The sequence below is a fragment of the Manis pentadactyla genome, chromosome 16 (assembly GCF_030020395.1).
Source record: "Manis pentadactyla isolate mManPen7 chromosome 16, mManPen7.hap1, whole genome shotgun sequence".
NCBI classification, from domain to species: Eukaryota; Metazoa; Chordata; class Mammalia; order Pholidota; family Manidae; genus Manis; species Manis pentadactyla.
Window position 1 is genome coordinate 46,018,731 of NC_080034.1, and position 72,089 is coordinate 46,090,819.

Genomic DNA, 72,089 nt, shown 5'->3' on the forward strand with positions numbered 1-72,089 from the left:
AATGGATAAAAAAGCAAGACCCATCTATATGCTGCTTACAAGAAACTCACCTCAAACCCAAAGACATGTACAGACTAAAAGTCAAGGGATGGAAAAACATATTTCAAGCAAACAACAGTGAGAAGAAAGCAGGGGTTGCAGTACTAATGTCAGACAAAATAGACTTCAACACAAAGAAAGTAACAAGAGATAAAGAAGGACACTACATAATGATAAAGGACTCAGTCAAACAAGAGGATATAACCATTCTAAATATATATGCACCCAACACAGGAGCACCAGCATATGTGAAACAAATACTAACAGAACTAAAGGGGGATATAGACTGCAATGCATTCATTCTAGGAGACTTCAACACACCACTCACCCCAAAGGATAGATCCACTGGGCAGAAAATAAGTAAGGACACGGAAGCACTGAACAACACAGTAGAGCAGATGGACCTAATAGACATCTATAGAACTCTACATCCAAAAGCAGCGGGATATACATTCTTCTCAAGTGCACATGGAACATTCTCCAGAATAGACCACATACTAGGCCACAAAAAGAGCCTCAGAAAATTCCAAAAGATTGAAATCTTACCAACCAACTTTTCAGACCACAAAGGCATAAAACTAGAAATAAACTGTACAAAGAAAGCAAAGAGGCTCACAAACACATGGAGGCTTAACAACACGCTCCTAAATAATCAATGTATCAATGACCAAATCAAAATGGAGATCCAGCAATATATGGAAACAAATGACAACAACAACACTAAGACCCAACTTCTGTGGGACACAGCAAAAGCAGTCTTAAGAGGAAAGTATATAGCAATCCAAGCATATTTAAAAAAGGAAGAGCAATCCCAAATGAATGGTCTATTGTCACAATTATCGAAATTGGAAAAAGAAGAACAGATGAGGCCTAAGGTCAGCAGAAGGAGGGACATAATAAAGATCAGAGAAGAAATAAATAAAATTGAGAAGAATAAAAGAATAGCAAAAATCAATGAAATCAAGAGCTGCTTCTTCGAGAAAATAAACAAAATAGATAAGACTCTAGCCAGACTTATTAAGAAGAAAAGAGAGTCAACACAAATCAACAGTATCAGAAACGAGAAAGGAAAAATCACGACGGACAACACGGAAATGCAAAGAATTATTGGAGAATACTATGAAAATCTATATGCTAACAAGCTGGGAAACCTAGGAGAAATGGACAACTTCCTAGAAAAATATAACCTTCCAAGATTGACCCAGGAAGAAACAGAAAATCTAAACAGACCAATTACCAGCAACAAAATTGAAGCGGTAATCAAAAAACTACCAAAGAACAAAGCCCCCGTACCAGATGGATTTACCTCGGAATTTTATCAGACATACAGAGAAGACATAATACCCATTATCCTTAAAGTTTCCAAAAAATAGAGGAGGAGGGGATACTCCCAAACTCATTCTATGAAGCTAACATCACCCTAATACCAAAACCAGGCAAAGACCCCACCAAAAAAGAAAACTACAGACCAATATCGCTGATGAACGTAGATGCAAAAATACTCAACAAAATATTAGCAAACCGAATTCAAAAATACATCAAAAGGATCATACACCGTGACCAAGTGGGATTCATCCCAGGGATGCAAGGATGGTACAACATTCGAAAGTCCATCAACATCATCCACCACATCAACAAAAAGAAAGACAAAAACCACATGATCATCTCCATAGATGCTGAAAAAGCATTTAACAAAGTTCAACATCCATTCATGTTAAAAACTCTCAGCAAAATGGGAATAGAGGGCAAGTACCTCAACATAATAAAGGCCATCTATGATAAACCCACAGCCAACATTATATTGCACAGTGAGAAGCTGAAAGCATTTCCTCTGAGATCGGGAACTAGACAGGGATGCCCACTCTCTCCACTGTTATTTAACATAGTACTGGAGTTCCTAGCCACGGCAATCAGACAAAATAAAGAAATACAAGGAATCCGGATTGGTAAAGAAGAAGTTAAACTGTCACTATTTGCAGATGACATGATACTGTACATAAAAAACCCTAAAGACTCCACCCCAAAACTACTAGAACTGATATCGGAATACAGCAAAGTTGCAGGATACAAAATCAACACACAGAAATCTGTGGCTTTCCTTTATACTAACAATGAACCAACAGAAAGAGAAATCAGGAAAACAACTCCATTCACAGTTGCATCAAAAAAAATAAAATACCTAGGAATAAACCTAACCAAAGAAGTGAAAGACTTATACTCTGAAAACTACAAGTCACTCTTAAGAGAAATTAAAGGGGACACTAACAGATGGAAACTCATCCCATGCTCGTGGCTAGGAAGAATTAACATCGTCAAAATGGCCATCCTGCCCAAAGCAATATACAGATTTGATGCAATCCCTATGAAACTACCAGCAACATTCTTCAATGAACTGGAACAAATAATTCAAAAATTCATATGGAAACACCAAAGACCCTGAATAGCTAAAGCAATCCTGAGAAAGAAGAATAAAGTAGGGGGGATCTCACTCCCCAACTTCAAGCTCTACTATAAAGCCATAGTAATCAAGACAATTTGGTACTGGCACAAGAGCAGAGCCACAGACCAATGGAACAGACTAGAGAATCCAGACATTAACCCAGACATATATGGTCAATTAATATTTGATAAAGGAGCCATGGACATACAATGGCGAAATGACAGTCTCTTCAACAGGTGGTGCTGGCAAAACTGGACAGCTACATGTAGGAGAATGAAACTGGACCATCGTCTAACCCCATATACAAAAGTAAACTCAAAATGGTTTAAAGACCTGAATGTAAGTCATGAAACCATTAAACTCTTGGAAGAAAACATAGGCAAAAACCTCTTAGACATAAACATGAGTGACCTCTTCTTGAACATATCTCCCCGGGCAAGGAAAACAACAGCAAAAATGAGTAAGTGGGACTATATTAAGCTGAAAAGCTTCTGTACAGCAAAAGACACCATCAATAGAACAAGAAGGATCCCTACAGTATGGGAGAATATATTTGAAAATGACACATCTGATAAAGGCTTGACGTCCAGAATATATAAGGAGCTCACACGCCTCAACAAACAAAAAACAAATAACCCAATTAAAAAATGGGCAGAGGAACTGAACAGACAGTTCTCCATAAAAGAAATACAGATGGCCAACAGACACATGAAGAGATGCTCCACATCGCTAATTATCAGAGAAATGCAAATTAAAACTACAATGAGGTATCACCTCACACCAGTAAGGATGGCTGCCATCCAAAAGACAAACAACAACAAATGTTGGCGAGGCTGTGGAGAAAGGGGAACCCTCCTACACTGCTGGTGGGAATGTAAGTTAGTTCAACCTTTGTGGAAAGCAGTATTTAGGTACATCAAAATGCTCAAAACAGACTTACCATTTGACCCAGGAATTGCACTCCTAGGAATTTACCCTAAGAATGCAGCAATCAAGTTTGAGAAAGACAGATGCACCCCTATGTTTATTGCAGCACTATTTACAATAGCCAAGAATTGGAAGCAACCTAAATGTCCATTGATAGATGAATGGATAAAGAAGATGTGGTACATATACACAATGGAATACTACTCAGCCATAAGAAAAGGGCAAATCCAATCATTTGCAGCAACATGGATGGAACTGGAGGGTATTATGCTCAGTGAAACAAGCCAAGCGTAGAAAGAGAAATACCAAATGATTTCACTTATCTGTGGAATATAAGAACAAAGGAAAAACTGAAGAAACAAAATAGCACCACAATCACAGAACTCAACAATGGACTAACAGGTACCAAAGGGAAAGGGACTGGGGAGGATGGGTGGGTAGGGAGGGATAAGGGGGGGAGAAGTAGGGGGTTATTAAGATTAACATGCATGGGGGGTAGGAGAAAAGGGAGGGCTGTACAGCACAGAGAAGGCAAGTAGTGATTCTACAACATTTTGCTATGCTGATGGACAGTGACTGTAAAGGGTTTTATAGGGGAGACCTGGTATAGGGGAGAGCCTAGTAAACATAAAATTCGTCATGTAAGTGAGATTAGTGATACCAAAAACAAAGCAAAAAAAAAAAAAAGGGCAGTTCCTGTGTGGTAACCTCCAACGAGTTCTACACAAGGGTATAAAGGGCATATAAAAGTGTAGGCAAAGGGTCTGTTTGTGTTTATACAGAGGATCAAAGCCTAATTGGGCTACCCCGAAAATGAACTAAGATACGATATGAAAAAGAACTTCCAACATCTGCACTCTCTGAAAGACTCATGCCAGAAGATGATCATCAAAAAACCCCAACAAAGATCCAAGCACTGCTACAGCTGTAGATGCACTCATCCCACCAGTTCCTGGACTTGTCATGGGAATGAGGAAGGAGATATCTAAGCTGGCGTGTGCATACAGTTAAACAACAAATTTGACTGGATCTATACTGTTGGAACTCAACCAAGAATTTGGAGAAGTGCAAATTGTAGTGCTCCAAAGTCTTACAACTACAGACTATTTACTGTTAAAAGAACATATGGCATGTGAACAGTCCCCAGGAATGGGTTGTTTTAATTTGTCTGATTTCTCTCAGACTGTTCAAGTTCAGTTGGACAATATCCACCATATCATAGATAAGTTTTCACAAATGCCTAAGGTGCCTAACTGGTTTTCTTGGTTTCACTGGAGATGGCTGGTAATAACAGACATGCTTTGTTTATGTAACTATACTCCTATTATGTTAATGTGTGTGCGCAATTTAAGTAGTAGCTTAAAACCTATACATGCTGAAGTACTCTACAAGAAGATATGTCAAAGGAATAATCAATCTTCCCATGTTTTTTTCTGCCTGCTACTTCTATAGCTTTTCTTCTTCCTTCCTAATTACAACCCTTAAATAGAATTCGTGCCTCATATCAAATTTACTGAGTATCATAATTCTTCCAAGTGGTAAAGATACCTCAAGACAAATGCTGGGCATAGAAGCCACAGGGCATAAATATGCAAAGAAGTAAAAAGCTAACCTTTTCAAACAATAAGGCTTCCCTCTCACTCACCAACTTCACATTTCCCTGTATGGCCCCGGAAGATGACTGGTTAGCCAGAGATGGGTAAGTTTCCTCAAGGGAGGATCAACCTAAGACAGGCACAGTCGCAGGGGGGCCATCAGGTGAGAAATTGGTTATCAACAGAGGTGAGGCTTAGAACCTCACCCCCCCTGTTCTGAGAGAAATCTTCTGCATACGTGGATGTTTTATTGCCCTTGTCTAGCTTGGATTAACACATAGTCTACAGGCACACACCTGATCATCTACATTTGCTCTCTTACAACACTAAACTATGTTTTCTACCTTTATCTTGTATCTACCTACCACTTCAGCATTTTATTAAAAATCATAATAATAAAGAGAGAAATGTGGTATCCACATATTAATCAAGTATAAAAACCAAATGAGTATTCATATTTGAACTGACTGTTTAGAGTTCATAATGCATGAGCAAAACCAAAAGTTTCTGTGATGACTGCCCTTGTACTGTTCACTATGTAACTTATTCACTATGTAAGAATTTGTTCTCCATGTAAGAACTTGTTTGTTATGCCTCAGAAGATTGGAGACTGACGAAAATTAGGCTTGGGGTGGATTAATGATTGTGCATTGAGCATTGACTCCCCTATACAGAATTTTATTGTCGTTAACAACCATTTGATCAATAAATATGAGAGATGCCCTCACAAAAAAAAGGACAGACTTCAAATGGTAAAATAAATAAGTAACCGGGATGTAATGTATAGCATAAGGAATATAGTCAAGATATTGTAACAGCTTGGTAGGGTGATAGCTGGAACCTAGAATTATGTATATAAATGTTCTACCACTGTGTTGTACACTTGAAACTAATGTAATGTAATACTGTGCGTCAACTACCCTTCAATAAAAAATAATTATTTAAAAAAATTAATAAATAAAATAAAATAAAATAAAAGCAGTGGATTACTTAAGCTCTGTGTTCCTCAGCTGTGACGCAGAGCGTCCTTCTGAGTCCACTGCATCACCTGAGTTGGGGTGGGGGTGAGGGGCACTGGCTGGTGAATGTGCCTGCCTGCCGGTAGTAGTCCTGTTTCTCTGACCGAGTTTCCTCATGTTTTCTGCCTGCATTCACGACACAGGTACAGGCTGACTTAGCTTATAAGGAGGGTGAAATACAATCTCAGACTTTAACATTATTGCAAAACCAATTTGTAATTATTTATTTAATATTTCTCTTTCCCACCGGACTATAGATATTAAGAGATAAGAATTATGTCTGCCCTTTTTGCCACTGTTTTCCAGCACCGAAGAAAGCACAGCACAGGGTCAACTTCACTGAACATTCATTGTTTGATGGATTGAAGGAGCAGAGGTGTATAAGGAGCAAGTTCTGAGAATGAATCAAACCCAAATATGTGGTTTGAAGGCTAGACTGGCACTTTGCAATCATATCTCCTATTGCTCACTAACAGTTTAAAACACCATGATTGGTGCCAGGCCCTCTTCTAGGTGATTTTCCAAATTTATCACTTTTAAGTGCCCATACCCTCCATTTTCTAGGTTACAAAGTGCTTTCACATACAGTGGACCTTAGGCACAACTCTGTGCATCATTAACCCCAAAGTAAGGTCAATAATAATTGCAAGAAATGGCTAACATTTATTGAGGAGTTACTATGTGTAGGCTCTTTACTTGTATTAATTTGCTTAACCATCCCACAGATTCTGTGAGCACATAACTGTCATCCCATTTTACATTTGAGAAGATCCACCAACAAAGTGGTAACTGGCCTGTCCACAGTCAACCTGCTGCTGACCAGCAGTGCTTGAATAAGAACAAGCAGCCATACTGAAGGCCAGAGGCCAGAGCCACTAAGCTGCTACATTTCAAAGAAGAGAAAAGCAATGTGAGCAAGAGTCCGTTGCTGTTGACATTAGCCAGCTAATAAGTGGAAGAGCTGGGACTCATACCCAGCTCACTTATGAACACTGCTTGGAACTGAACCCAAATCCTAGACCCAATAGTCATAGCCAATCCAAAAATACCCATCTTGATCTGGTCCTGCAGTCTGAGAGCGCTGCAGTTCAGCCACCTTGGGGGGCTGACTCTTGCCAATTTGACTGCCTAGTGGCTGCTGATAGAGCTGCTGCCCTCTGACCTATGGCCTCAAGCAAACTTCAGACAGAACTTCTGGACACATTCAAAGGGCTGGTCATTGCAGCAGGAAGAAGGATCTCATGTTGGTGCTGCAGAGTCTGAGGGCATGATTCAAAGACTGGGGCTCTGATGCCCTGTGGCTGTGTGATTCTGAGCCAGCCACATACTGCTTGGGCCTGAAGTCCATTTTACTCTGCTTCTCACATAGCATATACTGCATCATTTCCATTTAGCACACATTTGTAATTTCCTATGGAGGTCTGAAACTTTTCAGTCCATCAGACCTACTCAGTGAGAGCCTCCTTGCCCCCAGACTCTTCCCATTGCCTCTGGCAGCCCTGGGACCCTCTGGGCTTCCTCAGTCATTCATCAAAACTTCTCTGTCCATGGGGCCTTGTGCTCATCTGTGAAAAAGGACACATATTTCACCACAAAAGTTAAAATTTTGGCCATCCAGTTAAAATTTTATTTCTTCCAGGAAACTTAATGTCTTAAATCTCTTAAACTTTCTCTATTACAAAAGGCTTATTATCTCCCAATACCTTCATTATTACAGATCAGAAGCAAGTTCACTGATCACAGGATATTAGCCTTGGAAGTGTCAATCCTTAATATGTGGTAGGCAGGAGACTGAATGAATTAACTAACATTTCATTTGTTTATTAAGTCAATAAGCAGTTATTTATTAAACGCTTAGTTACTATGTGTTTGGCACTGTGGCTAGGTGCCAAGAAGACTAAATGAACAAAAAAATAAATAAATACTCAAACATTTTATGGTTAAGAGGGAAAGACAGGGAGGCGGAGCCAACATGGCGGCGTGAGTAGGACAGTGGGAATCTCCTCCCAAAAACATATAGACTTTTGAAAATACAACAAACACAACTAGCCCTAAAAGAGAGACCAGAAGACGCAGGACAGTGGCCAGACTGCAGCTACACCAGCGAGAACCCAGCGACTGGTGAAAGGGGTAAGATACAAGCCCCGGCCCGGCGGGACCCGAGCGCCCCTCCCCCCAGCTCCCGGCGGAAGAAGAATAGGCAGAGCGGGAGGGAGACGGAGCCCAGGACTGCCGAACACCCAGCCCCAGCCATCCGGGCCAGAGCGCAGACACAGTACGTGCCCAGGGGGCCCTGGATACTGGGGGAACAGGGAGTAAGACCTCTGAGCGGGTGCCGAAGCTGATGCCCCAGTGACAAAGAAAAGCGGGGGCTTTTTGAAAGTCTTAAAGGGACAGGGACTTAACAGCTTGACGGAAACAACCCAGGTCACAGTACAGCAGCTGGAAATTACAGGGAAAACCGGGTGCACTAACCCCCTGGGCAATAGCTCTGAAACCCCTCACGGAGGTAAACAGTCAAGCAGCCCCCCCATCCATTACCCCACCTGGCGCTGCGAAAGCAGAGAAGCAGCCTGAGACAAATTCCGCCCACAGAAAGGGAAATTTCTCCCTTCCGGCCAGGCAAGACACAAAGACCCACTCTACACGCAATTACCCAACACAAGCCACTAGGGGTCGCAGTTGTCCCAGTAAAGATAGGCCAGTAGCAAGTGAAAATTTTGGCCCTCCCAGCTGACAGTCAATAGCACCTGTCAACATGAAAAGGCAAAAAAATATGATCCAGACAAGACTAACCCAGACAGCTTCGGCATCTGCTACATCTTCCCCTGAGAAGGAATCTGGGGAGATAGATTTAGCCAGTCTTCCTGAAAAAGAATTCAAAACAAAAGTCATAACCATGCTGATGGACTTGCAGAGAAATATGCAAGAACTAAGGAAGGAGAATTCAGAAATAAAACAAGCTCTGGAAGGACTTCAAAACAGAATGGACGAGATGCAAGAGACCATTAATGGACTAGAAAACAGAGAACAGGAACGCAGAGAAGCTGATGCAGAGAGAGATAAAAGGATATCCAGGAATGAAAGAATTTTAAGAGAGCTGAGCGACCAATCAAAAAGGAACAATATAAGAATTATAGGTTTTCCAGAAGAAGTAGAGAGAGAAAAGGGGATAGAAAATGTCTTTGAAGAAATAATTGCTGAAAACTTCCCCAAACTAGGGGAAGAGGGAAAGACAGGCATGCATTAACTATTATATATTTTATGCATAATGCATCAACACACATGAACAAGTGATAAACCACTTGAGGAGATCTAGAAAGGCTTCACAAAGGAGGTGACATTTTCATTCTTTTGCATGTAGCTGACCAGTTTTCCCAACACCATTTATTGAAGAGACTGTCTTTTCTCCATTGTATATTCTTGCCTCCTTTGTCATAGATTAATTGACTGTATAAGCCCAGGTTTATTTCTGTGTTCTGTATATTTTTCTATACACCATACACAAAAATGAAGTTGAAATGGATTAAAGACCTAAATGAAACCATAAAACACCTAAAAGAAAGCATAGGCAATAAACTCTTGGACATTGGCCTTAGCAATTTTTTTTTCCTGTATATGTCTCCTTAGGCAAGCAAAGAAAAACAAAACAAAACAAAAAAACAAGTAACACTACATCAAACTAAAAAGTTATGCACAACAAAGGTAACTTTCTGCAAAATGAAGAGGCAACCTGAGTGGGAGAATATACTTTGTAAATTATATATCTGGCTAATATCCAAAAACTGTATAAAGAACTCATACAACTCAACATCAAATAACCCAAATAATTTGACTAAAAATGGGCAGAAGACCTGAATTGACATTTTCCCAAAGAAGGCATACAGATGGACAACAGATACATGAAGAGATGCTTACCATCACTAATCATCAGGGACAGGCAAGTCAAAACCACAATGAGATATCACCTCACACCTGTTAGAATGGCTATTATAAAAAAGACAAGAGATAACAGCATTGGCAAGGATGTGGAGAAAAGGGAACCTTCCTACCATGTTGGTGGGAATATAAACTGGTGCAGCCACTATTGAAAACAGTATGGAGGTTCCACAGAAAACTAATATTAGAAATACAATACAATTCAGTAATTCCACTTTTGGGCATTTACCCATAGGAAAAACCCTCACAAATTCAAAAAGATATATGGACACCTATGTTTATTGCAGCATTATTTACAATAACCAAAATATGGAAACAACCTAAGTATCCATCAACAGATGAATGAATAAAAAAGTGGTACATATATACAATGGAACATTACTCAGCCATAAAAAATAATGAAATCTTGCCATTTGCAACAACATGGATGGACCTGGAAGGTGTTACACTAATTGAAATAAGTCAGACAGAGAAAGAGAAATACCAAATTATTTCAGTTTTATGTGGAATCAAAACAAAAACAAATAACAAAACCAAACAAAACAGAAATAGACTCATAGACACAGAGAAAAAAAAACTGGTGGTTGCAGTAGAGGAGATGGTTGGGGGTAGGGTGAAATAGGTGAAGGAGATAGAGGGACAAAATTTCAGTTATAAAATAAGTAAGTCATGGGAATGAAAGTACAGCATAGGGAATATAGTCAATAATATAGTAATAACTTTGTATGGTGACACATGGTAACTACACTTACTGTAAGCATTTCATAATGTACATAATTGTTGAATTATTATATTATACATCTGAAACCAATATAATATTTATTGTATGTCAATTCAATTAGAAGAATGTTTTGAAGAGAATGAAGTCTGAGCCAAGAGTTTCTCCTGAATTTCAACCACAAACCATATTTGGTGCTTCCTTTCCCCACAGTTCTGGGCGGAAGTTGGGAGGAAGATAGGTCAGCTACCGAGGGTGAAACCATAAAGGTTCTCCGTCACTCTTGTGTGGCAAAGGGGTCCCCTAGAGGGAGCCAGATGATTGTGAGAGGGGGAAATATTTGAGGCACCCTCTTTGGTGTGTTTGGCCAACTCCTCATTTGCAAACATTCCTTTTAAACAGTTTTACCTAACTCGCAAATCACCGTAATCTTATAAATCTGAGTATTTCTTTCTGAGCAACTTATTGATTTCTCTTACTTGATGTAGAAATGAAACCTGAGTATAGGTATAGGTAAAAATTCAGATATTTCCATGGAATTTAACACAAGGGCCCCCCTCTTTAGAGTGTCGATGCTCACATTGGTTTGACTATATCTTTGCAGGTGTTAGTTTGAAGGATAAAACAAGCTTTTGAAACCTGCCTATGAATTCTTGTTATTTCAGAATTTCAGAATACAGTTCTTTTTTTTCCTGCTTTAGAAAAAATAAAACAACAGAAGAAATTTATTCTCTCACAGAATGGGTGCCAGAGGTCTGAGATAAGGTGTTGGCAGAGTTGGTCATTCTGAGGGCTCCTTGTGGTTTGCTGACAATTTTTGGTGCACCTACTCCCTGGTTCACCTTCACCAGGCTCTCCCTGTGTGTGTGTGTGTGTGTGTGTGTGTGTGTGTGTGTGTGTGTGTGTGATTTTCCCTGTCTCCAAATCTTTCTTTTTTAGGACAGAAGTCATATTGGATTAGGACCCACCCTAAGGAGTTCATTTTAACTTGATATCTTCTGTAAAGACCCTATATCCAAATAAGGTCATATTCTGAGGTACTGGACACTAGAACATCATCATATGAATTTGAGGGGAACACAATTCAATCCAAAACAATGCCCAAGCTAGGAACCTTAGACTTACTGTGCATTCTCCTGCTTCCAGGCTCCCTAACCCAGTCTTTAGCCAAGTTTAGTTGCTTCTCTCCATGGCCACTTCCTAGCCTGCACCTTTATCTCCAGGTGACCTCTACCCCCAACTCATCTCCTCTAGCCTGTCCTCCCTGCAAACTGCTATAGTCCTAAAACCATACAGCACTAGGTTTGTTACATTGTTCTGGCTGCTCAAGGACACACACCAACTGTCTAGTAGTTTCAGAATCAAGTTGGGAGGTCTCGCAGGTACATTGCCACACTGTGGGGAAGCTGGCTGGTTCTCAGTGGCACCCAAACATGAGCTGTTTCATCTGTTTGCAAGGCTCCCATTATTTCCACTGCCCAGAAAACCTTCCTCTGCCTGGTCCAAACTTGTACACACTTAAAAGCCAGCCTAAGTCACACTTCTTCAGTGACACTTTCCCTGATGGTTCCCTCCTAGAGTCTGACCAGGTTACTGTACAGTTCCAATCTCAATTCATTTTGCTGTTTTGTGTGTGTCTCTCCAAGCAGGCTGTGAGCTGCATATGGGCAGGACCACACATGGCAATTCTTTTGCCATCCCTGCCCAGCACAGTGTCTGAGACATACAAGATATTCATAAATGTTGGGTGAATGAGGTGAAAAATAAGTGATCTATGACTTGGTGGATGAAAGAGTAACTTACTTGATGACTGTGTGTCTGAAAGGCGATGCTAAGGGCAGGGTTCCGTGCCTGCTGGCCACTTCATTAAATACTCACTTATGATGATGAAGGGGGCCTCAGTGTGACAGAGAATTGCTCCCTAGGGGCCATGCTGCTTCAGGCTTTGTCCTCACTGAGGCAACCTCAGAACCATCCTCCAGCTTACCAGGGAGTGTAGAGTGGCTGGAGGCTCAACACCATGCCCTGTGGCCCAAAGCTCCTTTCATACAAGTACTGTGTTTTAGACCTTCATGGACACAGTGATTTAGATTTTCAGGGGGAGGCCTGTATGCAGGCACCTGGACAGGTTTGTTCATGATCACCTGTACCCCTGACAACTATGGCCTGCCAAGAGGCAGGTGAAGGAATGTCCTGATGTTTCTCAATGGGCTGCCCAAAGGGGAAGGATTTAGCCCTAACCTTTGTTCAGGGTATTGTGTGAACAAAGCATAGGAACACCTTAACCAATGGGCTTCTTGATTTATCAACAGAGAAGTAACCAAAAGGAACCTTGAGATCAGAGGTCATTGCCTCCCTATATGCCCACAACAGCCCCGACAGTGGCCATTTCTACTTGAACACCTGTAGCCTTCACCTGCAGATGAGACAGATGCTACTTCACAAAGAAAATGCAAGAGATGTACACATGGGCATTTAAAAGTCCCCAAAGGAGAGGACCATTCTCAGCTCATGATGGAAGCCCTAGCGTTTGTAAGGTGGAAACCCCTTTGGGACCTGATGCTGCTAGGGCCTGGGTGCAAGGCAGAGGGAAATATAAGGGCTGGCTCTCTCTCTCTGAAGGTCCTACTTTGGTTTGTGTCAGGACTGGAGTTGGAAAAATTTGGAGGTCAAACCATGAGAATAAGTCCCTAAGGGCCAACATGGCAGGAGAATGAGCCACTTCTACCTGAAAACAGGCCCACCCAAGACTAGATGCATAATTTTCTGGGCCCAGTGCACAATGAATGTGAGGGATACCCTGTACAAAAATTATCAGAAAATATTTTTGAAAAAAATATCAAGATGGTGACATCATCAGAGCATCAAGCCAAGTGTGGTTATCTTCTGAGCATAAGACCTTCTGTGATCAGTCAGGCCTCCCGTCTGAAAGTCAGGGCTGGCCCCACATGGTGGGAGCACAGTGACCCATACCTGGCCCACCCAGGGCCCCTGCTCAGAGCTTGCATCCCCTGGTTGCTTCTACCCATCATACCTGGAGCCTCTGTCCTTCCTGCAGTGTGGGTGCTGGCTGGAATATTTGTTTATAATAACACAGTATGGGTACACCTGATGTGTTTCTATATATGTTTACATATAAAAATAAAAATGTTCTTTAAGAACAACTTTAACCTAAGAGCTTGAGTTTTATTTGAAACTAGTTGCAGTGTGCTCAGTGTGGGTCACCTGGATCAGGGTGAGCAGTTGGCATTGGCCAGAAGTCCTAGGGAGAGCTGCTCAGGGAGCCCAGTCGGAATGGGCCTCTGAAGCAAGCAGGACTTAGATAGCGAGGAAGGAGCCAGCCACCTGGGAAGGGACAAGACAGAATCCAGTAATCGGATGGAAATGTATCTGTCTGTCCACAGCAAGCATGAGAGTTGGTGGGAGGATGCGGCACACCAGTGGGAGACAATGGTAATTGATCAAATTAATGTCAGTATTACCTGAACAGCTGAGGTGTGCTGCCCTTGCATGTGTGTCAGGGCAGGCACATGCAGCATGCACATGTCTGCACAGAGGCTGAGTGCCTGGGACACAGGATGCCTGAAAGCTGAGGGAAATGGTGCACTGAATCACTGTGTGTGCTCTGCATTTAAGGCCCGACTGCTTAACTTCAGACTTCAGTGCTACCACACTGAAGCTGCGGGGCTGTGGCAAGATTCTGAATATCAGTTTCTTCATCTGTAAAATGGGAATAGAGTCCTTATTTAAGAGTGTGTGAAGATTAAATGAATTATTAGATGTATTGTGCTTAGAGGCCTGGGACAGAGTCAATACTCCCCATATGTCTCTTATTATAATTGGGGTTAAATCATAATCACTGTAGGACATGATTCCTGAGACAAGTTCTTGTCTGAGTTAGGCTTGAGGTGGGAGGCTTACACAATTTTGCCTGTACTTTCTACCTTATGAGTTTTAAGAAGTGGAGCACCTTGGGGCATTCCCACTGATGAACAACTCCTACACATAGGCATAGTGCCTAGAACGTTGTGGCCAGGCTTCCACATGGGCTGCCACTCAGAGGTGCACCTTGCATGTTTCAAAAAAGTAACTTCCTTAAAGCACATCTGTTGGTTTTTCTTTCCTCTCTCTCCTCTTTATTTCCTTTTTTTCATTTTACTTTAAACCTCTTGAGAATATTAACAAGATTGAGAAAATTTCCCTGGTCCTTTTTTTAACTGCACCATGATTTAGCATGTTACTGATCATTCTCTTATTCTGGAAATATGGATTTTCTTGACCTTTTAGGGACCTAGTTCTATGTGCTTGCCTTATATGACTTACTGTGACACCAGAAATAGACTGTGATTAATTTATAGTGTTTCTGAAAGCACAGTCACATTAAGGGACATTTGTCATTTGCTTGATATCTTTCACATACATTTTTGTGGTTTATTAATCTCATGCAAGGATTCAGAGAAAGTATAATTCTTATAAGAAGATTAGTTGGATGAGGAGAGAATGGGTTCAGGACCACGAAGCAATTCAGAGATAAAATTGGAATTTGATTTATAAAATTTTAATGCATTGAATTTCATGTAGGAACAAAATATCACCAAACAGAAGATGACCCAATGATTTTGTTATGATGGAATTAAAATGCATGTACTGTCAGAGTTGCATTCTCCTGTACTTTGTGGGGCAGGTGCTTAGCCTAGGGTTTTGTAGTACAGCAGCATGTGGTAAGAAGTGATAAGAAAGAGGTGTGGTGGGTGCTGGCACGTGACCTTGTTTAGTTGTATTGTTTTCTTCTAGAAGGGTGGTAAGGATCTAAACGGGAAAGAGGAACAATAATTAAAAGGTAATTGCTTCCTAGAGCAACCGAAGTGTCCATCAATAGATGAATGGATAAAGAAAAGGTGGTACATATACACAATGGAATAAATGGAATATTATTTAGCCATAGAAAGAAATGCTGCCATTTGTGACAACATGGGTGGATCTACAGGGAATTATGCTAAGTGAAATAAGCCAGGCAGAGAAAGACAAATACCATATGATTTCACTTATATGTGGAATCTAAAAACAAAATGAAACAAAATAAACAAAACGGCACTAGACACATAGACATTGAGAAGTGACTGGTTACCATGGGGAGGGGTTGGGGTGGGTGGCTGAAATAAGTGAAGGGGATAGAGTGGCACAAAATCTCAATCATAATATAAATTAGTCACAGGGATGGAAGTACAGCATAGAGAATATATTAAATCATTCTGTAACATCTTTCTATATTGACAGATATTAACTACACTAATGGGGTGATGATTTAATAATGTACATAACTGTTGAATCACTATACTGTATTCATTGTATATCAACTATACTTCAATAAAAAAAAATTTTAAGGTAATTGTGTCCTAGAAATATCAAAGGAGCAAAGAATTAGAGGACAGTAAGGAATTACTATTAATTTTCTTAAGAATTATGGTGGCTTGTGATATCACTGCATAATGAACTATAAAGAGAAAATGTCATAACGTCTGTAAATACCTAATATCTGAAATATTGTAGCAAAACTAAGTAGATGGGAAGAATAAAGATGGAGGACTCACACCATCTGATTTCAAGAATTACTATAAAGCCACAGTAATTAAGCCAGTGTGGTTTTTGCTAAAGATAGATAAATATAGATCAATGGATTAAAACAGAGTCCAAAAATAGATCTGCTCTGATATGGCCAATAAAGTATTGACAAAAGCACAGAAACAAGTTGATGGGGAAAGGAGTCTTTTCACAAAACAGTGTTGGGATAATTATACATATGTGGAAAGATGAGCTTAACCCACACCTCATACCTGACACCAGAGACAATTCAAAGTAAATCACAGACCTACAGGTAAAAAATCAGCTATGAAACTGTTAACATTTTGGTAGATGTCTTTGTAGTATTCCATTCATATGAAGCTGTATCAAACTGTATATTCTGTATTTATAATCAGCTTTTTGTCACTTAACATTGAATAATTACATTGCTTCCTTTCACTAAAAGACTACTCCTGGCTTTTCACTGAAAACATCCTCTGGCTCTAGAGTTATAAGGCAGGGGACTCTTGGGCCCCTTGAGAGGGAACCCAGAAACCCTTGGTGGCCCAGCTTATCTATCCCATAGGGGTGGCTCAGAATGAAAAACATGACCACTCTCCAATGATAAACCTCAGAACTGTGCTGGAAATCGTGTACCTCATGAAGAACCCTGAAATGAAGATACCTGCAAAGAGAGCTGTACTTCATGAGTCACCTGACGCAGCTGTGGGAGCCAGAACTTCTCTGACACTGACAGTATTTAGGCTTTTTCCTTTGGCCCCACTGCTCGTGTTTTCCAGAACCACAATATCCTGTGAAGTCTGTGTCTGTGCCTGTCACCATCTTATTTAAGAAAACCCCAAACCACACAAATTGTAATAATCAAAGATATTTTGAATTCCACCCTTTAGTTTTATTATCACATGTAAAGGTTGTAGGTGGTTGACACTGGTGAATTCATTATAGGAAATGGTCATATGACTTCCTTCTGGTGGAGATTTCTGTGGAGGAGGGAGAGTTATGACCCATGTTCAGGGGTCACTGAGATATATTTAGCCTCTCATAGCATGAGCTGTTGGTTTGAGCCACACCAGTTCTATTCTTCTGTGAGATCTTCAGGCACCAATTGATCTATTAAGTATATTCTATTATCTGTCTTAGTTTCATCTACTTAAATGTAAGATTCACTCCATAAGAAGAAAAGCTGGACCACATCTGTTTTGTTCTCCTCTTAATTCCAAGCACAAAGCAGAGTGCCTGACATCTGATAGGTATGAATTTTAAAACTATGTTGATGGATGGTTGGATGGATGCATGGATAGACTGAATGCATGATGGATCGGATGGATGGGATGAATTGATGATGGATGAATGGATGGATGTTTGGTTGGATGGATGGATGGATGGATGGGATGAATGGATGATGGATTCATTGGATGGATGGAGTGGGGGATGAGTTGTTACTGACTTGGTAGTCCTGTAGTTCAATTTGAGTATTCCATTGAAGTGATGAACCCAGGTTTCACTCCCACACATCCCAAACATCAGGCTTCTGTACTGACAGTGTTTTTTTTCAGTCATAAGAGGAACCAGATAATGAGCTGACTTTGGTTTCTCTCTGTTCCTTATAAAACCCCTCCAGTTGCTAACCAAACATCACCACATCAACAAAGACATATAACCCAGTCCCTGCAGCCCCTTCCCTACCAGGGTCTTCCAGCATGGTGGGATCAGTCTTCTAAGCCATCTGCATTTTCATTAGGATGTGAGAAATGTGCATGTGCCTCAGGTTTCTGGCATGGAACAACTACATTTCAGTGAGTCCAGCCCAACTGTGAAACTGCTGGCACCTAGTGCCCTCAGATGCCCAGCAGGCAACTCTCCTCCTTTGAGCCCACAGGCCTGTGCCCTTTGTAGCTGCCAGTTTGCTTTTTTCCTTAGAATGAGGAAAGTTTATAAGGGATCCTAGCAAAAGCTTTGGGGTCATTTTATTACAGGCATAATCACATTAGGTAAGGCTCCTATGGGGCTTTTTAAAAAGTTGAAATCTACATAGGACTCCCATCACCATATTGGCACGTTCCTAGGAGTCTGGACACATATCCATTGAAGGAGCCCACATTATCAGGCACTGCAAGGCCATACCCAACACACACTTGATTTTAGTTCTTATCAGTAGGAGTTTATTGAGTTTATTTACCTAGAGTGTGCTAGGTACCATGAATTCCTGCATAAAAGGAATGAACAATCAGTTGAAAAGAAAAGATGATGCCATTAGAGAAGAACACGAGGCAAAATATACTCAGAAGCAGAAGGTGAACTCCATGCCCTCTAGTCCAAAAGGGTAGGAGTGTCTTTCTCTGCCTTTAGGTAGTCATCCAGCAAATTTCCCAAAGTTAATCTGCTATAAAAAGGGAAAGTTAAAAAATATAAAATATAGTGATGTCATATAGAGAATCATGACAAATATGTGTTAGAAACTGTTAATAAAATGAACCGGAAACACCTACAAAAAATAGACACTTCAGGAATTTAGTCTCCAATTTCAACTATCTGATAATTTGGGAGTAAACAACAGAAGATCTCTAAACACGAAAGCAGATGTGGCAAAGCTTGTGCATCAGACTTAAGTGATCCCCATCTTCATTAAATATCTATTTACTCTTTCTGCCCAGTTCCCACAAGTGTAATATTCCTGATTACTAGCCAAAAATCAGACAATAGAAAATATTTAAAGCAGAAAGTATGCTGCCATAAGTGGAAACTGAATTTAGAAAAAAAAAGAGGTAGCTAAAGGCAAACAACTACATAAAAAGATTTTTTAAATGTTAGGTGCAAGAATGCAAAAGCAAGAAAAATTTATGACAACTTCAAAGTTGACATAAATTCAAGCAACCAGTTTTACATTTTCATGACAATACACTTCAAACATTACCTGGTTCTAAAGTGTTATTCTAAATATAACTATAAGCTTGGAACCCTGAGTAATTGCTCTTAGATATAATGTGTAAATAATGGTTTAGTTTTTAGGTCAGCCCCTAAAAGTTAATGTCCCCTAAGAGTTAACCCCTAACAGTTAATGTCCTCCATAATACACCTGCAATATTTATAAACTGTAGTAAACATACCAGAAAAACAATTCTAGACCCACTGTTTTCTTTCCCACTTAAGAAAGCCATATGGCAATACTAATAAAATAGGTCCACAGCCTGCAACGCTCCCTAAACCACTGATCTGGTCCAGAGCCCAGACCCATCTGATGGAGGCTGAGGCTCCCTTTGCCAGATTTCCCACACAGACCACTGGAATCCAGAACAGGGAGAAGTTGGGACTGGAGAAAACGCTTGTGTGAAAGGATGGAGGAGGCTAGCCCTTCCTCTGAAGAACAGAGATCTAATTTGCCACTAAGAAGGATTTAGAGCATTCTCCTTAAGTTGCCATATCCAATCACAGGGCATCTGTTCTTTACTAGAACCCCAAGGGCAGGGCCACACCCCTGTATCCCCAGCACCTGCCAACTGGGACAGGGTAAACAACAAATGTACTGTGGGCAAATGAAACTATGAACGGACGATGGTATCCTTTCCTAGAAGAGGGCAGCCACTGAGGGTGGGGTGCTGGCCCTGGTTTACCGCTGGTCTCTGGCTCCCAGCAGCCTGCCCCCAGGTTGTCCCAGCTATGGGGCTGCAGGCAAGAGCCAGACATGGATCAGCAGTTGACAGCCAGCAGGACCCCAGCAGCAGCCATGCAGCAGTAATTTCTTGGGAAGCAACAGCTGATAAAGAAGGGAAAGCAGGAGTGGGACCTCCTGCCATGAGGAGAAGTGTCCAGGATATTCAGTGTCAACTTGTGGTGGCAGAAGACAGATATTAACTGGCAGCCAGAGGTGAACTCATTTAGGTCAGGAAACTGCTAAAACAAACCCTCCGACTAGAAAATCTCTCAATCTGTAGAGAAAAGATTGGGCTGTGTTTAGGCTCCTGTAAGAGACACAACCATATTTAATATACTTTAGGAAACATGCCAACAAAATGAGTTGAAACTTTAAAAGAATACATTATTTCTCAAAAGCACTGACATGCTGGATAAGTGAGGTATTATTATTTCTTCCAGGTTTAAAGTTATCTTAACATCTGATTAGAATTTTTAAAGAAATATGAGACTCAGCATTAGGATAAGTCTTCCAGTCTAGTCTGATGCTAGAATATATTTATGCAGGATTTTTACAATGCCTCTTAATTTTCAGGTTCATAAACAATGAAAATGATCTTTGGCTACACCCACTACAGGAAAACAGCTGTAATAACCAAAGTAAAGGACCCTGTAATAAATAGAACCAAAATTGATACACCTGAAACTAGGTTGTGCTTTTTAGATTTAGTTCATTGTTAAATAGCCTGTTGGACCAGCAGGAGAAAGTAGATAAACCAACAGCAATAAGGATGAGGTGGTATGTTTCAAAATGGTCCACTTAGTCATCCAGATAGACTACGTGACTGCCAGTGCTTGGCTGGAATTCCATCCGAGGCCACAGTTCCAGGAAGTTTGGTCAGTGTGAGCCACCGATTATTCCTCAACAGATCAAAACACAGTAAAAAAAAAAAAACCCAGCAGACTCCATTAAAAAAGTGCAACAAAGGTTAAAATCCTTAACATACAAAGCTCCCCAAACATGAAAAACAAAAACAACTCAATTTTTTAAAATAACAAAGGGTATGAGTAGACAGTTCATAGAAGAATTAGAAGTGGTTGAAAAGGATTTTAAAGATTCCTTAGGATTAGGGACCTGAAAATCAGATAACAAGACAGCATTTCGATGTATAAGATCAGCAAAAACGTAAAATATTGCTAATATCTATTACTTTTGTGGAGACTGTTGGGCATTATTTCTCTAAGCATGACCTGAAGACAATTTTCATCAGAATCATTTAGTGGGTTTACTTAAAAGGCAATCAGCAAAACTTGGAAACAACCCAGATGTCCTTCAATGGCTGAGCTGACAAAGCATGGCAAGTTCACACCAGGAAATACTACTCAGCAATGAAAAGGAACAGTCATCAGTACAGGCAACAAGTTGGATGAATCTTAATGGCATTATTCTGAGTGAAAGAAGCCAATTTCAAAGGTTATATGCCCAGTGATTTCAGACTTACAAAGAAAAAGATCAATAGTGACAGAGAAAAGACTGGTGTTCACCAGGAGTTTGAGGTAGGGTGAGCTTGCTATAGTCATCACCTGTGCCTGATAAGTGATGGAACCTTCTGTGTGCTGGTTGTAGTGGTTACACAGATCTGCTCTCTGTGTTAAAACTCACAGAATGATACACTCCACCTCCCTAAAAGTCAGACTGACTTTGTGAAAATTTAAAAAAAAAACACATGTAGAGGGCCCACCTCAGACTTTGGGCAAGTGGGGTCAAGCCAATGGCTTTTCCCAACAAGCTCTCAGTGATTCTAATGGATGGTATGTTTTGAGTATATTGCTTCTCATGATTATTCATAGGTGTGTAAGCTTGTACCACATTCTGGATAATAATTAGAAATGTCTATGAAAATGTAGAATGTACATATGCTTTTACTTAGCAATCCACTTTAAGGGATTTATTGTATGGATATACTCATAGGAGTTTGCAAGATCATGTACAGACATAGCCACAGCAATAATGCAGTAGTGAAAATTGGGAGGAACTTAAATTTCCATCAACAGCAAACAGTGAAATAAATTATGCTGCAGCTATGTTGTGCATTAATAATCATGCAGTGGAGTAAGAGACTATGCCTAAAATTTTATGTTTGCATTCTAATGCATCTGTGAAGAACTCTTCAGTGAACAGGTTGCAGCTCCTAACAGCTTTAACTGCTCCCATGCGGCCCACAAAGAAAATGGGAATGAGTTGCCTCCCCTTAAACAAATGGGGAACTCTCACACAGAGTCAGTTCATTGTCTGATTCGGAATCAGACGCCTGGCACCAGTCCTCTGATTGATGTCCAAGAATAACAGTAAAAAAACATTAAATGTGTTTGGATTTGTATCCCTTTGTGTGAGGCCAGTGATTGTGGGAAGCAGGCAGGTAAGAGTTCAGGGACCCTGTAGTTTCAAGGTCCTTGTAAATTTCAAAAAAGAAAAGCTCCAGTCCAACTCAGCCATTCAAAATTACCCTTAGATAAACCTGAACTCTGACTGGTTATGCCCTATGCAAATGAAGCATTGTACTTTCAGCCAATCAGGAGTGTGTTTTGATATCATTAGTTCAGTTGTTTATTAGGTCCGCTGGGTGGAACTTCCTCCTTTCAAGAAGTTATATAAACTCCTAGACTCGTCGTTTTTAGCTGTATCCTTTCTTGGAGCCCCTCCTGATTAGAAACCTTTTCACTTCTCATTAAAATCTTTGCTGGTTGCTTTGTACTCTTGTCGGCTGACTTTATTCCTCACTGCCTCTGAAACACAATCCTGGAGAAAAAAACATCTCAGCTGGTACCATGTGAGACTTTCAAACCAATGTCATTTCACAGAGGCACACACATACAAAAACAAACACAAAATTTGAAGCACAGCCCCACCACCACCTCTTTGGGAGTCTTATTAGGAAGTCAAACCTCAAGGTCTCCTGTGCCTGACTGCACCTGTCCATCGGAGAAGAGAGCAAGGCGGTGTGTGCTTGCATCGAGGTGTCTCTTTGAGAGCATGGCTCTGGTCTTCCTCCTGAACTGACCTCCATCCCCTCCATTGGCCTGTCTAAGGCCATTCAGGCTTCTGGCCCTCCCCAAGTGCCCTCCACTAAAGCCTTTGGTGATCCCTGTAGCACCTGGGTGGTCTCCAGTGCCCGGCTGCCAGTACTGCACTATGAACTTGCAGAATGCAGGCTCATCTCTCCACACCTCTGTCCACCTGCATGCAGCACAGGCTGACTGGAGGAGGCATTCACCTGAATCTGGCTGAAGTGTCCTGCTTGCAGGTGCACCACATGCTGGGGCACAGCCCTGGCCACTGAGGACTCCCCCAGTTGGAGGGGAGCAACAGCCATTGCTGAGACCATCTCTGGGCCTGGTCCATGAAGCAAAGCTTGTAGCCAACCAGTACCAGCCCACCCTAATGCGTCCACTCCTCCCTCACTCCTCCAGACAAGGGGCCCTGGATGTCCATCTCTCCACTCATTCAGCCAGAGACAGAAACTGAAATAATGTCCATGTTCTAAGATGCTTATTTCCCCCCACATAAAACATCTGTGATCTACAAAAGTCTGCAGAAGAAAGTGCCTGGGAGAGCAATGCAGGCTGGGCAGGGCTCCTCACTGCCACCTGGGGAGACAGACCACCCCTCACAGCCCTCCTCTGGACCCTTCTCCCATTCTTCTTCCCATTGCCCTCCTCCCAGCTCTCCTCCCTACTTGCCCCAGCACTCCAACTGCCCTCAAATGGCACTTTCTGAAATCTGATGTCCCCTCATTGGCCTTCAACTCAGTGTCTAGGCACAAAATTCACTGTCTTCCCACTCAAACTGCAGTGGTACCATCTCTAGGTTTCCTGGCCTGGACCTTTGGCATAATCCTCAACTCAAACACCTCCAGAAGGATATGCGATCAGTCACTAAATCACACTGTTGACAAGAGGGTTCCTTCTAGCAGCTCTGAGATTTGCTCTTTCCTCTCTCATCTCTGGATGAGACCTCTGGAGGTCCATGTTCTCCTTTCCACATATATTTTCTGACTAGCAATGTCTACTAATACAGCAGGGTGCAGATGTTGCCTCCAGAATTTTTCATTATTCTGGAATCCTCTGGGTTCACCTAGATTACACTTCATTAAATCCCTGCTTTGTCCTTTCCTCCTGCCTGGGAGTTTCTTAGGGTGGGGGTCCCTTCCCACCCTCCTTGCAGCCCAGCTACTGGCACCAGGTGGGGGCTGGCAAATGATGGCTACAATTTCAGGGTCCTAGGTCTCCTGAGATGCATGATCTGTAGGATAGAAAGCCCTGCTCCATCTTTGTATCCAACTGGGCATGTTACTGTCAAGTTACTCTTTCTGAAGTACATCAAGAATCTATATCAGAAATGTTCTCTTACTGAGTAGAGCAAAACTGAATTCTTCAGGTTGGCACTCATGCATCTTTACTGATTGGTTGTGTTTTTGTCCATCTGTACCAACCTCCTAGTATCCCCAGTATGGAGTCAGGCTGTTGATACGAGAGAGGTGTTGCTACAGGTTGAGTTTGTTCTCCTTGGTTCTTGTTCCTGCTGAAACAAAGAATTGAAAGGCAAAGACACAGTAGCAAAGCAGAGTGAAAGTTTTATTTGAATACACTCCAAGGGAGGAACGGACCAGAGTCAAGATAGACAAAAGCATGGAACTTTTAGGGGAGGATCTGTTTACCTGGTCCTGGCCTGGAAAGTGCCTTTTTGATTGACAGGATGAGGTTATTTGACTGACAGTTCTAGTTGTACACCCATTCCTCTTGGTGCACACATCTTTTCCCAAAATGCACACAGAAAAGGGGCAGGGAGCAAAACTGCAATTTTATTTGAATGAGATCATTATGAGGTGTGGTTTGGGCATTTCTTAGTTCTGTTCAATTGTACCTGCATTGGGACCTGGTTGGGATGGGTTTGGCTGGGTCCTGAAAGGCAAGGAAGTTGTCTCCTTGCAAAAAGCCTTTATTGTCTTCACGTGGGACCACCAACTGGGCAGTTTTTCCTTGAAACTTCTCTTCCCCTTCCCTGGCTGCTCATGTCTGTCTTTCTACCTGTAAATCTGGGGAAAGTAAATCCCGGGGCAAAATACCTCTAAAGACTGAAATCAGTCAAAAGGAGAAATAAAGTTTAAAACCTGTTTATTGCTTACAAACTGCAGTCCAACGCTGTCTCTCTCTCCCCAATCCAGAATAAGCAAGCAAGCAAGCCCCTCCCTTTAAACTCTCAGGTTCAGACATGCCCTGGGCTGCCCAGGTAATTACCCATTGACATGGAGGTGAACTTCTGTCCACCCCTAAGGATATGCAGATGCACCAAAGCCAGGCAAGATACTCTGGAAATGTAACAATTTTACCCACACCACCTAATAGTGTGTTTGTTATGCTCAGCAGTGACTGCCACCATCACAGCAACTTTCTGAGCAGAATGGTCACCAGTGGTAACTGGAGAAGGTTCCCATTTGCCAGACACCACTTCTGGGGACCACATGGCCACCACTGTCTGGGAGTTTGCAACACTGTGGGGAACTCCTTCATCAATCAGCTTTCTTTCTTTCCCTCCTTGGATGCTGTTGCCTTTACACAGTATGTGGTTATCAGCTGGGGCCGATTATGCCCCCAGAGGACATGTAGCAAAGTCTGGAGATATTTTTAGTTGTCACAACTGGGGGTGGGTGCTATTGGCATCTAGTGGGTGGAGGTCAGACATACTGTTTCACATCCTACATTGCATAGGGCAGCTCCCAGCAAAGAACTTTCTGGCCCCAAATATTGCTAGGTCTGTTGAGATGCTCTGGTCTGCAGGGCCCTCCCCATGAGTAGTCAGACCTGAGACTCTTGTCCGTATCCCACCTCCTCACAGAAGGGTCACCAGCATCTTTGTTTGCTTTAAATCCTGCCCTGTTTAGCACTTCCCCTCTTAAACAGATGTTAGCAAATCTTGCATTTGTTTTATCCCATATACTCAGTTAGGTTATAAGAGCATTGAGGTCAGTGATATTTATTTTTCAATAGGTATGAGCACAGGATAAATGTGTGGTAAATAGTTGTTGACTCACTTAGCTCCCTGAAGCACAAATGAAAAATAAAATGCTTACATTTACCAGCTCCTCTTGAGAATTTCAGGATTTGGAAACAGAGGAAACTTGTTTAAATATAAAAAGGAAGTTCTAGAATTTCCACAGAATTTAAACTCTTCTTATTCTGAGGAATACACCTGGAAACAGAACTCAAGTATCAGCTATAGTCACACCGTTCTTTATAATTTAATTAAAATTTGTTTCAGTCCCTCAACAGTAGGAACATTAGGTCTGTTGCCCCTTCGGGAAGTTCTGTGTTCAGCATATCCACTTCTGCCTCCGGAAGTCTGCCCTGTGGACACCTCTCCACGCCTTCCATCTGCCAGCTGGCCCCCCCTATCCAGCCTGTGCAGGCCCTACCTTGGCCGCAGTTCCTCCTTCCCAGTGTCCTCTAAACCTCCCCCATTAGGACCTCTGTATGTTGAGAAGTCTTTACAGGTTAGAGACAGAAGCTGAAAATAGTCTCAGCCCTTTATTTTTTTGATGGCCTTATTTTTAAAAGTTCTTCAGCAACCCCAGGCCAGGAATTTTTCAGACACTTTTTGCGCTAGACTTCAGCCTCCTGTTAGTAGCGCTGCAACTTCTCTGCATTCCTCCTTCTTCTGCAATTCCTTCCCAGCTCCCATGCTCAAAGTGTTCTAAACCATTGCAGAGCAGCCCACAGTTCCTGTAGCTCACCTTCCCTACCCCAAGCAGGCTAGGATGTTCTTACCCTAAACAGAGAGTGTTTTATCTAAGACAAACTCCTGGGTCTTCTGTTCATGCCGCTCCACAAAGACAGAGTTCTGAGTTCTGATGAACAGAATGTCAGCCGTGAAGGAAAATGCCGTGAGCAGAGACCAGGAGCAGAGCTCTGCTGAAGAAAGTGAGGGAAGCTGCTGCTCTGGTGCTCATGCCTGGTTGTGTGTCAGCCAAGTTACTTTCTTTCTAAGGAAACCTTGCAGGGCTGGGGGCACCATTAAAGGCACCCATGTGGCAGGCTGGTCCTCAGGCAGTTGTGAGCCCCTCCAAGACTGTGGCCAGCAGCACCCGTGGCAGTGAGCTAGCACAAGTGCTCCCTGGGGAGGCCATTAAATGTCTGCTTTGTCTCTAAAGAAGTACAAATAAACACAAAGTTTGGGTAATGCTCTCTTCTGTTTATATATGTGAACAGTGCTATAAAGTTAATAATTCTTACTTTGTAAGTGAGACAAGCTCAATACAATTTTTTTTTCTTAAAGGGGATGAAACTTACCCCTAATCTCACTGTGAAAAATAATCTCTGTGAATATTGTAGTGTCTGTGCTGCCCTGAGGAAAGCTTTTAGGAAATAAGGGGCTTTTCATCTCCAGAGAAATGCTGGGATCAGTTTTACACCTGAGAAAGACTCCTCTTATCTTCTTAGTTGGATGTCAAAAACCCCATCCCCACCTGCCCTGGGAAGTGCCATGACCTACCTTTGAATTAATGTGTATATTCCTTTCGAGATTTAGAGACTTTCTGAGTCCTCCTGCCCCTAAAAATTGATAGACATGTTCAATAAATATTTACTGAGTGCCAACTATTGTCACCAGACACTCTTCTTGCAGTGAAGATTCATCACAGAACAAGACAGATGAAAACCTTTGCTCATGGAGCTCTTCCTTGTCAGAGGAGATAACAAGAAAGGGGGCAACAAGAAAGGTCTAGAGAGGGATGCCTTCTCTGGGCCTCAGTCCCCTGTCCCTTATCCTCCCACACCTGCCGTGAGCAAATTAACTGACAGCTGGACCAGAAATTAAATATTTTCAGAGCTTGGGAAAATCACTTGAACTGTGATTTCTATTTCAGATGGGAACATTTCTTAAAGGTTCCCTCCCTTTTTTAAAAAAAAATTTCCAAATTCTAATGAGCTCTGCATTTTACTTCCTGATAGGTCCAAGTGTTTTCACATATAAAAGTGATGTTTAAAATGATTTGTTGTGGTGTAAAAATAATGCGCTGACAAATTATCTAGTGACTAACCCATCTGCTCAGAAAAATGCTCCTCCCTGATAAGCTCTTTCTGCTGACAGGGTGTGGGGACATTTCACTAGCGTGTTCTTATCAGCCAGCACAGCAGCACAATGTCCAGACACTGGATGCCTGAGGTGGGCAGAAGAAACCACTGAGCAGGAGCCAATTTTCAGAAAAGGGAAGCGGGCAGCTAAGAGGAAGCTTCTGGGTCATACCTCAAGTGGGTTCCTAAATCTGAGCTGGGGTCTCCAGTCCTTGACAGATTAAATGATTTAAGGCATGTTTGCAGTTCCCAGACTCTTTTCATGACCTGCAGTAATCCTCATGGTTACTCTGTGAAATAGAGAGCACGGTCCCTATTTCACACTGAAATACAATCAAAGTGGGAGGGTAACTGCTCAAGGTCTCACACACAGGGAAGTCATATAATGCCCCTAATACCACCTCAGGAGGGTGCTTCCTCCCTTTACTACATACACTCCCTGTTGGGACTTAAAATCCCTATAATTTACTTAAAAATACCGGCATGCTAGAAGAGCCACAAAGCAGTTTTGTGTTTTATTATCAAATACCAGTGAAATTATTCAAGGTATGTAGTGGAAACCAAAGGCCAACTGGGATCCTGCTCACCTACTGAGGACACCTTCCTTTGGCTGGGTTAACTGCCTCTCGATGAGTAGCAGGAGTCTGTTGATAGCTCCACACGGCCTTCATCAGGGCAGTCTTGGTGGGACGTGGCCACAGTCTCTCCTTTCTGCCAACCAAGGCCCTCCTACCCTTCCTCCAGGTCAGAAGCGCTTTCAGTCTCCTAACCTGTAAAGTGGGATGAATAGCTTGCCCTCTCTGAGTGGTTTCATTTGAGTTTTGACAATTGAGCCTCTGCTATCTTTAGCACTGTTCTCCTCTATGTGTTCTTCTTTGAAATATGAATCAACAATTCTTAGAAAAATGCAGGTTTGGGTGTGTGAGGTGGGGGGAGTGGGGTCTGGTCACTAGTTTAGAACTTTGCAGAAAGGTTGGAGGTGTCACAGCAATTGTCAGCAGAGACGTGTGAGAAGCTCAACCGCAGTGCTGTCCTTGGAGGGCAGGGTTGGGTGAGGGCAAGGTGATGCCCACGATGGCTCATCAGGGTGTGGTGACCAGACATGCTCGCACCGACTGCCTGGGGTAGACCAGAAGCACAGGGAAAGAAGATAAGAGAGATGGAATTTCTCTGTCTCTGTGGAAGGGGAAATCACAAAATTGACCACATCCATACCAATTTTCAAATACTGTTGAGATCAGTAAAAAGAGAAAGGAAGGAGACCATATAGATCATGAAACCATCCCATAAATAATGAAAGTACCAGTTGCTCCTTAGGAGTATCTGTTTCTAACTGACTTTGAAGGAGGCAGCAGGTAGAAGCAAAACAGCAGTGCCACAGCTACTTTCTGCAAATGGTGACTGCAGACCACAGGACATTTCTACATGGACACATCTGAAGGGCTGTGTGCCAGTTGAGGCCGCCCTATCCTAGAGATTTGTATAATGGTTCTGTCCCTTTATTCTATATTCTGGGAAAAGCCCTTGGCCCCTCACGATGGGGACTCATCTGGCAGGTGCTAGTCCCCCATGAGCACTCTGTGAGCTCACACTCTCCCATGGGCCTCAGTTTCCACAGCTGTCCTGGTTCCTTCCTCCATGCAGATTCCAATGTGGAACTTATCCCTTTTGTGTGAATCCCCAAACCATTGTCCAACAGGTGAGGTGTGTTGCAAATATTGCCATTCATTGTGAGAGGGACTGTCAGTGGAGGTGCTCAGATGCCAACCTGCATACCCTCCTTTCTTTCCCACCAGCCTGTCCCCAGGGCCCATGCCCTCAGGTGACCCCCTTTGCAGATGAGACTCAGCTTCCCCACCTCCCACTCTGCCTCAGCTCTGCTTACTGGGCCACCCCCTCAGCCCATTCCTCAGCCTCCCACTGCCTTCTCAGCCTAGGCCTGCCCTTTGCTTTTCAAAAACTTTGAAATGCTATGCTAAAATAAATGCTATTATTCTTCAGCAACACAGAAAGATTTGCAGGTCCTCTGAAAATGTCAGTTTTCCTTTTTCTGTCCTCCACCAATCTCTCTAAGTGCAGGGAAAAGTCTAGAGATATTTCCCAGTGATGATATCAATTTACACCCCTCCCTAGAATAGAAAACAAGCATTAGTTTTGAATAAAACCTTTTCTGTTTCTTCAGTAAACAAAAACACATACGATTTAATAATGTAGTGATTTGTTATTACCTGTTCCTGAAGTAACACCTGCTGAGCCCTGATGCGAAGGCCTTGGCTCATTCTGCCTCCCCAGCCCCAGTGCCTTCCTCCGCCCCAGGCAGCATCCTCTCCTCCATCTCTTCTTTTTTTTTACATTTTGAATATCAAGATTTATACACAAACCACTAACTATAATATCTGTTAAGAGAATATTTATAAAGCTAAATTTATTTAGTGGAATTTGGATTTCTATGTGAAGATTTCATATCATTCCAGTCTTGGGTCCTGGAGAAGGGAAGACAGATGTTTTCTTTACCATTTCACTCTTTTTGCTGCTCCCCTACCCACTCCTAACCCTCAATGCCAGCAGTTGCAGACTTGAGGAGAGGTATACATCAAAGTGATATCCATGATTCCATGATCTCTTCCGCATCTTCTTTATCCATCCTGCCAACTCCCAGGTGATTGCCTCCTTCCATGACACCCACCTGGCCTCCTGTGCTGGCCCTGCTGTTTATTTCCTTTGTACTCTTTGATTATTTCACACATCTTTGTCTTCTTTCTTCATTTTCAAATGGACTGTTTAAAGTTTCAAGAATTTTAAGCTTTGAGGTCACCTACAAATACACACCCCAACAGTGATGTGCACTTAAGTTAATGACACCACCAGGCAAGTGTCAGTTTCCTCACTTGCAAAATGGAAATGAAAACAGTGCCTTCCTCATAAGTGATGCTGTGAGGATTAAATGAGATTATATTCCCAAGAGCCAAGCACCATATTGACACATGAGGAGGTGTCACTAAATGTCAGCTTTTATCAAGCTATGGGTGATAATCAAGACAGAAGGCATGGCCTGGGCCAAGAAAATGAAGACTTGATCAAATCAGTGAAATAACTGGCCAAGCCAGGAGAAAAGCATCAGCCAAGCAATGACTAGATGACTGTAGATCAAAAAGAAGCCTGGTTGTTAGCTTGACTTTTCAGCCTTTCAGGCTATGGAAATGTATTTCGTAGACCACACGGTTTCCTGGGAGATTGTTCCAGCCCCTAGGAGGAGCACAGTGTGTTCCCTCTACCATAGCAAGAATAGAAGTGATGTCAGTGCTCAGGCCACTGAATGCCTGGAATGGAAGGGGAATTCCCCCACAGGTCACTGTAATTCCCCAAATTGGAAACTTGGCCAAGTGGCCAGAAGGCTCAAAAGGGACCGCTGCTTGTCAACCCATGGTGACTTGGTTGGGTTTCAGGCAGGTATTACTATGAACTTCTGCTGTGGCTCAGGCTGGCATGTGGCTCCTGTCCTGACTCAGGGAACCACTCATGACCTTCTGACTCACCAGCCCCTTCCTGTAGCTTCTCTGTACCCGTCCCCCTCGCCCAAATGCTAACAAATGATAAAACTCAGAACCAACAGTTATTACACATGCACTAGTGCCAATTACTGTGTTATTCTATATCACAACAGCCTACGAGGTGCACACATCTGCTATCCCTTTTTAACAAAGGGAAGGGTCAGTTTCAGGCTGCAAGCTTTGGGTAAATTGCCTAAGATTACATTTTGTTGATTTCAAAATACAAACCCAAGCACCATGGTTCCAAAGTCTACATTCCTAGCTACTGGACATTGGAAACTGGGCAGATCTCAGTACACAAAATTTAGGGGTGGGATCAACATTATAGCTAACTTATTAAACAAGTGCCTATATGATTTGAAAGGTAGTAAAATGGCTGTTTATATAAAACAAACAAGCAACTTCTAAAATAACATCCATATTTCCTGAAATTCTGATATTGCTCATTTCTTTAGACCAACACCATAAGACTCTACACAAATGGTATCTGCTAGGGAAGGAAACAACATCTACTAAGTATGCACTGTATATAAGGTCACCACCACAGCTCTTGGGTGATCCTGCAGCACACTGAAGTTTGAGAACCTCTGCCCTAGGGGATGTCCCCATCTCCCTGCTTCAACCATCACCTTTTGTAGTTGACCCAAAACTCTCTCTGTTCTTGTTCCTGAGCTCAACACTCTCTCTTCCTGTAATCTGACAATATCTCCACAATATCTGACTATATCTGGCACTCAGCAGCCTTGAAATCAAATTAAAAAAAAAATCCAAACCAGATCCTCTCTGATTTCTCCATTCGTCAAGGTCAGCACCATCTCTCCACCACCCAGACTGGAAAGCTCAGTCACCCTGGGGCCTCCCTCCAATTTGAGAGGGACGGCTTATTTCCATAGATTCTGCCTTGGAGGGCCTCTGGAAGCAGCTTTCCTCTGCTTCCCAATCATGTGGTTTTATCCTGTTCAAAAGCTCATTCCAACACTTTTGACCCCCACCTGCCCACCAGCTCAGGACGGGGCTAATGGCCTGGGCAGTAGCTCCTGTCTGGTCGGCCTCCTCACACTCTGCAGCTCTGTTCACACCAAGGCTATGACTGTGTGAAGGCTCTTCACCCCTCAAATGCTGTATCACTGAAGGCCTTCCACAGGGGGCTCTAACTCACCCTCATACCACCTTCTCCAACTCCCAGATGAGCACCAATCCCCTGAAACAGCTCCTGTAGCTCTTTCTCTCCATGTGAACATGCCTTAATTTTTATTAAGACTCTCCCAAAGGTGCACTTTCACCAAGGCCTTTGCTGGAAGCTCTTGAGTAGCTTTGACACAGACAAAACAACAGACTTGAGGAGTCTGAGCCCTCCACTTAGCAGCAGGGTGGTCATAAGGTAGCCAACTCCACACAATGGGATTAAATGAAGTGATAGGTAATGATGGGCGTTAATGGGAATAGACTGACTTGGGGGCCAGAAAGACAGGTATTTGCATTTCAGCTCTGCTATTGCTGGCTACACAGCCATAGTCAGAGTCTCTGGACTGTAACTTGATTTTTCTCATCTGCAAAAATGGGAACCATAAATAATATCTTTTTCGGAGGACTTTTGTGGGGATGCAAATGAACAAATGTGAAATGCCTACTATGTGACCCTCAATATTGGCATTTATTACTGTGTATTTTATAGTGCTTCCCACCTTACAAGGTGTCAGACACATTTACTGTGATCCCCTCCTTCAGCCCTTTGAACCTCTCTTAAAATGTTTACTTGTTTTTGCCACGTTTTCTACTTATTTTAAGATTGTCCTATCCCTTGACAAAACTTCAAGCTTCCTGGCCCAGGAAACATTATTTTACCCTTTGTATCTATTGTAGAAGCTAGCATGGTGCCTGGCACACAGACATAGCTCAGAAAATGTTGGGTTAAGTTAAACTTGAGGAGAAAACAGAAGCCCCAGGCAAGCTTGGAGGGCATAGTACAGTAGGGACCCCCAGGACCCTTAAGGGTTGGCCTGAGAACAGCTAACACCTGAGGGACACAGAGCAATCCAGGATAAGGGTTTTCCAAATTTACCAACTTGACAGCTTGCTTGGCTGGAGATGTGGCAGTGCAGGTGGTATGTGAGGAGCAGGACCTGCAGACACTCAGGCGGGGTTCCAATTTGGGTTCTGCCCCTAACTCCCTGAACCTCAGTTCACTCATCCATCCATAAGGCCAAATAAGAATAATAGTACTAACTCCAGAGTGTTTTTGACATTAATTCTGTGCCAAGCACCTGGCATAAAGACTTTCATCTTTGACAATGATGACTAAGTGACTTAAGAGAAGATGGCCAAAGGGTGGAGTCAGCCTCATCTCTAATCCCATGGAAACCCCACCACATTACACCATCTTTTTGGTTAAAGGAAACCCCCATCACAGTCCCTGCCCTCCCAGGGGCTCTTAATGCAGATGCCAACTACTGAAAGTGAGGCTTTAACCATGTGTCATGACCACCTGCTTACAGGTACCCTAGGGGGGAAGTGTCCTGGGTGCAGGGGATATGGACTGCTGTCCACACTATCTACACCCTCCAGTGAACTGAGAAGCCCAGCAGTGGTCATTTTATCCCTGAGGTAACACTGTCAGGAGCCTCCAGTCCAGGCTGGCTGATTCCAAGCCTCAGCTCTCTCCTCGAGATCACATCTCAAAGAGGAAAAGGACATAGTCCTTGTTCTTTGGAAGCTTGCAGTCTAATCCCAGCTTTCAGAGAAGAAATGATTTCATTTGAATGATGTGATCAGAAGAAAGACACATCATGTATCCCTAATGACCAAATATTAAACCAAAGCCCTCAGACTCCTTACTGATGGACTGCTCCCTACCAAGTCCTATTAGTTGGAGAAATGTGCCCCCTGCCCTTTGAATCGCCCTTCTCAGCAGAGGAACAGAGCAAAGATCTGACTCAACTCTCTCCCTACAGCTGTTTTCCGGGTATCTGCACTCTGGAGAAAGAGGAGAAACAGGTAGAAAAGGACACAACTCTCTCAAGGCCTGAACTGATGTTACAAAAAGCAGAGCAACTCCAGCCAAGGAGCAGCAGGGAGACACAGAAATCTGTCCTACCAATGGGTAGGTGATGCTCCATGGCATGGGAAGCTGATTTCTTGAAAGGGAAAGGCCCCTTTTAGCCCCAGTATGCATACTGGAGGGTGCTGCAGCACTTCACTGCTCTGAGGGACTGGGCAGCAGCCAGAAAGGTCATGGACTCCTCAGGGGGACAGGAAGGCTGTGCCTTGGTGCTGCGCTGTGGACATGAGGGAGAGCTAGTGGGCTTTCAGCGTTTCCATGTATGACTTCCGAGACATGGGCTTTCAGCATCTAAAGTGCTTATATCCTCACTGTGGTGCCCATTTACTTCCTGATGGGGGGTAACCTGGAAGAACACATCAGGCTAAAAGAAATAGGAACCCCTAATGCACATACAAGACTATTAAACCAGAAGCGACCTTGAAGATTTAGTCAAGTCAGTCCAGCCCCCTCCTTTTACTGCAAAGAGACAGGCCCAGAGAATTGAAGGAACATGCCCAGGATCACACAGCCAGCGGATGGCAGGAACCACATTTTCTTAGCAGGATTTCCATACTCTTTCCACTACATCAAATTACAGAAAAATACATGACAGCACTGGGGGGAAATGAGGAGATTCATTCATGGACTCTCAAAGCAGCCATGCAAATATGGCTTATCTAAAGCTACAGGAGTTCCCAACTCTCCCTGAAATTCTGAGCCCATCTTTTCCCAGCCTGGGTAGAGATTAATGTGTTGACATCCTTGAGGAGAAGAACCATGGGTTATTCACTTAGAAAAAAACTTTTTATTAAGGTATTATTTATATACACTCTTATGAAGGTTTCACATGAAAAAACAATGTGGTTACTACATTTACCCATATTATCAAGTCCCCACTCATACCCCAATGCAGTCACTGCCCATCAGTGTAGTAAGATGCCACAGATCCACTATGTGCCTTCTCTGTGCTTCACTGTTCTCCCCATGATCCCCCCACATCATGTGTACTAAACATAATACCCCTCAATCCGCTTCTCCCTCCATCCCCACCTGCCCTCCCACACCCCTCCTCTTCAGTAACCACTAGTTCCTTCTTGGATTCTCTGAGTCTGCTGCTATTTTGTTCCTTCAGTTTTGCTTCATTGTTATACTCCACAAATGAGGGAAATCATTTGGCACTTGTCTTTCTCTGCCTGGCTTATTTCACTGAGCAAAATGTCCTCCAGTTCCATCCATGTTGCAAATGGTAAGATTTGTTTCTTTGTTATGGCTGAATAGTATTCCATTGGGTATATGTACCACCTCTTCTTTATCCATTCATCTACTGATGGACACTTAGGCTGCTTCCATATCTTGGCTATTGCAAAAAGTGCTGTGATAAACATAGGGGTGCATCTATCTTTTTGAATCTGAGAAGTTGTATTCTTTGGGTAAATTCCAAGGAGTGGGATTCCTGGGTCAAATGGTATTTCTATTTTTAGTCTTTTGAGGAACTTCCATATTGCTTTCCACAATGGTTGAACTAGCTTACATTCCCACCAGCAGTGTAGGAGGGTTCCCCTTTCTCCGCATCCTCACCAGCATTTGTTGTTCTTAGTCTTTTCGATGTTGGCCACACTTACCGGTGTGAGGTGATATCTCATTGTGGTTTTAATTTGCATTTCCCTGATGATTAGTGATGTGGAGCATCTTTTCATGTGTCTGTTGGCCATCTGAATTTATTCTTTGGAGAACTGTCTCTTCATATCCTCTGCCCATTTGTTAATCAGTTTATTTGCTTTTTGGGTGTTGAGGCGTGTAAGTTCTTTATATATTTTGGGTGTTAACCATAGGTTATTCAATTCTGATGCCCCTGTCCACCTCCCACTTCTCTCTTGTCCAGCCCAGTACCTTCAGGGAATGAGGAGTGGGTGCCAGTGGGCATGGGACCCTCTGCTGGGGCCCAGTATCATGAGCTTGCAAATGTAAAATAAAAGAATGAATGAATCTTCTGTATTTTCTAATTTACAATTTAAATTAACATCCTTCCAAATTCATAAAAATGTGGGTGTTTTTAAAATACAAACACCAGAAAAAAAGTATTCCACATCTGTTAATTTCTACAATGATACACAACTTTTTTCAGATATTCAAATGGCATTTTATGTCCTTAAATATAATTTTATACATTTGTTCATATAGGCACTGTATTTTGTTACATTTATTCCTAAGTGTTTTTCCCAATTAAAAAAAAGTTCAAACCTACAAAAGAAAGGAACACCTCATTTACCCTTCATCCTGGACTGATCAGTTGTTAACATTTTGCCATATTTGCACACCCTCTCTCTCTTTCTTTTACAAAGCATTTGAAAGTAAGTTTCTGAAACTGGATCACTCCACCCCTAAAAAATTCTGCATGTGCTAAAAGCAAGGACATTTTCCTATGTAATCACAATGCCATTATCACACCCAAGAAATTTAATACAGATGACATTTAAATTTTTAAATGTAATTTAATTCAGAGTGGAATATGTTGAGAATAAATTGAATGTTCACAGCTTAGTTACAGTTACTGAAGAAATTTAACCTTTCCATGCTGGTTGACTTAATTAGCAATGTCAACGTGGTTGAAATTGATTTGCATTAGTGCCAGTCTGGGTTCTGCCCCAGCCTCCAGCACCTCACCTCACCTCAGGGAAAATGCTGAGCTTTTCACATCCTAGGCACTGGGTCTGTAAAGAGACAGGCTCAGTTAAGGCTGCAGCCTTTCTCCTTCAGAGGCTGGCTTCTAGGCTCTTCAGCTAGTCATGAATATTCTAATACTAGACTAGCTTTGGAGAGATCTGGAAACTGGAGGAAAGCAAGAAAAAGCATAGCTTATAGCTGTCGTCGTGTTTCAACTAAAACACAGAGCAGAGCATCATGTAGATATATTTTCCACAGTAATGTTGTGTTCTTATTTGCTCTGCCTTCTGAGCTGGCATTTCTAATCAAGGGTGTTAGTAATGCTCCGGTTTCCTATAAAAGCCCCACAGGCTCCACTTCATTAGTTGTGTGAAACTACAGTGGAGCAGTAAGGAGAGGCACAGTACCAGAAGAGAAAGAACAAGTGCCTGAGAAAGCCACATCTGAAAATGGCTACAGAAACCTGAAACAAGGTGGTCTTCTTGAAGAGAAAGAGACTAACAACTTAAAAAAAAAATCTAACAAAGTTGCCAAAGACACAAAGAAGTAATTTGCAACCTCTAGTCAAGGTCCTTAGAACACTTTTATCTTAGAGCTTCCTTAAAAAGGGAACAAGAATGCATTTACTGTAAATAATATCCTGCCTTTAAGAAGTGAGATGCTCAATCAAGGGATTAAGGAACATTTGAGGGAGGACTGCTCAGTCAGCAGATGGCTTTGCTGCCTAGTGCATCAGAATCCTCAAGTTCAGTTACTTAAATGTGAAGAAAAGAAACCTATTCTTTTTTGAAACTGGTAAAAATTGTGAAGAGTGTAATTCCCAGAGCTGAAAGAACTCTATTACCAAAGGAAGTGAAGACTGTGGTTCCATACTTGCCAGATGACTAACAATAACAAGAGAAAATGAATGGATTTCACACACACATTGACAGATTGACAGGAAACTTGTACTTTGACTCCTTTCTTAATAATTGTTTTTATTTGTCCCACTATTTTCCTCAAAAGAAAAAACCATGCAAATGTGTTGTAAAGATTGACAGTTGGCATCTGTTAAGGTAGCAACTGTGGCAGACTATTTTGCAATGGCCAGAATAAAAACATCAAATGATGCATGCAAGTTCAAGATGCATCAATGCTCGTACTGCAGACCTACTTCTTAAAGTAGGCAAGCAAAGTTGAAAGAACTTTTAAACCTGATGGATCTATTGGGAATGGAAATCTAAACAGTTGTACCTACTGCAGTGAAACGGACATTGGGGCTAGAGGAAGTGAACATGTGTTTCTGAGATTCCCTTGTTCAGCCAAAGAGTTAGTGCTCTTTCTTTTGTCTGACAGTGGAAAATGTCATAATGATACATCCAATTATATAATTTGCTGCTTCTTTTTTCTTTCTTGTGTTTATCTGAGATCACACTTTCCATGTATCTCTGTAGTGCAGAGAGTGGAAATTCTGAGAGGTCTTACCTGGGGAGTCTCCTCCATCCTACCCTCTCACATCCAAGAGCAAAATGATGCCTGCCGATGAATGAGCTTGGCTCTAAAGATACTATATCCTGTGCATTTTCTTATAAATGTGGAGGTAAAATTTTCTTTCATGAGAGACTGCACAAAAGTGGTTTAGTAGGAAGCACATTAGAATTAAGGTGCTTATGGTATTCATGCCTGTAGCTCAATTCCTAATTTATAGTTGTCAGAATTGTGGCAGTTGGGGTTTGCAACAGTGACAATAACAAAAATCCTCCCCACTTCCCCATCAATTTTCTGATGAGTTTTGAGAAGAAGGATTTGACTCTGACCAGCCCTTCAGACCTTTACTTTGTGTGGCCCTAGCACAGCTTGGACACAAGACCCAGTTACCAGATTCATGATCCCACTGCAAAAATAGACTTTTTGTTATGTTCCTTTAGGTAGATGATGTTTCTTCTGGAAGTAATTTGGAAAAAAGTCTTTCAGCCAATGTAGTCATTATTAGTCTCACTTTTAGTTTACCTCTTGCGATCTTACATTATTTTGTCACTATGTCCTGTCTTCACAACTAATGTTTCACTTTCCCAGGGATGGGCGCCAAGCTTCCTCAGTTCCCAGCATGACTACCTGTATGTAGTGTGCAGGAATTCCACGCAATCCCTATTTTGATGCTAATTATGGCCACTCCCAACTACTGCCACCTGCTGCATTTCTTCGAATATTTAGGCATATGAGGTAGAAAATCATTCAATGGAAAAAAAGCTCTAGGTCACTTTTAAGCCCCTCCTGTCTCCTTCAGAATTCTCTGAACCAGTTGAAAATGAGCACATTTTCTGAGAAACACAAGCTCAGCTTCACCCTGTTTACATATACAAAGAAAAGAGAAGTCTTTATAGAGCTGTACCTGAGGCAACTGTGACAACCAGAGCCCTGAAGACAGAACTGCTCCAGGTCCAGGAGATGCCCTGTCACCCCAGATCCAGACCCTGACTGCTTCCTGCTCCCTGGCTACCCTGGAGGCCATTGGTGTGTCAGCCAGGCACAGGGTGCCTGTGGAAAATGCCTTTCTTTTTTTCGGCCCAGAGTTGCCCACATCTCATTCTTGGAATTGCCTGAAAGTGGTTTTGCTCTGGATGCCTGCACTGACATAAAGACAAAGAAAGATTTGTTCTAGGAAGGGTGGAGGAGGCCTCAGAGAGCAAGTACTACTTGTGGAGTTCACAGAGATTCATCATGGAATCCATTCATCTCGCCTGGATTGAGGGAAAGCTACTATTTTTGCACAGTGATTCAGTAGACCTTGCTTAATGAAGGCATGAATTACTTCCTCCCCTGGTGTGTCCTGATCACGGCCAAGCCTCAGCAACACACGTGCCCCCATGAATTTCTTTCTGGCAGCTGGTAGTACCTTGGGGGCTATAAAGTCTGGCTGCTCAGGTCATATTGAGGACCAATTGCATTTGAACCTTTGGAGTTTGAGCCCAGGCCCTTTTCTTTCTAAAAAGCTTGATGTATAAGTCTAACACATAGCCAGAGGCAAGAACCACTGGCTGACTCAGTGGCAGTTGTCCCAGTCCTCCTTCCAGTGATTGGCTGACTGTGAATGTGTTGAGACACAAGGACAGGTCCACTGGAAGCTTCTGGGACAGGGTTCATCACTTCTAAGGAGTGTCTTGCCTGGATGTGACTGACACTTGGTAGAGCTGCTGCCCAGAAGCCACTAGACATCAGACCCTGATATGGTGTCTGGAGTTGGCCTGACTCTGGCCTGCTTCAGGTGGGTAATCATTCCTTGCCTTATTATTAAGTCTATAAAAGCATGGTTTAGAGAGACAAATATTCTAAACAATTCTTCTAACCCTAGGGAACAAGCCTGGGAATCATGTTCCCAGTTTAGGTACCCACCTCCTGTCAAACACCTGATCTCATTTTCTCTGTCCCCCCACCTGCAGTGTGGGAGAATGTTGGCCCAACCACACCCAGGTTCTCAGAGGCTGTGAATTCCCCTGATGCAGTCTGGATGGGAGGGGCTCAGGAGGTGCTGGGAGTCAGGCTCTGAAGACTACCTCTCTGGGAAGCCAAGGTGCTTTCTTCTGTGTGCAACCCACCAGCTGACCACCTCAGGTGGGGAGCCCACCATGTGTCAGGCACCAACCAGATGCTGTGGGAACATATGCCAGTAAACCTTTATAACAGCCCTGTGAGGTATGAGATTTCCACCCCAGTTTTGTAAGAGGAAGGCGAGGCCCAGAGAGGACCCACAGTGGTGAGGATGGTTGGATCTCCCTAGTTCAGCATGGTGGAGGGCACATACCAGCAGCCCTCAGAATGCCTGCTAGTGTGGGGCAGAGAGACACTGCCTACCTGGGCATCAGGCAAGCAGAAGACCCCATCTCTGCTTTGCAAGTTTCTATCTGAGTGACCTCAGCAAAACGGCCTATGCTTTGAGCTGGAGTTTGGGTGTGGGGTGTCTCTCATATATAAAATGAGGGTCAGAAAATCTACCCACCATATACCATGAGGCAGCAACTAACTGATGGCCTGGCCTGCCACTGTGCTCAGCAAATGCTGGCTGTGTTCTCCTCAGCCTCTACAGTCTCACCCAAAGTGCCCCAGCTATTTACTCACAACAAACTGGGGGGCTATGGCAGTTACTGAAACACAGCAATGCCATCACAGCAGGCACATGTGTGGGAACACTTCTTAGTGGTAGTGGAGAAAAGGTGTGGAGCCAGCTGAGACCAAGGTCCTGGAACAGATAAAAAAGAAACCTAAGCAGGTAAGAGCCTGTACGTTGACCCTCACTTGGCCTCTGCTAAGGAAGAGGGGCCATCGTGGCCTGTTTTGGGGGAAATAGCTCCTCTGAACTGCAGTAGCACTTTAGGGCCTGATGTGGCCTGACTGGCCAATCACTTAAATATCTGGAGTTTTTATAAAAATTCTTGGTTCTGTGGAGAGACAGCAGTGCAAAATAGAGCTAATTCCAGAACTCACTCCTACCTTCCATCTTGAGTCTGAATATCTCAACAGGGCCCTGCACAAAAGGATGCAGGGGAGCACCGGCTGATACACCATGGTTCAGCCTCTTGCCTGTCACGTGATGCCTCCTGCTGGCCTCACATCTCCAGGAGGTGGCAAAGTGACCTCTGCTGGCTGGAACTGCCACCAGCTGCCCTCTTGCTGACAGGTGGTAGATGGTGTCAAGGGGCGAAAAAAGAGTCTGTTCTCCAAGGAATGTAACCTGGACATTTCCCAGGTTATGATTTCTACTTCTTCACAGGGGCTGACCAACTGCATTTCACAGTTGGGATTCAGTTGGGCTTCATAATGGTGTTCATTCCCTGGGCCTCACGGCTTTCCTTGATCGGAACTGTGGGGGGCCTGGACAGGAAAATGTGTCATTATGAGACCTCCAACTGTGAGACCTTTGGGAAACATCCAGGACCTGAGTGTGGCACATAGGCCATTCCTCTAAGAAATACTTGCACACGTTCTTACTGACAGTGCACCGGACAGTATTAAAACTAAAACATGAACATTACTTTATGAATGCCTGTTCTGTGCCAGGTGCTGAATGAGGTTCTTAACCTACTTTAGGGCTGATTTTCACACCAATTCCATGAAGTAGGTATTAGTATATTCACTTTAGAGATTAAGCAGACTTAAAATCAGAAAGACGTGGAAAGTGGCAGAAGCAAGCTTCACACTGGGGCAGTCTGAAAACATGTACTTAATCCCACCCACTTCATCTTTGACCTCTCACCTCCATCTCCTGACTCCTGCTTCAGCTCTCTGTCTTGGTATTCAAACATTCTTCATTCTAGGCCTTAACATTTGCTATCCCTCTTCCTGAAACATCTTTACCTCTTATGGACCATTCACTCATTTCCCTCAATAGTTGCTTAACTGTAAATGTACTACCGATCACCCTATTTAAAATTACACTACTTCATCCTCACCCCAAACTCCATATTTCCTTTATTTTCTCCTGAGCAGTAACATACACCATCTAATACACCATATGTTTTGTTTATTACCTGACTCCCTGACACACACACACAAAATTACAAATTCCATGCAGGCAAGGCTTTGTCTTGCTCTATAGTTCTAGCTTTCAGAAGAGTGCACATTGTGTTGACAAGTATAAGTAAACAAGAACATTGCTAGTGTGTTCTGTGATTGGTAATTTGGCACTAACAAAAATACAAATACCCCTACTCTATGCTCTAGTATTCTATATATGCTTGCATGAGAAATCATGTATGTTCACAGTAATTTACTGCAGCAGTATTTGAAAAAGAAAAGATTGGAAATGCGGGAATTAATAAAGGGAAACCTCTCTAAAATGAAATAGGGAAGCCAGAAAAGGGAGCCCAGTGCCACTCAATGTCAATTATAGGAAGAATTGTCAATTATAGACCCCAACAATAAAAAGTCAATTACAGGTCCAAAAAGGAAAAGATGTACTTTGCATCCCCTACAAGAAATCTATTACACCTGCAACTCAGCCACTGAGAAATCATCAACTCCTCCCAACTTCTCCATAAATTACTGGTTCCTCTGCTTTGTTGGACTTGGCTATGGCTTTGCCATAGCTCCATGTGTTGGATTAGTTTTTTGTTTTTCCCTTATAAACCCATTTTTGCTAATAATATTACTGTTTTGTTTTTTAGGTTAACATAACATGACCATTAATGGGGTATTTATTAATAAATTATGACACATATAAACAATTGAATACTATGCATGTGTTTAAAAAAAAAAAGCAAGATAGAGAAGCCCTTTATGTACGATGTCCAAAATGGTAGGTGGAAAATAAGCAAGGTGCAGAAATGCTACTATATAAGGACGGGGGAGGAGGAGCGAGGGTAATATATATATGCTGAACCGATATATATGTCACGAAAAACATTGGTTGTCAAAACCAGATGCTGTGGGACATCTATTCTTTCTAAATTTTGAACCAGGTGAATATATTATTCATATTACTTATTTAATAATTAAACCGAAAAAAAAATCTTGAGTTGGAAAACGTTTTTTTGAAAAGAGCAAAGACGTACGTGCGGGGCCAAAAGCCCCGCCCGTGAAGCTTACAGGACCGGAGAGCTTCGCGGACTCGGGTCGCCGCCACCGAGGCGAGGATTCCTAGAGTGGCCCGGAAGTGCCCTGTTGACAGCGGCCGGACGCTGATTGGCTTGTTTAAGTCTAGCCTTTGTTCCGGGCCCCAAAGGGCACTAGCTGTGGCACTTGTCCCTATCAGGGTGTGAGGTGAGTCTCTCCCAGCTCCTGGGTGTTGAGGAGGCGGGGGGCAAGGCACAGTTGCGGTCAGCAGCAACCCCCTCCCGCATCTCCCCGCCCCCCGCTGGCCCCTCTCCCCATGCTTCGACAGAGCGGCAAGAGTGGACGTGGGCCGAGCCTCTGGAACAGAACAGGGTGAAAAGGGGTCAGTGGTTGAGAGCTGTTACCCAGAGGCACCCATCTAACCCCCTTCCTAGGTTTGTGCACGTACACCACAACCAGGGACTTCTAGGGAGCCGTGCACCTCAGGCTGTGGGATGAAAATAGCCTTTTAACAAAGCTGTCATACTAAGTGTTTATTAGAGTTTACTAGTCCCAGCTGTCAGGACAGGGACTTTGCGTACGTTCTCCTACATACACATCAACCCTATGAGAAATGTTAGAATTTTACAGATGAGGATCTGTAACTCAATAGGTAAGTAACTTGCTCTACAGTACACAGAGCCCAAATTCAAATTCATGTCCTTGCTTCGGTGTTCTTTTTGACGGCCTCCTATCAGACTGTTTTCTCTGTTCAGCTCTGGTTCCTTAAAGGGTGTTCATGTTCACAGCAGCTTTTGTCATTTCTCCTCATTTTTTATTAGACAAGATTCTAAGAGATTCTCTTTGAATCAATCCCAGATAGAGGATTAGACTCCTGAAAAACAGCCTAGAATGGCCACAGCCCTGGAACCTAAGGAACAAAAAGGACTTCCCATAGTTGAAGCAGAAGACCATTCCTGGGGACAGGACTCCATCTCCCAAAAGTGCTGTCTTCATAGAAGGGAACTCTTCAGGCAGCACTTTAGGAAGCTCTGCTATCAGGATGCACCTGGACCCCGTGAAGCTCTTACCCATCTCTGGAAGCTTTGCCGCCAGTGGCTGAGGCCAGAATGCAACACCAAGGAGCAGATTTTAGACTTACTGGTGCTGGAACAGTTCCTGAGCATTCTTCCTAGGGACTTGCAAACATGGGTGCAGGCACACCATCCAGAGACTGGAGAGGAGGCAGTCAGTGTGCTGGAGGATCTGGAGAGAGAGCTTGAACCTCAAAAGCAGGTGAGAAAGGAGGCAGTTATTTGGGTGTGAGAGATCAGCGTATATGGACCGAACCAAAGCAAAGGCATTTTGTCCATTTGAAAGGCTAAGATCAGTGAGAAGTTACAAGAAGGCAAATAAGTATCAGAGGAAAACAGAATTTTCTAACATTCATAGCTACCTATAAATAAAATGGACTATGTTGTAATAAAAAACTCCCTTTCCATAGGAGTATTCAAGTTGGGGTTCAAGCAGATGTCAATGATTTTATAAAACAGCACTGTCCAATAAAAATATAATGTGAGCCTTATATATTAGAATTTTCTTGTAGTCTCAGTTTTAAAACAACAAATGAAATTAAATATATTTTACTTAACCCAAAATATGTAATCAAGATTTAAAATGAGGTATTTTACCTTCTTTTCTTGTACTTGGTTTTCAAAATTTGGTGTGTATATTTCATATATCTCAGTTGATACTAGCCACATTTCAAGTGCTTAATAACCATATTTTAATCATGGCTATCATATTGGACAATGCATTATAGAAGAAATGCTCCATTTGGTGGAAGTTGGGCTAATTTTAAGGTACCTTCCAAAGCCCAAGACTATGATCCTACACCTCTGCAAATCACCATGAGAAGAGACACTGAATTTCACTCTCCAGCATCCTGAACTACAGAGATTACCTTTGTCTCGTCTTTTTTAGTCATTGCCATTTGTAATTGAATGAGGATCTGACCATTTTTCTATGTCCTTGGTCCCTGGCAGATGCTTCTTTTGATCTTTTCTCTGAAATTCTTTCAGTTCTTTCACAAAATCTAACTTACAAGACCAATCATACTTCATCATTCCCAGGTGACAGCCAATTCAGGAAAACAGGACGCACTCTTGGACAAGTTGGGAAGGCCTCATGAGTCACTGACTGTCCAGCTCCATTCCAAGAAGACCCAGCAGGAGCAGGAATCTGGGGATACCCAAAGAAATGGTAAGGAGCAAGAGTTTTGTACATATGAGGAAAAGGCGGTTCCTTAGGTTACAGAGGAGTGTTCTCACTCATCTTCTCCTTCTCTAGAAGATTTTACCCCTTTTCCTACCCTGGCCCCCATCATAGAAAAAATTGTATTTTAGCTTTTCATTAGACTTAAAAGCTGCTTTTTGGTCCAGTGGGTGGGAAATGATATTTAAATACTCATTCAAATTAATAATATCTTATACTTCTGTTATCTGATGATTCTAGTTCCAAATTCCCTTAAATTTCCATTTTGAGCAAGAAGATTTGTATGACACCCTGTATTTGTCTGTTAGGTCTGCCAGAACAGAATACTGCAAACTGTGTGGCTTAAACAACAGAAATTTATTTTCTTACAGTTCTGGAGGCGGGATGAGACCTCTCTCCTTAGCTAGCTGACTCACTGTGCCTTCACATGGCCTTTTCTCTGTGCACACACACACTCCTGGTATTGCTTACTTTTATAAGGATGCCAACACTATTGGATTATGGTCCCACCCTTAGGACCTCATTTATCCTTCATTATCTACCTAAAGGCTCTTTTTCCAAATAAACTCAAATTGGGAGTTACAGCTACAATATATAAATTTTGGGAGGACACATTTCAGTCCATAATACCCCCATGCTAAAAGAAGTAAGGGAGAGAGCAAGAATCAGTCAGTATAGCAGGTTTTTTGTTTGTTTGTTTCTCTGTATGTCAGACTGACTAATTGTAGTTTGCTGATCAGCTAGCTAACTATTTAAAAGCCAGGTGTCTAGTGTATCCCCAGGCTACAATAAAAAGGAGACAAACTTGAAATTCCAGTTTGCCTGAACTCTACTCTTCAGTACTCCTTGCTCTGGAGGTTCTCACATCCATAATGCCTTCTCTGGGCAGTGTGTTATACTGTGACCTATTCTGAATTCCATTCTTACTACTTTAAATTTTACCAATATGGCTTTCTCATTCTCTGGGATCCATGCCAAGTGATTTGTCTAATCTAAAAATTTTTTTTAAGCTAAGATATTTCTAGCTGACACCTAAAAAGTATGACATTCGATTATGTATAATTTATATTTAAAAAACATAGTTTTATATCTTTTAGTGCTTTAAAATGGAGTTTTGGCTATTGGTTGACTTTAGAAGTGAGGTTGAGATTCCATTTTATTCATTTCTCATTTTTCATTAAACATTCCTTGATCAGCAGCTATATACTGAGCACTATTCTAGATATTAGGAATACAAAGGTAAGACACTTATGTTCTTCTCTTTAAGAAATAGAAAAGTGAGCGGTTAAAATACACTGTACCAAGAAAAGGATAGCTATCCCTGTGGCAGCCCTGCAAAAGTATCACAGAGTAGGTTTGTTTCAGCTGAGATGGTCAGGTGGGTGGGAAGAGGGAGCATTCCAGGCACAGAGAACAGTGTAGACAAAGATTATTTTAAAATATAAAATCAAAGGTCCAAAGTCTGTAACTGAATGAGAAAGGCATATAATGAATTTCTCTCAAATATGAGGATGGTGGACCAGGCTGGAGAGAGAGGCTCTAAGGGGAAAAAAAAATCAAAAGATAGTAAGTAAGCAGAATGAACAAATCTGATTGGATATGGTGGCAGGGGAGGGGGCAGTGTCTTACTTCAGTCCAAGTTTATAACTTGGGCAACTTGGCAGACAGCAGTATAAGTAACAGAGAAAAGTCAAAAGGGGGATTTATATGTGTGAACAATAGAGTAAATTCAATTTTTATGCCTGTGAATATTCCATGCCTGTGAAACTCCAAATAAATAAAATCCACTGCAGGAGGTATATTTTAAAATATGATTCCAGATACAGGAGAAAAGGTAAGAGATTTAAGAGTCATCTCTGGGTAGATGATAGAAGACATGGTGGATGATAGAAGACATGAGTATAGATGAAGTTGGCCAAGAACATACATAAAGTAAAAAGAGAAGAGAGCCACATGCAAAATTTTGAGGCATGCCACCATTTGAAAAATTTGGGTAGAAGAGGAAGATTCTGTGAAGGAGACAGAGCAGGGACTATCAGAGTGTTAAGCAGAAGAGGATGGTATCACTGAAGATAAGAATTCAGCAAGATGTTGTGAATGCTACTATTAGGACACAGAATAAGGACTGGTAAGAGTCCACTGAATTTGGCATTTAGAAATTATCATGTAGTTTTATCAAGAATAGTTTTAGGAGGCAGAAACTAAAGGATGCAAACTTTTACTAAGCTTTGATAAGCTTAACTGTGTGGAGTCTTCATCTATTTTCTGGGAGGAGGCATATAATGAATTTCTCTCCCTACCTTTGGAAGAAGATAGGATATACTCTCATAAAATAGGTCATAATTCTGTGTAGAACAGAATTACTGATTATGACTAGTGGCTTATCTATGCAAAACTCTTAAGTTCTAGATCTTGGCTTGTTTTTGTATAAATACTTCTGGACCACGTTCACTCTGCTTTCCATTAGCATAAGTCCAGAATGATATACTTTTCCTGTACCTAAAATTGTAGAGGCTCACACTTGTGCTACTACCACAATAACTTTTTATGGGAGTACTCTACAGTTAAAATACTAATTTTCTTAATCTAATTAGGTGGATTATGCCTCATGAGATCTAACAATCCTGTGAGGCCTGAAAATTCTTAGGGAAGTATATTCTGTCTACATTTAACAGTATAAATAAGACTTTTTTTCTAAAGTACACCACCAACAACCTTACACAATTTTTATCTGTGTCCCCACCACCACCACTACACTCCTCACCAAAAAAACAGACAAGCAAAAAGCAAAACTCACCAAAACAATACTTCTCGGCCCCACACACAAAAAACTAGAAATCACAACACCTACATTTCAAGAAGTGCCTCTCAACTTTATTAATAAAAAAGTATTTAATATCTGGTCTAAATCCTGATTTTAAGTTGAAGAACTATTCCCACAGTACCTGTGACTTGTACAAGTTTCCATAAGGAATTAGAGGCTGAGCTGAGATTATCAGAATCTGGGCTCCTGCCTGCTAGTTCAGAACAATTTTAAAAGCCATCATGATAATGTACCAAAAGCCAATATCTTTTAAAAATAAATTCATTATTTAAACAGAGAAACTGTTTTTTATGCAGTATTTCTTGTTCAAAAAAAAAATCATTCTGATCCATACTAACAAGATAGTATTAGTTGTTGACTACAGTAATGGTGCTTATCTCTGTAAATATAATGAAATTATAATAGTTACTTAATACAGAATTATATATATGACAGAAATGAGGTAGCTGTGTATCCTGCAATTCTTTGTAACACATTTCAAAGGGAACTTTTTGGATATGCTTTTAACCCATATCACTGCCTCTCTCCATTAGCATTAAGTGATAGTCTACTTCATTAACTCTGTTACAGTTTCACTTCATTCAGCATTTAACCTTGTCCTTTCTCCCCAGACTGTCAAGCAAGTTGTACATATGGTAATCAAATGGTGTTTGTGAACTTACCTTATCACAGTGACCAGCAGGCCTGGATTTACCTGGAATTGTAACTGATAAGGTCTCTTGGTATTACATATGCCAAAATAACATTGGAAGAACAGCTCTGGCAAAAGATGTTCAGACCATATATTCTTAATTTTGTTCTGAAACAAGGTTTCTTGGAATCCTATTAGCCAGGGACTAGGAGGCACTTGGAAGAGGTACATAAACAAGGCCCTGAAATTCCAATTGACCAAGAAGTAGGCTGCAGGTCCCTCAGATAAGAAAAGTTCACATTTGACAGCTTCCATACAATTTTATTTACATTGTTCAGTTGCAGATATAAGGAACAAGGTTACAATTTGAATTACTGACCAAGTAAAACAGAGCCTTTATTTTTTTAAAAAGTCTTTCAAAGTCTTGGTGAGAGATTTTTCTCCAGATTTCTCCTGAAGTTGTGGGAGAGACTCATGCTGAGGACTGGTAGATTACTGTGAAGATAAAGAACTGACCACTGGGGTAAACTCTTTGAGTACTTTTTTTTCTTTAATATTCATCTTCATCAATAAGCCACATGAAAGCCAACCAGAAGTGATTCCAATATGTAAAAGAATCTGTTGAGCCAGTATGTTTGTTTAAGAACACTCTTCTTAATGGTATAAGAGTGTCTCCGATTTCCATGATTTGCTTAATTATTACCCTACTAAATTGGCAGTACTTCTACCATGCATTATACTTTTATAAATGCTTTATCATACATTCTCTCATCTGATCAAATAATAGGTAAAGACTAGGACAGAGATGATAAGAAAGCCAAAATGGTTATCATCTGCCAAAATTTAAACAACCATCAGCAGAGCCAGGACTAGAATCTAAACTTTCTAACTCTAGTCCTTCTAATTTCTAGCCAGAGATAATGCGGCAATTAGAGTCCAAAACAATATCATCTTACAGCAAATAACTAAACTTTGAGAAAGTCTATTGCCTGATTTTAAAAAAATGATTGTAAGGAGGAAGGTAAGATTTCAGAAAATTTTGGTAGCAAGGTAACAATGAAGAATGGAATTCATGGACCTGAGCTCAGCCAGAGCCAGTGTTTTCCATACCCAGCCCAGGCATTGAAATGTCCTGGTAGCTCTTGCTGCTGTATCCATCATGCCAAGTGACACCACCTGTGATTAAATGATCATTGCACAGTTAGGATTCCTAGGTTTGGTGAGATGTTGGTTTCAGCATGGCCAAAGAGGTGACATCTTTTACCTCTCTAAATCACAAAACAACTATTTTCTTATAGAATTCAACTCAACAAATATTTATTGAGAACTTGCTGTGTGCCCAGTTCTGTGCTAAGCTTGTGGTTGAGGACATGAGGATCAGGAAGAGGGAATAAGTGCATGCAATGAGATTAGGTAAGACTTTCTGGAGGAAACAGCATTTGAGACAGACCCCGAATAACAGCTAGGTCATTAGTTCTCAAAGTCTAGTCCCTGGACTAATCGTATATATCACACCAGGAAACTTGTTAGAAATGCAAATTCTTGGGCTCTACTCCAGCCTCGTCAAATCAGAAACTATGGTGTGGTGGGAGGCCAAATATCCATATTTTAATAAGCCAGAATCCAGTTGATTCTGAAACACCAAGCCAGGATTTAGACAGGAAGAGATGACAGCAAGGACTTTAGTTTCAGAAAAAAGGATTCAACCCACCACATAGAGCAGACCATCCACTGTGACTTCATGCTTATCTTCCTCCCTTTATTTATCCTGATCTGCATGCTCTCTCTGCTTTTACCTAATTATTCTTCATACACTCATCCCTACTGTGATGGTTGCTGTTTACTACATTCCTTTCAGATTCCCAATCCCATTAACGTCTGAAGTCACTTTTGCTTGATTTTACTACCTCCCTATGTTTGCAGCCCTTGCGTGTTTCTCTCAAACTTTTACCTCTCCCACCCCATCTCTGTTCTTTTATCTCCCTGTCTATCCCTCATTATTATTCTTGGCATATCTACATCACCATTTACTATTTACCACTTTGCACAGGATTACCAGGTAACCCCCTAATTTTTTTTTTTTTTTTTTGCCTTTTCCTCCCTTTATTTATTCCCAAATAAAGTATCTTGCTATCTTCCTTACTGGCCTCTTCTTAATTTCTTCCCTATGTTGTCAATACATGTTTTGATGGTCCCAAATATCTAATTTGTGCATTGTATGTGACTTTTCATTTTTTATAATGCTTTTATAATATTTACATGTTCTTTTTTCCATAGGCTTTTTGTTTCTCCAACTTGGATTAGGACCTGTTTGTGTACTGTTTGTTCATTACAGGTAATAAAACCAAAACTAAGAAAGAAGAGTCATCCCACAAGGATATGCCTGAGGATATGGAATTCCTTGGGAAGATAAAAGACAGACTTAACAAAGACATTCCTCAGCATTCTGAATTCAAAGATGCTACTGAAAGTGAGGGCAGATTTGAATGGCAGCAGAAGGAAAGAAGACACTATAAATGTGATGACTGTGGAAAAAGTTTCAGTCATAGCTCAGACCTTAGTAAACATAGGAGAACTCACACTGGAGAGAAGCCCTATAAATGTGATGTGTGTGGAAAAGCCTTCATTCAACGCTCACATCTCATTGGGCATCATAGAGTACATACTGGAGTGAAACCTTATAAATGTAAAGAATGTGGGAAAGATTTTAGTGGACGCACAGGTCTTATTCAGCATCAGAGAATCCACACAGGTGAAAAACCGTATGAATGTGATGAGTGTGGGAGGCCCTTCCGTGTAAGTTCAGCCCTTATTAGACATCAAAGGATTCATACAGTAAATAAGCTCTACTAATATGTGGGAAGTAACAAAAGTTCTTTAGATGGTCAGGCCTAGTTAATTATCAGAGAATCTATCCTAGGGACCTTATGATTATCCTGAATGTAAACAAAATTTCAGTCATCATTAAAAATTTCTCTGGCACCATAGAATCTATCTGAGTAAAATTTCCTTCTCTTTTTAAATTAGTTCAGTTTCTTAGGAGGAATTCAGTTATTCTTGAAAGCCTTGTCTATTAACATGACTGCTCACTTGCAGCCCAAGATAACCATGTTTTTTGGTTGGAAGACAGTGAATTTTACCTTTTGGCTCTAGCTCCTTTTTATTTGACCATTCAGTGTTGACTTTAGGCAAGACATTCAAAATTTTTCTCTGCCTTCATTTCTCCTTCCATAAAGTGTAGCTGACTATAATAAAGGCCAGGCCCATCAAGTATGTTGTATTAAGTTAAAATAGATGAACACTGCTTTTGAAATTAAGAACTGAAACAACACTATTTGTTTTCTATCATTACTGATATAAGGGCCTAAATATTTATCATTTTATTTTAAAGTAGGGGGATATTATAATAATTTTGTGGAATATGTTTATCAATGGTAGGAAACCATTACAAAAGACAGCAGGAAAATATTCTGGAGAAAGGAAAACAGTAAGTAATCCATAGGAGCTGCTGGGAAGTGGATAACAGTGTGTTAAGGATCTGTAACTGGATAAATCACTTCTAAGTCTCAGGTCATATAAACTGAGGGAGCTAGGGAGATTGGCCTAGACTCTACTGTCCAGTGTGGTAGCCAGTACCCACATGTGGCTATTTATTAACTCAGATAAAATGGAAAATGCGATTCCTTAATGATTAGCCACATTTCAGCTACTCAATAGCCACATGTGGCTAAAAGCTTCTATATAGGACAGCATAAATACAGGTCATTTTTATCATTTTAGGAAGTTCTAAAGTATACTACTATCCAAGTTGATACCGGTAAGATAATACCTCCAACTTTTATATTGTGTGATTCTGAGTTCAGGCAGGTAGTAAAAGAGACAAATGAGGTGGCTGCAATAGCAACAGGAGATAAAATATGAACACCCTAAAAGAAAATATTTTAGTAATAATAACTTATATCACTTCTTCAGCCTTGAGAGGAGTGTATTATAATTGAAGGAAGATGATTATTAAAGTAAATGCAATAACCTAATAACCTAAACTAAAAACTTAAACCACTAACTCATCTCTATAAAAAGAGTGTAATTACCTTTATAGGTAATATCCCCTTTCAGACGCCCTACACTAACGAGAAACAGGGACTCTCAGGACACTGATACTTTAAGACAGTGAACAATCCACTTTTTTTCTTTTTAGCTTAAAAATGTATTATCATTTCATGTACTTGTAACAGATTTACATCCCAATTTTGAGAATTTGATAACATGACAGGAATTATGGCCAAAGGCCCAACACATTCAAATATATAACCCCATCAAACTTCCATGAACCATTGGTTCTAGGAATAGCCATCACCAAAATGATCAGAAGTGATCTGATCTCTTGTTGAAGGTATTAATTATACATACTTGCTTTTGTATTGTGTTTGAGAGTAGGAAAACCACCAGAATCATTTTTGTGTCTACTAGTATTGGAAGATGAATCTTAATCATTCCTTGCAACACCACAAAGATAAACTAAACTTTTATGTCTTTTGAACATAATACTCCTTTAAAAGAAAATGTTTACTTTGTTATAACAAACAATATTTTTAAAACATTCTGTCTCACACTCATATTTGTTTTAATGACATAATTATCTGAGCAATACTTCAAAGATTTTTTTAATGGTCATTGAGATAAAAGTAAAGTATTAAATATTTAGTATTAGAAACATCCTTATTTAAAAAAAAAGTTAGGTTCTTACCAAGTCATAGCTTTTGCTCCTTTACCGTTCTGCAAACACTGTCATGTGTAGAAGCTGTTCACAATCTTTGTAAACAGGAAACTCATGTTTCTGATTTTATGCTTCCTTGAATTTAGAGAGGCTTCTGCAATGGTAAAAAGTAATCTTGACTACCATGAGATTAGCTTTCCTAAAATTGGTAAAGACACGACAGATTTATTTTCCTTTATCATCTTCTGTATGACAGAGCAATCTACTCAGGTTGTAGTTTTGAATCTTGTTATGTACAAAGAATTGTTCTAGTCTTAGAGTTGTTATTACCTCAAAGGCTGAGTGAAGACTAGTTTGGAGCACTGAGACCATGCTACCCTTATTAGATTTGGTGTTGACTTCAAATTGCCACCATAGTGTCCACCACTTGATGTTGACCAGAGGGGCAATGATAATAGTCAAGGAGGGACAGAAAGATATGGGGCCATAGATGGCCTAGAGTGATGTAGGCAAGAGAAGAAAGTCCAATGGGACATGAAATAACTGTAGGCATAAGCCAAGGATGCATGAAGCTAAATCTAAGTAGTTGCTGGTACTTTGAAGAAGCTGGCAATGTCCTAATAAGTCTGCAGAACCCCACAGAAAAAATTGGTGTGGGTGCAACCAGTTGGAAAACAGAGCTCTGAGTTCAATCACAGCCACAGATATTGGAAGAGCAGATGTAATATGTTAGACACTAATCAGAACCACTGAGTTTTAGCAGAGCCAATCTAGATGGATAGCATCTGCTTTAAAAGGAGCATGAAAAAGAAAAGAAAAAAAAAGGAACCTGAATGTAGAAGGCAGTTTCTCAAATAGTTGTGTCAGAAGCATGTGCATGGCTTCTCCCACCTTTTTGGAGAGAGGACTTTTTTTTGAGGGAGGCAAGAACTTGTACTTTGTAGTTTTCATGACTTAACAGGATAGATATGATTGTAAAAGGCATTTACAGGGAGTATGAGGGGCAACTCTGACACAGATGAGGGATGGTGGTAAAGTGATTCTGAATGAGGAGCCAACAGCTATGAAGGGAGAAAATATATGAGTGTTGGGATAGGAGGGAAAGTAGGTATGTGTGGGCACTGGTGAAGAGGGGCAAAACAAGATGAGGAGAAAAGGATGGAAGGGGAAGAGAGTTAAAAAAGAACAAGAGCATAGGGAAAGGAACAAGATAAAATAGGAGATACTGATAGGGAGAGTGGCAAGCAATTATAATATTGGCATTAATCATATTTGAGACAGTGGGTTATGATACAAGACATACATAAAAAGATAAACAGATCAACTCCTTACTTCCAAGTAATGTTGAGTCTTATGTACACAGGACATATTACATCCTTATTTGGTGGGTCCACATTCTCATCCTGAGCACGAAACTATTTTTTATAGTCTATTCAAAAGGTGCATCAATAGTGAAAACACAACAAATTCTGAAACTCTTCAAAATTGCCTGTTTTCCCCTTAGTAATATCACAAGGAAGTCATACTGAGGTTCTGAGAGAATAGCTATCTCAGTCTTTCTTACTCAAATCATCTAGAGCACGGTTTTAATATCACAAGGAAGTCATACTGAGGTTCTGAGAGAATAGCTGTCTGTCTTTCTTACTCAAATCATCTAGAGCACGGTTTCTCAATCTTGGTGCTATTGACATTTTCAGCCCGACAACTCCTTGTAGCGGGCTGTCCTCCACCTTGCAGGATGTTTAGCAGTGTCCCTGGTTTCCACCCCCTTGATGCCACCAGCGTGTGCTACCTGTGACAAGCAAAAATTTCTTAAGAGGGCTGAGGGGCAAAACTATCCCCAGTTGAGAACAACTTATCTATAGGAAAATAATCCAATATTCATAAGTGTTCCACATCATATACAGTAAGATTCTATAGAAATGGTACATATTACCAGCACTGCTAGACCCTTCTCCTTCCCCACAAAATAATTCCCCGAGTTCCTAAAGTCTAGGCAGCAGTCCTGCAAAAAAGTAGTCTACTTTAGGAAGCCATACCTCACTTACATTTGAGGATCAGAGGAATCTGTCCTCAAATTTGACTTGCATGAAGAGCTTACATGGCATTTTTTTAGACCTACCTCTTCCCTTCACGCCATACTTCTGGTGCTACCCTCTGCTTTGCCCCTTGATCCAACCACAAATAGACACTCCTTGATCTATACCTGTATTGTCCAATACAGTAGCTACATGTACATGTGGCTATGCAACTAAGGAACTACATTTTTAAAAATTTAAATTAAAAACGTAATTCAGTTTTTGGAAAACCTTTATGTTTGGAGTAATTTGGGTATATTAATCGACATTTCCCACTTTAAATTGCATATAACCTCAATATAGATAAAGTATTTTCAGTGAAAATTTAATATTTCAACTGAGATGTGCAATAAGTAGAAACACACCAGCTTTCAAAGATGTAAAGGAATGTAAGTTATTAGTAACTTTTATATTGATTAGATGTTAATATTTTTATTATACTCTTTTAAATAAAATACACTAAAATTAATTTTCCCTTTTTATTTTTTAAAGCAGCTACTAGAAAACTTAAAATTACATAGGTGGATCACATTATATTCCCATTTATTGGACAGCACTGACCAAGATATTCTCACCTTCGGGATGGCTCCCATTCTGTATGTTATAAGCCACAGCAATTCTGTTAGTTCTGTGCTACCAAGGACTTCCTTCCTACCTATCATTCATTCATTCAGTAAGTACTTATTGAACACAGGTTAAATGCCAAGCCCCTATTCTAGGTCCTGGTAATATAGCAAGAAACAAATAAGATCCCTGGCCTTATATACCTATGTTACAGTAAAGGGAGATATCACTTCACACGTGTTAGAATGGCTATTACCAAAAAGACAAGAAATAAGCATTGGAGAGGTTGTGGAGAAAAATGCACTGTTGGTAGGAAAGTAAATTGGGGCAACCACTATGGAAAACAGTTTGGAGTTTCTTCAAAAAATAAAAATAGAAACCACCATATGGTCCAGCAATTCCACTTGTGGGTATTTATCAGAAGAAAATAAAAACAGTAATTCAGTAAGATAATATGTAACCCCATGTTCACTACAGCACTATTTACAACAGCCCAGATAATGGAAACAACCTAATGCTGCCCAAAAATGGATGAAATGATTTTAAAAATTGTGGTATATATATATATAGAATGGAATATTATTAAAATAGAATGAAAATTTCTATCAGCCATTAAAAAACAGTGAAATTTTGGCATTTGTGAAAACATGGATAAACCTTGAGGGCATTATGCTAAGTGAAATGTCAGAGAACGACAAATATCATATGATCTCTCTTATATGTGAAATCTAAACAAAACAAAAACTCAGATACAGAGAACAGATTGGAGATTACCAGAGAGAGCAGTGGAGAGTGAGAGAAATAGGTGAAGGGGTCAAAGGTAAAAGGAAGAAAAAAGCCAATATTGATTCATCAGGAGATCTGATGAGTCAATATTTAACTGGAACTATCAGCCATTAAATGTTATGTTCCTTTTCAGTTAGTTCCAACTGTAATACCCAAAATATCTGGGCAGGAAACGGCCTGGCTGCCTGTTCCAGAATACTTCGGAAACAAAATAAACATACGGATTCCCAGGCCCTGCAAGTGTTGTCCAGACATGTATAAAAAATTATTTATGCTCCTATAAGCCTATGTTACAGTAAACGCAAATATATATTTTTTCTCTTTTTTAAATTTTATTTTGGTATCATTAATCTACAATTACATGAGGAATATTACATTTACTAGACTCCCCCCTTCACCAAGTTCCCCCCACATACCACATTAGTCACTGTCCATCAGCATAGTAAGATGCTGTAAATTCACTATTTGTCTTCTCTGTGTTGCACAGCCCTCGACGTGCCCCCCACACATTACACATGCTAATCATAAGGCCCCCATTTTCCTGTCCCCCACTTCTCCCTCCCTTCCTACACATCCTCCCCAGTCCCTTTCCCTTTGGTAACTGTTAGTCCTTTCTTGGGTTCTGTGATTCTGCTGCTGTTTTGTTCCTTCAGTTTTTTCTTTGTTCTTATATTCTATATATGAGTGAAATCATTTGGTACTTGTCTTTCTCTGCCTGGCTTATTTCACTGAGCATAATACCATCTAGCTCCATCCATGTTGTTGCAAATGGTAGGATTTGTTTTCTTCTTATGGATGAACAATATTCCATTGTGTATATGTATCACATCTTCTTTAATGATTCATGTACGATGGACACTTAGGTTGCTTCCATTTCTTGGCTATTGTAAATAGTGCTGTGATAAACATATAGGTGCATATGTCTTTTTCAAATTGGGCTGCTGCATTCTTAGGGTAAAATTCTAGAAGTGAGGTTCCTGGGTCAAGTGCTATTTCTATTTTGAGCTTTTTGAGGAAGCTCCATACTGCTTTCCTCAATGGTTGAACTAGTTTACATTCCCACCAGCAGTGTAGGAGGGTTCCCCTTTCTCCACATCCTCGCCAACATTTGTTGTTTGTCTTTTGGATGGTGGCGATCTTTACTGGTGTGAGGTGATATCTCATTGTGGTTTTAATTTGCATTTCTCTGATGATTAGCAATGTGGAGCATCTTTTCATGTGTCTGTTAGCCAACTGAATTTCTTTGGAGAACTGTCTGTTCAGCTCCTCTGCCCATTTTTTAATTGGATTATTCGCTTTTTGTTTGTTGAGGTGCATGAGCTTCTAATATATTTTTTATGTCAACCATTTATTGGATCTGTCATTTATGAATATATTCTCCCATACTATAGGATACCTTTTTGTTCTAGTGTCCTTTGCTGTACAGAACCTTTCCAGCTTGATATAGTCCCACTTGTTCATTTTTGCTTCTGTTTCCCTTGCCCGGGGAGATATGTTCATGAAGAAGTTGGTCATGTTTATGTCCAAGAGATTTTCGGCTATGTTTTTTTCTAAGAGTTTTATGTTTTCATGGCTTACATTCAGGTCTTTGATCCATTTTAAATTTACTTTGGTGTATGGGGTTAGACAGTGATTCAGTTTCATTCTCTTACATGTAGCTGTCCAGTTTTGCCAACACCAGCTGTTGAAGAGGCTGTTATTTCCCCATTGTATGTCCATGGCTCCTTTATCATATATTAATACGCCATATATGTTTGGGTTAATGGTTGGAGTCTCTATTCTGTTCCACTGGTCTGTGACTCTGTTCTTGTGCCAGTACCAAATTGTCTTGATTATTGTGGCTTTGTAGTAGAGCTTGAAGTTGGGAAATGAGATCCCTTCCACTTTACTATACTTCTCAGGATTGCTTTGGATATTTGAGGTCTTCAGTGGTTCCATATGAATTTTAGAACTATTTTTCCAGTACACTGATGAATGCTGTTGGTAGTTTGATAGGGATTGCATTAAATCTGTAGATTGCTTTGGGCAGGATGGCCATTTTGACAACATTAATTCTTCCTAGCCAAGAGCATGTGATGAGTTTCCATTTATTAGTGTCCTCTTTAATTTCTCTTAAGAATATCTTGTAGTTTTCAGGGTATAGGTCTTTCACTTCCTTGGTTAGGTTTATTCCTAGGTATTTTTTTTTTGATGCAATTGTGAATGGAATTATTTTCCTGGTTTCTCTTTCTATTAGTTCATTGTTAGTGTACAGGAAAGCCTCAGAATTCTGTGTATTAATTTTGTACCCTGCAACTTTGCTGTATTCCGATATCAGTTCTAGTAGTTTTGGAGTGGAGTCTTTAGGGTATTTTATGTACAATCTCATGTCATCTGCAAATAGTGACAGTTTGACTTCTTCTTTACCTATCTGGATTCCTTGTATTTCTTTGTTTTGTCTACTTGCCATGGCTAGGACCTCCAGTACTATGTAGAATAACAGTGGAGAGAGTGGGCGTCACTGTCTTGTTCCCAATCTTAGAGGAAATGCTTTCAGCTTCCTGCTGTTCAGTATGATGTTGGCTGTGGGTTTATCATATATGGCCTTTATTATGTAGAGGTACTTGCCCTCTATACCCATTTTGTTGAGAGTTTTTATCATGAATAGATGTTGAATTTTGTCTAATGCTTTCTCAGCGTCATGTGATTTTTGTCCTTTTTGTTGATGTGGTATATGATGTTGATGGATTTTCAAATATTGTACCATCCTTGTATCCCTGAGATGAATCCCACTTGATCATGGTGTATGATCCTCTTGATGAACTTTAGAATTCAGTTTGCTAATATTTTGTTGAGTATTTTTAAATCTATGTTCATCAGGGATATTGGTTCGTAATTTTCTTTTTGGTGGGGTCTTTGCCTGGTTTTGGTGTTAGGGTGATGCTGGCTTCATAGAATGAGTGTGGAAGTATTCCTTCTTCTTCTATTTTTTGGAAAACTTTAAGGAGAATAGGTATTATGTCTTCTCTGATAAAACTCCACAGTAAATCCATCTGGCCAGGGAGTTTTGCTCTTGGGGAGATTTTTGATTACTGCTTCAATTTTGTTGCTGGTTAGCATAGCAAAAAAATCTAAAATTGGTCTGTTTAGATTTTATGTTTCTTCCTTGGTCAGTTTTGGAAGGTTGTATTTTTCTAGGAAGTTGTCCATTTCTTCTAGGTTTTCCAGCTTGTTGGCATATAGATTTTCATAGTAGTATTTAATAATTCTTTGTATTTCTGTGGGGTCCATCATGATTTTTCCTTTCTCATTTCTGATTCTGTTGATGTGTGTAGATTCTGTTTTTCTTTTTATAAGTCTGACTAGGGGCTTATCTATTTTGTTTATTTTCTCAATCAACCAGCTCTTGGTTTCATTGATTTTTCTATTGTTTAATTCTTCTCAATTTTATTTATTTCTTCTCTGATCTTTATTATGTCCCTCCTTCTGCTGACTTTAGGCCTCTTTTGTTCTTCTTTTTCCAATTTTGATAACTGTTTTTAGACTATTCATTTGGGAGTGTTCTTCTTTCTTTAAATAGACCTTGATTGCTATATACTTTCCTCTTAAGACTGCTTTCTCTGTTTCCCACAGAAGTTGGGGCTTTGTGTTGTTGTTGTCATTTGTTTCCATGTATTGCTTGATCTCTATTTTGATTTGGTCATTGATCCATTGATTATTTTGGAGCATGTTGTTAAGCCTCCATATGTTTGCAAGCCTTTTTGCTTTCTTTGTACAATTTATTTCTAGTTTTATACCTTAGTGGTCTGAGAAGTTGGTTGGTAGAATTTCAATCTTTTTTAATTTAGTGGGGCTCTTTTTGTGGCCTAGTATGTGGTCTATTTTGGAGAATGTTCCATCTGCACTTGAGAAGAATGTGTATCCTGTTGCTTTTCAGTGTAGAGTTCTATAGATGTCTATTAGGTCCATCTGTTCTAGTGTGTTGTTCAGTGCCTCTGTGTCTTTACTTATTTTCTGTCTGGTGGATCTGTCCTTTGGAGTGAGTGGTATGTTGAAGTCTCCTAAAATGAATGCATTGCATTCTATTTTCTCCTTTAGTTCTGTTAGTATTTGTTTCACATATGTTGGTGCTCCTGTATTGGGTGCATATATATTTATAATGGTTATATCCTCTTGTTGGATTGACCCCTTTATCATTATGTAATGTCCTTCTTTATCTCTTGTCACTCTCTTTGTTTTGAAGTCTATTTTGTCTGATACTAGTACTGCAACACCTGCTTTTTTTTCCTTGTTGTTTGCATGAAATATCTTTTCCCATCCCTTGACTTTTAGTCTGTGTATGTCTTTGAGTTTGAGGTGAGTCTCTTGTAAGCAGCATATAGATGGGTCTTGCTTTTTTACCCATTCTATCATTCTGTGTCTTTTGATTGGTGCATTCATTCCATTTACATTTAGGGTGATTATTGAAAGATATGTACTTATTGCCATTGCAGGCTTTAAGTTCGTGGTTACCAAGGGTTCAAGGTTAGCATCTTTACTATCTTACTGTCTAACTTAACTTACTTATTGAGGTATTATAAACACAGTCTGATGATTCTTTATTTCTCTCCCTTCTTATTCCTCCTCCTCCATTCTTTGTATGTTAGGTGTTTTTTGAGTGTGTGTGTGGTGTGTGCTCTTTTATGTTTCCTTTGACTGCTTTTGTGGGTAGTTGATTTTATTTTTTGCTTTTCATTAGTATTTGATTGTTCCACTTTCTTTGCTGTAATTTTATTTTCTCTGGTGACATCTGTTTAGCCTTAGGAGTGCTTCCGTCTAATGCAGTCCCTCTAAAATATCCTGTAGAGGTGGTTTCCAGAGGCAAATTCCCTCAACTTTTGCTTGTATGGTAATTGTTTGATCCCTCCTTCATATTTAAATGATAATCATGCTGGATACAGTATCCTTGGTTCAAGGCCCTTCTGTTTCATTGCATTAAATATATCATACCATTCTCTTTTGGCCTGTAAGTTTTCTGTTGAGAAGTCTAATGATAGCCTGATGTGTTTTCCTTTGTAGGTGACCTTTTTTCTCTCTCTGGCTACTTTTAATATTCTGTCCTTGTCCTTGATCTTTGCCATTTTAATTATTTTGTGTCTTGTTGTCCTCCTTGAGTTCCTTGTGTTGGGAGTTCAGTGTGCTTCTGTGGTTTGGTAGGCTATTTCCTCCCCCAGTTTGGGGAAGTTTTTAGCAATTATTTCTTCAAATACACTTTCTATCCCTTTTTCTCTCTCTTCTTCCTCTGGTACCCCTATAATGCAGATATTGTTCCATTTTGATAGGTCACACAGTTCTCTTAATATTATTTCATTCCTGTAAATCCTTTTATCTCTCTCTGTGTCAGCTCTCTGCATTCCTGTTCTCTGATTTCTATTCCATTAATGGCCTTTTGCATCTCATCCTTTATGCTTTTAAGTCCTTCCAGAGATTGCTTTATTTCTATATTCTCCCCCCTTAACTCTTGCATATTTCTCTGCAATCCATCAACATGTTTATGACCTTTATTTTGAATTCTTCTTCATAAAGATTGGTTAAATCTATCTCCTCAGATTCCCTCTCAGGGGAGGATGTCTGGGTTAGTCTGGTCTGTATCAAATTCTTCTGCCTTTTCATGGTGATAGAGGTAGTCATAAGCAGTTGGTGCGTGTGTCAACTGGGCGAACCAAGACCCTTTCCACTTGCTCCTGGCCTTCCTTTCCTGGGACAATGGTGACCCCTAGCTGCTTGTGCAGGGCAGTTGCATGCAGACGGTGTCTCTGATTCTTGCCCGGGCCACTGTGGAGTAAGCTCTGCGGTTGCTGTGTGTGTGGCTGGCCTCAGGCTGCTACTCTTCTATGGCGGGGCCGTGCCAGAGGGGGAACAGTTGGGAAGCTGTTTATCACACTGAGGGGCCTCCAAGCTGTGCTGCTGCCCAGGGGTTATGGCACCAGGAGTTCCCTGGGATTCCCAGGTCTGGGCTGATTGCGCCAGGATGCTTCCATCCAGCTGCGAGGCCCCTGTCCCTTTAAGACCTTCAATAAGCACTCACTTTTCTTTTGTCCCAGGGGTCCTACTGAGGGGACCTGTTTGCAGGTTTTACTGTCCCGTTTCCCCAGTATCCAGCACCCCACACTCTTTGTGTCTGTGCTCCCAGTGCAGATGGCTAGGGCTGTGTATTTAGCAGTCCTGGGAGCCCTCTCCCTCCCTGCTCCAACTCCTCTCCTCCCACTGGGAGCTGTGGTGAGGGGTCTCGGGTCCCTCCAGGCCACGGCTTGTATCTTACCCCCTTTGTGAGGCACTGGGTTCTCACAATTGTAGATGTAGCCTGGCTGTTGTCCTGTATCTTCTGGTCTCTCTTTTAGGAATAGTTGTATTTGTTGTATTTTCAAAAATATATATATTTTGGGGAGGAGATTTCTGCTGTCCTACTCACACCGCCATCTTGGCTCCTCCTCCAATGCAAATATATTTTAATATTTATTTATATATAGTAAAACTGTAGATAAGTATCAAATAGGATTAAGTGTTATGTCAAACAAAATGAATTTAAATGAACAGAGTGACTGAATGACACAAGTAGTCAGAAAAGCCTTTTTTTGGGAACTGACATTCTAACTGAAATACAAATTCCTATCCCTGGGAAGTCCATGCAGAATACCATGCTAGGTAAAGGGAACAGATAATGCAGACTCTACAGTAGGAATGAATCTGAAGTGTTACAGGAACTGAAAGTTCGTTGTGTCTAAAGCACTGGATGAGAGAGAACATGGTACAACTTTAGGTCAGAGAGGTGCCTGGCAGGTAGTAGCGCTGTTAGATCTTTTGGTTAAGCATCCTGTTCAGCATTTTCTTCTACTCAAAGCTGCTTAAATCAGTTAACTGGTATTTGATCATCATAAATTCACTGCAGTGTTGCTTTTTTTTTGTGTTTTAATATAATACACATAGTATTAACAGTTACCATAATACCTAATCCAAAACCCAACCCGGATGGTCCCGCCTACCCCATGGGGCAGAGAAAACCACCTGTTTTGCCCTCACTCCAACACTCACCCACCAGCCCTGCCCTCTGGGCTGTTTTCAGTCCCTGGCACAGGGCCCAGCTCACAACGCCATTTACCCGGCAGCAAACCTCTTCCCCAGCCTTAGACGGCTGTGGAACCTTTAGCAACAGGAAGTGGACAGGAGTCGCAAGATCACTGAGAAAGGGAGGTTCTTTCCAGGTCTAAAATCACTAGGCTTCCCACCTGGGAAGAACCCTCTGGCTCGCACGTAGAGGAAGAGGATATTCTTTTAGGAGCTCTGGCAGCCGATTGAGATGCTGCTGTCGGCAGTCAGGGCATTCTTGCAAAGTGGACCACTGCTGACCTATGGAAACCTCCAGGATAACAAATGGCTGAAAGTGACTTTGGGGACAGGCCTCTCCCACAACCCCCACCGTCCTATTGATAGGGAAAAATTTACAAAAACAACAGTCTAGTCCAGGTGGCTCCCTTCTGCTTCTCAGCAAAAACAACAGAACCCTCCCTTAATTCCCTCTCTGCCAGGGACTCACTCCCCAAACTCACTCCCTAAACTTATTCCCCTTGCTTGCCTGCTGTGCACGTAGAAATGTTGCAGATAAGGAAGCAGAAAGATATACATTGCTCCCCTTTCTTTTGTTCGGGGGTTGTACCTTGGGAGATTACTCCCCTCTGAGCCGGCCAGTGTAAAATTAAACCCTCAACACTCCAAGACCTCTGAGTGCTGCTTGGTTCTTCCGTCAGTGATCCAGGCCAGGTTTTTTCAGTATTTTCTATAACATTTCATTCCCTGACCCAGAAACCCAGCCGTGCTGGCCCTTTGTTGCCACTGGTTTAGGGCAACAGCGGGGCTGTGACGGAACAGGAGATCGCAATGGAGGAGGTGCGCCCTGCCTGATCTTTCATCAGTCTCCCACCCTGTCATCCTGGGCTGGCCCCACTCTGCTGTTGCCACCGGACTCAAGGAGGCTTGGCAGGTGACTACCTCGTTCTGACGTTGAATCTGGTAAGGTCCTGAGGCCCCTGACCCAGCCAGTTCCCACCCGTTGGGGTCGAAGGGGAACCTGATCATGTCCAGGAGACTTCTTGGAAGTCTCACAGGTAGACATTCCCATGGAGGGGGAATGTTTAAACTCTGGTCTGAGTGTGTGAGTTAGTGTGCAGGGTGGCTAAAGCCATTCAGTCTGCACTGAATCTGTGATTCCATGGCCTGCGCTATGGAATCTGAGTGAGCCCTTCACCGTATTCGTGGTCAGCCGCCAAGACATAATGGTGACTCAGCTTCGGCTGACCTGGCCTGGGACTTACATGGGTGCATCCTAGTCAAGGCTGACCAAAGTCTCTGAGAGGAGCGCAAGTGGATGGGCATCTGATTGGTCTAATCTCTAGAGGAAGCACCCGTCCCTTGTCTGTTGTCACGGTACCATTACACAGACACGACATGGGGTCAGGGCATAGCAAACCCACAGTTCTTGACACCATGATCAAAAATTTAAGAAAGGGATTTTCAAAAGAAACTGAACTCCCAACAGTTTAAAAACCCTGTGTGAATCTGAATAGACCACCTTTAGTATAGGATGGCCTCCGGAAGGGGCCCTAGATGTCCCAATAGACCTGCCAGGTCTGGTGGGTCATCACTGGAGATCCAGGTCATCCTAATGAGTTCTCATATTTTAATGGTTAGGAATCTCCCAGACCCTTCCCAACTTAGGTGCAATTAGCTTGCAATAGGCAGGGACAGGGTAGGGTCTTAGTTGGCTCAAGAAAGAAGCCTACAAAGAATCAACAGAAGCCTAAGCATCTGCATATTCTTGCTAGTAATCCAGAGAAAGAGCTAATATTGCCCCCACCTTATGCACCCCAAAGGCGATCAGCGCCCAGCCCCTGGTCCAAGAAACCCCACCACCATTGGCCTCCCTGCCAACTCCAGAACCAGTGAACAAACTCTTCCCCAGACCAGCAGCCGGACTGCACCCTCCACCAGGAGCAGGCACCCTTCAGATACTGGTGCAAGAGACACGGGAGCCTGAAAGACATAATAAATATGGGACCATCCAGCCCAGCTGGTCCACGTTTTACTCTCAACCCTTCATGACTCACACCCCATCAGAAAAGCCAAAAGGCCTGGTTGATCTCGTGAAATCCCTCTTCCAATCCCATCGGCCAATAGATGAGAGGAGGCAGCTGGGGTCCTTGATTGGGGTGCATAGGCTGAAATCACTGTCCCTGGGGAGTACCCTGAGAGAGACCTCACCACCCCTGAGGAATAGCACCAGATCCGCTGATATCAGGACGCCCTCCTCCAGGGGATCAAAGCCGGGTCCAAAAAGCCTATGAAAATGACCGAAGTGTCTTCAGTCACTCAACAACCAGGAGAGTCTCCTGGGGACTATTATGAATGGCCGTGTGAAGCTTATAGCATCTACATCCTCTTCAATCCTGAGTCACCAGGGAGCCAACAAACAATCAGCACCTCATTCATAGCTCAAGCAGTCCCAGACATCAGAGGAAAGCTCCAAAAACTTGAAGGTTTTGCTGGGATGAATATCACTCAGCTGATTAAAATTGCCAGCAAAGTATCTAAACAGAAAAGTTTGGGCTGACAGGGAGACTGAAAGAGAAATGAAGAAAAAGGCCAGCCTCCTGGCAGCTGCCCTAAAAGAAAGAGAGATGACCAAAAGGCAGGAAAAAGCAGACCACCAAGAGGGAGGAGGCCTAGGACCCTCCCAGCCAGGGACCAGTGTGCTTACAGTAAACAGAAGGGGCATTGGAAGAATGCCCCAACCAAGGCAAAGCCCTGGAGCCCAGTCGCTACCAGGAGGAGCCTTATGGGGAAAGGCTCATTGGGCTGGCAGGAACAGACTCAGATTCACAAGGACCAGGCTCTCTTGCTTTCAGGCCCCATGAGCCCACAGCCAAAAAGAAAGTGAGGGGCCAAAACATGACTTTTATGGTTGACATATGGGCAGAACACTCTGTGGTCACTCTCCCTGTTGTCCCCTTCAGTAAAAAGACTGCAACTATTCTCAGAGCCACAAAGACAGCAGCAGGAACCCCTCTCACAAGAGGTGAGATCAGGCATCCAGGAGCACCTGATTAAACTCAAAGAGGCAAGCATTCTAATGGAGTGTCAGTCACCTGGGAACACCCCACTTCTACCAGTCAAAAGGCCAGGAGGAATGTACCAGCCTGTTCAAGACCTGCGAGCCATTAACAAAGTGACTGTTTCTTTACACCCGGTGGTCCCAAGTCCGTACACCCTCCTCAGCCAGATCCTGGGGTATGCCAAATGGTTCACTTGCCTAGACTTAAAAGATGCTGTTTTCTGTGTCTGGCTGGCTTCCCCAAAGCCAGCTCTTGTTTGCCTTTGAATGGACTGAACCAGATACAGGGTGGCAGATGCAGTTAACATGGATGTGGCTTCCACAAGGGTTCAAGAACTCACCCACTCTCTTTGGAGAGACATTGGCTGCAGACAGCTTTCTGGGGGAAGCCATGTGCTGTGCCTTCCTGCAGTACATAGATGACCTCCTCCTTCCCAGTGACACCGAGGAAAATTGTGCAAAAGAAACAAAGTCCCTCCTGCAACTCCTGTGACACTCAGGATACCAAGCCTCATGGAAAAAGGCACAAAACTGCCAGCAACAAGTCTGGTACTTGAGCTTCCTTCCCACCCAGGTAGAAAGTGCACTAGTGGCCAGAGAGGAAAAAGGTTATTAACTCCTTACCCCAGCCCCAGATGAAGAAAGGCATACGAGAGTTCCTAGGGGCCACCGGGTTCTGCAGAATCTGGATTCCCAGATTCTTGGCAGTGGCAAGACCCCTCTACAACATCCTTGGGGTGCCAGACTGAAAGCCCCCTGTCTGGACAAAAGAAGCAAGAGCCACCTTCCTGGAAAAAAGGCTGCTTCAGAACAAGCACCAGCCCTAGGCCTGCCAGAGATAAAAAAAAGTCCTTCAATCTCTTCAAACATAAAAAATGTAGCAATTCTGCATTGCCTAGAACACTAAAAGGAAAACAACCCTATAGCACAGGGGAACCAGCTAGCAGATAAAGCAGCTAAAACAGCAGCCAATAAAAAACAGGTAAAGCTCCTTCCCTCACTATGGCCCTAACACTCCCAGTGGAGGGCCCTCCACCCAAGCACACTAAAAAAAGGAAAGGACTGGGCCATGGCTGAAGGAGCCACCCTAACTAAAAAAGTGGTAAATGTTGCCTGACAAACACAGTCTTTGTCCCAACTGCAACTGGAAGGCATCTAGTCAGCAAATACCATTAGATCACCCACCTAGAAAAAAAAACTGCACTGGAAGCCCTGCTGAAGAGCAATACTACCTCAGCCAGTTGACAGCATTATGCCCAGCAGTAAGTGAGCAATAAATGACCTGCAATAAATTATTGCAAAAGAATATTGTTTTATTCTTTTGCAGTAGTGCTCACTCTACACCTCGATCCCTGCCAGGTGTCCAAAAAGCAGGAGTTTGCTCCTTTTAAAGACCTTGAGATATACTTCACAGATGCCCAGCCAAGCAGAGGACTCAGATACCTTTTTGCAATAGTGAATACATACTCTTGGGGGGATCAAAGCCTTCCCAATTAGGACACAAATGAAGCAGATTATAAATCTGGGGAGAGGAAATCCCCGGGAAAATACCTCTAAAGATAGAAATTAGACAAAGGGAGAAATAAAGTTTAAAACCCGTTTATTGCTCACAAACTGCACTGCCGGGCTGTCTTTCTCCTCTGGTCTGGAAGAAGCCAGCAGGCAAGCAACACAGCCCCCGCCCATTAACCTCTCAGGTACAGACATACACTTGGTGGCCCAGTTAATTACCCATTGATATGGAGATGAACTTCTCTCCACCTCTGAGGGCATGCAAATACACCAAAGCCAAGTGATATATTCTGGAAATATTACAAATTTACCCACCAGACTACCCCTCCAGAAATCTCGCCTTACAATCTACTCGTTCTCCTTCTCCGCAGTGGTCCCTAGGTGAGAAAACTGGAGCATTGTGACCAGATTAATGACATAACAATAGCAACAGCAATAAAATTATGACACTCCTCAAGCCAGAGGATTCAGCTAGATTCAAAGTCCCATGCAGATTAAGTCCATAACTCATCCATTCTATAGGCAGGAAGTCGCTGAGGGTTCAGAGCAATCATCATGCAGCAGCTGCAACCAGGGGGCACATTCAGGCCATGAGAACGGAAGGAGAAAATAGCCTTAAGAGTGATAAGATACGTTTTAATAACACCAGCATAGGCAAATCTTGTTCATCAGGTAGGATACATGCAAGAGAGTGGTCTTGTGATAAAACAGTGGCAGGAATGGGATCTCGTCCTGGTCTAGTATACCAGATTTTCACCCCCCTCACTGTGGGAGTTACAGATGGGTTGATATATAGGGCCACGGGATGTACATGCACTGGCCATAAAGATAAAACAAAACTTCCATGCAAGATGTTTTCCTGGAAGTTTTGATAACACTACCATGACTTTTGGGGGCTACTCAACTGTTACTCCAGGAATATACATGAGGCCAGCTTCCAGGCCTTTCCCCCAAGATGCCAGAAGGGCCAGCCATGGCTGGCCCATATGTCAAAATGTCCAGGGTCAGGTCCATTCAACAGTGTCTCCAGGGCTTAATGCAGTAAGGGGTGGCAGCAGGATGTTGCTCTGCTGGCCATATCCTGGCTTCAATAGTTCTTCTTTGGTTTGGACATACAATTGTATAAGAGAGGTAGCAATGTATGTGAGCATATCCACAGGGCTCAAAGCTCCTTTACATGGCTTCTCATTCAAGCGCTGCAGCACTGTCCATAAGTGAACTGACCAACCCCATAGGCTATTGGTGTCCCACTTCAGGCCAGATTTCAAGAAACCGTTGTACCTCTCTATCATGCCCTTCCCAGAAGGATTATATGGTACATGAAATTTCCACTCCATTCCTAATTGCTGCATCCATTCTTGTAACACATGTCCAGTAAAGTGGGTGCCTTGATCACTTTCAATCACCTGCTGCTGGCCATAGGCTACAAAGAGATGCTCCAGGCCCCTCTTGGTGGTTTACTGATCTGCATGATGTGCAGGGAAAGCAACCAATAGTCCAGTAGCCATGTCCACACATGTCACGGCATAATGATATCCTACTGATATGAGCAGAGGCCTAATGTAGTCTATTTGCCACCTGACAAGGGGTATTGGCCCCCTTACTATTGTCCCATGTTGCTGTGGGACATGGTGTAAGTCCCTCCTAGAGCACACAAGGCCCTCCTTCTGGGCTCTGCTGACTTCTTCATAGGTCAATGGCAAGCCCCACTGAAAGGCTACAGCACACATTGTCTTTTGCCCCACGTGCAACAAATGCTGGTGTAGCCATTGAGACACATCCGAGGCAGGCTTTCCTTCTAGGATGCACACCTGGGCCAATGTGTCTGCTTCCTCATTCCTGGGGATGCCAAAGGCAAATGGCCAGTCACATGATATACAGTAAGTCTTACTCTGACCAGAGGGCCATAGGTCTTGCCAAAACTCTTGCACCCAAAGGGGCCAGTGACCAACCACCCAGTTGACATGATACCATGTCGGTAGGCACAGGGTTATGCCCCAATAGATGGCTCAGCTGTCAGTGCAGACAGCTATGTGGAAAGGCTCCTGGGTGATCACAAGCCATACTGCCCACAACTCAGCCCATTGGCTACTCTTCCCCTCTTGGTCCTCCATCCATATTGTCTCAATCTTGTGATGGAAAGCCACAGCCTGCCACTTAGTGGGCTGCCCACGACTGGAGCTGACTGTGTACTAAACGTCTTCAGGTATAGGCACTTTTTCCTCCAGATTTTGGCTACCAGTCACTGAAAACCAAGTTATTCCAGTTTTCCACTGGTATAGGTCACTGACCCCAATAAGCATTGGAGTTTTCCACTTAAGGGGATAGTAGAGAGGACACTGTGCTGCTGTAAATATGCACCCCACTTGGCCACTGTGGGTGTCTGAGCCATGTGACTCCATGGCCTTTGGGTCCAGTCTTGCACCCACCCCGCCATGGGATAGGTGGTTATTATATTGGTCAGAGCTGTTCCCGCAATGGGCTCCATAGTCAGCAAGGCATGATACACATCAGCCAGTTACTTCTCTATCAAGGTGTACCAGACCTCTGCTCCTTTCCATAGTAGTGACCAGAATCCAATAGGTTAGCGTGTCCATTCAAGCTGTTGCCAAACGCCCCATCCATAACCATCTTCACAAGCCTTGAGTCCATTAGCTTCAAGTCCTGTACGGCCCTGACTGCCTACTTGGCAGCAGTAAAATCAGCTGCACATGCCTCATCCCAGTCCCACCTGATGCCCTTTCATACTAACCTGTATAAGGGCTTCAGAATTTGTGCCAAGTATGGAATAAATACTC

At 41.9% G+C, this 72,089-nt stretch overlaps 1 protein-coding gene and 1 long non-coding RNA gene across 9 annotated transcripts; one reads left to right on the plus strand and one right to left on the minus strand.

Annotated features, from left to right (window-relative positions):
• Positions 1-27,924: 27,924 nt before the first annotated feature.
• On the minus strand, positions 27,925-54,402 carry LOC118923367 (uncharacterized). Of its 2 annotated transcripts, none has more exons than XR_005029183.2 (4): positions 54,259-54,402; positions 50,622-50,687; positions 44,945-45,067; positions 27,925-29,135 (listed from the first exon to the last, which is right to left on the minus strand). It is a non-coding gene; the product is annotated as an uncharacterized LOC118923367 (long non-coding RNA). The 2 variants fall into 2 exon arrangements; XR_008994432.1 differs by lacking the exon at positions 27,925-29,135 and adding an exon at positions 44,017-44,160.
• ZSCAN16 (zinc finger and SCAN domain containing 16) lies at positions 43,694-52,493 on the plus strand. 7 transcript variants are annotated; one of them, XM_036907076.2, is made up of 5 exons: positions 43,694-44,010; positions 44,625-45,078; positions 45,915-46,044; positions 49,924-50,034; positions 51,847-51,982. In XM_036907076.2, exons 2-4 carry the CDS (start codon positions 44,695-44,697, stop codon positions 50,010-50,012), a joined length of 603 nt encoding a protein of 200 aa, XP_036762971.2. In that variant the 5' UTR covers positions 43,694-44,010; positions 44,625-44,694; the 3' UTR covers positions 50,013-50,034; positions 51,847-51,982. The 7 variants fall into 7 exon arrangements, with proteins under 7 accessions (XP_036762971.2, XP_036762972.2, XP_036762968.2 ...); XM_036907077.2 differs by having other exon boundaries at positions 51,789-51,931; XM_036907073.2 differs by lacking the exon at positions 49,924-50,034 and having other exon boundaries at positions 44,592-45,078; positions 51,847-52,493.
• Positions 54,403-72,089: the final 17,687 nt, after the last annotated feature.

Excerpts from the sequence above, each read along its gene's own strand:
- ZSCAN16 (XM_036907073.2), top strand. The coding sequence starts at position 44,695 with ATGGCCACAGCCCTGGAACCTAAGGAACAAAAAGGACTTCCCATAGTT. Across the intron at positions 45,079-45,914 it reads AGCTTGAACCTCAAAAGCAG|GTGACAGCCAATTCAGGAAA; the intron begins GTGAGAAAGGAG and ends CATCATTCCCAG. Across the intron at positions 46,045-51,846 it reads TGGGGATACCCAAAGAAATG|GTAATAAAACCAAAACTAAG; the intron begins GTAAGGAGCAAG and ends TGTTCATTACAG.